Genomic DNA, 72,089 nt, shown 5'->3' with positions numbered 1-72,089 from the left:
CGTAGAGACACTCCAGCGTAAATACAAGCACCTGAGAGGCCTCCCCCTGCAAACGTTGGACCGAGCCCGTCCCCTGGTCCTCATTGGTTCAGACTACCCTCATCTAATCACCCCAACAGCTCCGGTCCGTCTGGGACCTCCAGGAGGACCAGCTGCGGTGAAGACCAGGCTGGGCTGGACTATCCAGGGGCCTACCAGTGTTGGCCCAGATCTGCAAAAGGCCGCATTCTGCGGTTCCATCACCACTGCCCCTCTTTCACGCGACGGGGCGGCAGGTGATCAGTATACCCCATCTGCACAAGATTATCGAGAGGCCGAGAGAGACCGGCCGAGACAAACCCAGACCGACTGCCTCACAAGTGACCTTGCAGACCTGGTAACCCTAAATATGCTCTTGATGGGGCGGCCCGACCCATCGCTGCCGTTTCTGGGATGGCACCCGAGACCTCCAGTCCTTCTCATGGTCAGCAAATTTGACTGTGTAAATTTGGGGGCGGCTGTGATGAAGGATCCCTGTCTATTTAGCTAGGTGGGTCACTTTGACCTTATGTGTATTGTGTCACTTAATTCATGATTGTGTTCAGCCTGTGTGTGCAGCTAATTACAGTACAGAGCCAGGTGTGTTTAATCAGTTTGGGGCTCTAGGCAAGCAGCTCAGTATGTTTGCAGCCTTTGAGGAGTGAAGAGCTACCTTTATGCCTGACATTATTATTACCTGTTTTTACCTTTCTGTAACCTACTCTGTAACTGAGGTTATAATAAATACCCTCAAAGATGAGAAGAAGCCTCTCTGCATTATTACCCATGCACCACGGTGGTCACTACTTCCCAACCAGCGAAATTAGTTATCCTACATTACATTCACAGTATTGCCCTACCAGGTGGGGTTCTAAACAGAAAATGGTTGAACGCATTTTGAAACAACTGCCAGCCATCGAAAAGGCGTTGGAGGGTGATGAGGCCAGCCTCAAATTGGTTCCTAAGTGGCAGGGCAGGGATGTACTGCAGTCAATAAATGCAGCACTGAAGCCAGTCGCTGACTTTACAGATGCACTGTCTGGTGAAAATACAGTCACAGCATCTTCTGTGCTACCAGTGTTGCAGCTATTAACGGAGGATTATCTCCTCTCAAGGTCTGAGGACGAAGAGACCGAGTTGACACGCAACTTAAAACAGAAGATGTCTAGTGTCTTGAGTGACAAGTACAAACCACCTGCCATACAGAAGCTGTTGGCAAAGGCAGCATTTGTTGATCCCAGATACAGGGACAGCACCCCAGTTGATGAACTAAGAAATGTGATACTGGAGGAGATGCTCGCAATTCCTGAAGAGAGGCGTGATGATGATGGTGCCATGCCCAGTACCTCAGCGTCTGGGGAAGATAGAGGAGCATCAGAAAGTGAACCACCTCCTCCCAAAAAGAGGAATTTGGCTGACCTGCTGAGCAAACGGAAAGAACAGACCTCCACTCCGGTCCCCAAGAGAATCCGTGTAGACACAGAGCTCACAAGATACCTCCAGGAGGAAGCCCTCGATTCCCATGCTGATCCGCTCATCTGGTGGGAACGCAATCAGGGTCGGTTCCCTCTCTTGTCCAAGGTTGCCAAGAAGTACATGACAGTATGTGCTACAAGCACTGCCTCCGAGCGTGTATTTAGTGCTGCTGGCAATGTTGTGACACCAATGAGGTCCTCCCTTAAAGGTTCGATGACATTCATTTTCACTTTTTTATTTTTAATGTTTTTTTGGGGGTTTTTATGACCTCAATTACACCCAAAAAATCTGAACTTTGAACATTCAGTGGATTTTCTGTGGTCTGGGGTTTTCTGAATAATTAGGCTGAAAAGTAATCTGAGCTTGCCCCTTCGGCAGTGAGGTCACAGTCGATTAATCCCGCCCACTCTCCTCCTCGCCCCTCCCCTCCCCTATCCTTTCCTTTGGGGGGGGGGCGGAGCAGAGGCGATGATTGACAGGCAAAATCCCTCACCCGCAGGCAAAGATTTCTTTTTTCATTGCAGTTGAAAAGGCTTTAGAAATGTGAGACAAAAACACCTACAGTGAATCACTGGAGTGGAATTTTCAGTTAAAACGTTTTGTACACGTTTGAAGGACCAGGACAAAGACTCTGAATGTGGTGTAAACATGAATGTCATGATACCTTTAAGCCAGATAAGGTCAACATGTTGGTTTTCCTGGCAAGAAACCTGAAAAGTGAACGTTAGGCTAAAAGAGCAGCTGCCTAGTTAGATAGGTAGGAGATAGACAGACAGATTGAACATATATATTTGCCTATTATTATTTGTATTATTGTTATATTAATATGTTCCCTTTTCTTTGCACTGATATCATTATATTTTTTGAATAATTGTGTGACTTTTGCACATTGCTACTTGACAATTATTGTAATTTGTTATGTTCCCCTTTCTGCTGCATTTGCACTGCATTTTGGCTCTTAGGCCAAACTAAACTATTAGCACTACTATTTTCATATTTCAGTATTGATACGTTTACTTAAGTACAAGATTTGAGTATTTTTTCCACCATTGCTTTTTAGAGTAAAACTTATTTTTGATTGAATTTTCTTTTTTGAATAATTGTTTGACAATTATTATGTTCCCCTTTCTGCTGCATTTGCACTGCAGTGCACCTTAACTAGTAGTTGGCAAGCCTACAGTTCTGCACTATTGCCTAAACTGGTGGTTGTTGTTTTTCCATTTTTATTATTATTTTGAATTTTTGTAACTTGTAACAGAGTATTTTCATATTTCAGTATTGATACTTTAAGTACAAGATTTGAGTACTTTTCCCACCACTGCTTAAGAGTAAAACTTATTTTTGATTGAATTTGCAGTGCTATTTGTGTGAATATATATATATATTTTTTGAATTGCTTTTTCAGGTCAATTTACATACAAGTTGCATGCATTCTAATTCTGATCTTGACATTGTTTTGTAAGTGCCTTGAGCAGGGGTCTTCAACATTTTCAGGCCAGGGACCCTCAAACTGATCCCGGTAGGACCCCGGGCCCTACCTCGTAGGGTGGGGCTACAACATATTTTATACTTATGTATACAATTGTGTTTCATATATATAATCATATCATGTTATTGTGCATTCAATACTAAGCTATTAAAAAAATAATAGACCAATTAATATATTCGTGCTTTTATTTTAAACAAGGTACAAGGTACAGTGAGTAGGGTGGCTGGCCATACTGACATTTATAAACATACCTTATTAACTGAAAACCAATGTCAATGCTATCAACAATCTGTCAATTGCTCAATAATCATGTATACAAGCTATTCAAAATGGACAGAATCATGATTTATTTCAAACAACATTTTATTAAATATTTAAAGTCAAATGGATTTTTTTGAAAAAATACTAAATATATTAGAAATATTTTGTGTATGTATATATATATATATACACATATATATATATATATATATATATATATATATATATATATATATATATATATATATATATATATATATATATATATATATATATATATCTTTCCTTCTCCTTGCGGAACCTGGCTTCGCCTCATTCCTGGCCTCCCACCCCGGAACTGTTTAATGTACATATTTTTCTTTTTGATTACTACTCGTTTATATGATGATTTTTCATAGTATTGTATATGTGTCTGTCATTGAATGTTTTTTTATGAATTGAGTACACAGGACCCCAATGGAAACAAGCCATAGTGATTTCTTAGGTTTAAAATCCTCTTAGTAGATCTTGTATTGAACTGTACTTTCCTGTGCTTTTATTTTGCAAACTGTTAATAAAGTATTCAATCAATCAATCAATCAATCACTGGTGTGCCAATAATCACGGTAAAGCTCACCCTCTCATGTAATGTTGCTTAATTCTAGGCCTAGTAGCTACCCTAACCCTGAAACATGACTGTTATATCATGACAGTCATGATGAAACAACTTGTTTTTTGCAATCTCTCCATTTACAGCCCGTACATCTACATAAACCTTCAGATTTCAAATATAAAGTGCTGACCTCATGGCCACGGATGTTACAATTTACATCGGGTGGGTCTAAGTACCCGTATCTTCCGTATTGTTCAATAAAAAGCATTTTAATCCGATCGGCGGCCATTTTCTCACAAAGTTATAATATATCAAGACTGCAATACACCTCCCAACCGATAGGGTCGCGTAGTTGAAAGCATATGGAGACAATTCAGAGGAAATGGCCACCGATCTGATTAAAATGCTTTTTATTGAACAATACGGATACGTGTGATCCATGGCTAGTGGCTACCCTTGCTATTCAGTTCATTCAGTAAAACATGGACTTGTTTGACAACAGTCATGTTATTGTAAAACCTCCTACAATGACCATGAATTCCACAACACATTCCAACAACACACATTTGATCTGCTAGGACTGCTGTAGCAGCTATGCTAGCACACTATGCTAACTGCTTAGCTTATTGTCCTTATCCACGGTGTGGGTTCATATGTGACGCAGTAACATTCTCAACACAAACACACATTCTGTAGTGAAAACAACAAGAAGATACAACATGAACTTTACCTGATAAACTCTAACAACCAATGACGTCACTGAGAGTCTCCAGCTTTTAATCCGTTTGAAGCGACGAGGAAAACAAGACTAAAATCTACACAGAGTGTTGCCAGATTGTGTGAGAGAAATAAGCAACTAGGTCTAGGAAAACAAGCCCAAAATAAGCAACAAGGCCATTATGAGCACTTTAACCTATACTATATTGAAAATAGCCGATCTACAAGCTCACAATCTACAAACTCACAACGCATTTCGATGCAAAACGTTGTGAGCTTGTAGATCGGCTATTTTCAAAAAATCTTGAAATAAAATGTGGAATAGTTGGACAAACACAAATCTGGTGTGGGGGTCCATGGCACAAAACATTTTCAGATGGGGGTTACGGGTTAGGGACAAATATATATTAATTTGACATGAAAGCATTTGCGAACCACTGGTTAAAATATATTAAAAAATGTGAAGCAAGCCCAAATAATCAACTAAACTTTAGAAGCAAGACCAGAAAACCGCAACCACCAATATTTACAAGCAACTCCACAGAAAAATAAGCAGCTTATAATATTATTATAATTCGCTTATAATAAGTGGACATGGCAACACTGGTTTCTGGCTCGGCCATATCGCGGAATTTGGTTTTCTCGCGATACCGTGGCACGTTCAGAAATTTACTTAAAGGGGAAGACCACCCATTTTCAATATTTAACTATGTCATTAATATAGCATAAAGGAGTTGTGTGGAAATAAGAAAATTTTTAAATGTTAAAAATTTTAAATGTTAAACCCAAATTGATTTTGGGTTTAACATTGCAAATTACACCATGATGAGTCATCACGGTGTAATTTGCAATGTTAAACCCAAAATCAATCCTCCAGTTCAACGCAACACAGAAAGGGGGGAACTTTTTTCTTATTTCCACACAACTCCTTTATGCTATATTAATGACATAGTTAAATATTGAAAATGGGTGGTCTTCCCCTTTAACAGGACAGGACAGATAGAGAAAACATAGTTACACTATAAAATGATGGGAACAAATTAGATAGATAGTAGCCTACTGTTAAACAGTACACCCCCCCCTCCTCAACAAAGCAGCATGCTATGGAAAGTTCAAAAACACTTGTGGACACAAATCCTAATTCAGGTGCCCACTCGTCCAGGTGCCCAGATGGTTTTGGTGCCCACCTCTCCAGGTGCCCAGTTATCCCAAAAGTATGGTGCCCAGATGTCCCTAGTGCCCACCTGTCTTGTATTCCATGAATACACTTCCTACACACACAGTGGTAACATAAAATAAACCAATGTCTGTTAAATAAACCACAGAAATAATGAATACATTAAAACATAAAATAATGGCATAATGATGAAGGCAGTTGAAGTCATTACTACAGCCCAAGGTAAAGTAGTTTGATAGTTCTGTTTGTGTTAAAGGTATGATCCCAATTCATCCCATTCGTCTGACATGTAGTTAAACATAATTTATATGATATATAAATACATTATTTTGACACTGCTGACAATACAGTACATCAAGTAAGATGAGATAAAATCATTTAAATGGTCATTTGGCCATTGATCTGTTCGGCCACTAGAGGGCAATGTAAACCTATTATTGTTCTTATCCAGGGGGAACTGTTGCAGTGAGAATCTCTCTCACACTCTCTCTCACACACACACACACACACACACACACACACACACACACACACACACACACACGTTTGATTACTATGTTCAACTCACTAGTACTTATTATTTATTTTAGGTGAGAACCTTGTATAAGCCCTATTATGGATTTCCTTTCTCACCTGCACTTATTTCTGTGTCTTTAAATAATTGTTAAATTATTTACTGTTCTTATTGTGCAAAAAAACTAAAATAAAACTAAACTGTAGAATGGGAAGGCAGTCCCGCGGGCACACACGTGCACACACAAACGTGCACACCGGTGCATGTGCACACACACGTGCACACCGGTGCATGTGCGTGCTCCTGCTCAAACAGACTGGTGGAACTCTGTGGTGGTGTGTGAAGCGAGCACTACATCCCTGACGACAACGACTCTAACTCACATTATAAGGTAAGGTTAATTACTGCTGTGGCTCATAGGACCTTTAGTTCTGCTCCATTAAGACAGAGGTTCTCTAACAGTGTGCTGTGAGACAAGTCCAGGTGTGATTTGGGATTTTGGGAAAACATCACATTGCAAAACTCACAAGAAAAAAAGGAAATTCTCTAACATATAATATAGTTTTAACCAATTTCAACCTGGCATCCCTCTTTTGGGCATGTCATTGTAGTCGGACACTTATTCGTATCGTTTTTCACACATTTTCTAAAATAGCGGCTTTACAAGATCAATTGTCTAGATTAGCAAGAAAATAAAGGTGTGTAGAGATTCTGACTTGCCCATTGATGTGCCTTGGACACAAAGTATGAAAAGCACTGCATCACAGTGTTGTCCTGAAGAGCTTCAACAAACATAAGCACAGAGCTCATCAACAGAGACAGTCATTATCACTGCCTCCAGGCAAAACACAACACACTTGTTCTTCATCTACTGATGGATTTATTTGGCTCAAACACAACATTCTCAATCAACCGTCAAACTGTAAATACATAAAGATATAAAATAAACAAGAACTCACATTATGCAAATGATATAAACATAACATTAGTGTAAGATTCATGAACAAACAAAAAGAAAATACACCTAAAAATAAACATTACTGACTGCATACAACTGTAATGAAATTAGTCTGTAAACCAAATGTCCATAAAGAGACAATGTAATATTCATATTTAGACAATGAATGGTGATTTTCTACCCCTTTTCTCAACAATTTAGTCGTTATGTCAATTGATTCCTCCACACACACACACACACACATGTGTGTTGTTGTTGTATCCTACTGACTCACCTGTCAGTGAGGAGCCCCCACCAGGAGGACGCCGTAGAGCCTTCGTCCTACTCCTCCCGCCCAGGACTCCCTGCTGACAGGTGGCGCCCCAGACCGTAGGAGTACTTGCAGTGACACAATATCACCCTTCACCTGAACACGGGCCAATTGTGTTCATATATACGCTCAACAAAGCCAGATGCACAACGTTGGATTCTAACCCACTTTAACACTGTGCCACCCGAACACGGACAATGCAATATTCATATTTAGGCAATGCAATTTTCTTATGTAGGTAATGTTTAGATGATACAATATTCACATTTAAACAATGCAATATATATATATATATAAATATATATATATATATATATATATATATATATATATATATATATATATATATATATATATATATATATATATATATATATATATATATAAAATCATCATCATCATAAAAAAATCATGTATTTCCACTTAACACATTGACTGCCAAGGACACAATACTAGTCATCTCAAATCCAACTCTTCACTGCCAAAATAAGGTAAAACCGCTGGCAGTGGCGGATGAAATAATTAATTAATACCTGGCAATGAAAGCTGACAACAGCAACTCCACTATAGATGTGCTGATGAGACTTTAAACCATGTCGGTTAAAACCCTTCTCGCACTATTCGCAGCTGAAAGGCTTCAATTCATTGTGAATTGTTTGAATGTGTTTATTTAAGGTACTCTGATGTCCGTACGCTGGTGACAGTGGTAAGGCTTCTCTCCTGTATGAATTCTCTGATGACTTTTGAGATGACTGCTCTGGCTGAACTGTTCCCCACACTGGTCACAGTGGTAGGGCTTTTCTCCTGTATGAGTTCTCTGGTGACGTTTGAGATGACTGCTCTGGCTGAACTGTTCCCCACACTGGTCACAGTGGTAGGGCTTCTCTCCTGTATGAGTTCTCTGGTGTAGTTTAAGATTACTGCTGTGGCTGAATCCTTTACCACACTGGTCACAGTGGTAGGGCTTCTCTCCTGTATGAATTCTCTGGTGAAGTTTGAGGTGACTTCTCCGGCTGAACCGTTCCCCACACTGATCACAGTGGTAGGGCTTCTCTCCTGTATGAATTCTCTGGTGAAGTTTGAGAGTACTGCTCCGGCTGAACCGTTCCCCACACTGGTGACAGTGGTAGGGCTTCTCTCCTGTATGAGTTCTCTGGTGAAGTTTGAGACCACTGCTCTGGCTGAACTTTTTCCCACACTGGTCACAGTGGTAGGGCTTCTCTCCTGTATGAATTCTCTGGTGAAGTTTGAGGTGACTTCTCCGGCTGAACCGTTCCCCACACTGATCACAGTGGTAGGGCTTCTCTCCTGTATGTATTCTCTGGTGCTCTTTGAGAGAATCCTTTCTGCTGAACATTGTCCCACACTGATCACAACAAAAACATTTCTTTCCTCTTTGACTCCTCTTGGATGGCTTTTGCTTTAATGATTTCGGGTTCTGGGACAGCTTGTTGCTCAAAGACAATCTTTGTCCTTCTACATGTTGCATCTTGTGTGATTCCAGTGTGTTTACAACTGACTCATAATCCCTGTTCCCCCAGTTATCACTGTCATCAGTATCAGATTCAGAACAGTGTGAAGAGATGAGCTGGTCATCACCAGTTGGTTGTGATGCTTGTATTGTCATGTGTTCAGTTGAGGTGCTGGCTTGAGGCTCTGTCTCTCTGTTTTCATCATCATCTTCGCTTTTCACTGCCAATAATGTCAACGATGACCCTGCAGCCTTCCCTGAAATTGGAAGCATCTCCTCCTGTTCCTCTTTAATGTGTGGAGGTTCTAGTTTCACCTGGACCAGACTGGGGCTCCTTTCCTGCTGTTCCTCTTTAATCTGTGGAGGTTCTAGTTTCACCTGGACCAGACTGGGTCTCCTCTCCTGCTGTTCCTCTTTAATCTGTGGAGGTTCTTGTTTCACATGGACCAGACTGGGGCTGCTCTTCGGCTGTTCAGAGGAAACCTCTTCTTTACACACAGGAAGTAGAGTGAGGTCTAGAAGGAGGAGAGAGGAGGGAGAACATCAGGGGAGAGCAACTCAATAGCCTGATTCCAATTCCTCAATGTCTGCCTCCTCTGCACTCCAGCATGAATCAGAAATGTTTCACATAACAAATATTCATTTGCTTTAGGGGGAGCACAGAGTGAGTAGAGAGGAGGCTCCCCAAGCCACTTGGAGCGATGATAAGTGAGTGTACATTAAGTGTAGATTTCAGTGGCTTTCCCGACTTCCCTAACCCTTAACAGAAGTGTTGAGTGACTATCTATTTTGTTATTGGCTTTTTAGTTGTTATATTGCTAATGTACTACCGGGGACACTTAATACAATAACACTGCCTACTTTGCAACTCTTTGCAAAATCAGATCTCCTTAATGTTGCTTAAAGTTTTTAATAACCAACAGGTTATTAAAAACTTTAAGCAACATTAAGGAGATCTGTCTTCAAAATACTGTATAGCAGGTAGCTTGTAGATCAACCACTATGAACATATGATTCTGTAAATACAGACTCCTCTCTGTAGTAGTCAGTTGAAACATTCAGTTAATAAAACAGTACATACCTATCCTGTACAACTTTACTACAGGTTGCAGCATTGCATCAAACAGTCCATGTCTCTGGTCCATCTCTCTCTGTTCCTCTGACCATGTTAATGATCTGTTGGAGGCCATCTCTCTTGATAGCGTAGATCTCTCCCTGTGGTGCTCTGTGGAAATAGAATAAAAAACATTTTGTTTTCATTCATCAACCTTAAATACCACAGAGAAGATCACTGAAGAGCTTCAACAATACAGTGGTGGTATTATGTTCAATCAAAATCATATTTAAAAGGTAGGGTAAGTGATATATATATAAATATTTATTTTGTTAAAAAAGGTTTTTAAGTACTATATTCTAATAGTAATCATTGCTACAGAGCGTTTCTTCGGTCACAGGGGTCTCTCCAGGTCTTTAGTAAACAGAATATAGAACATTTTCAGGTAGGTGACACATTTTAAGCCAATCAGGAGAGAGCACTGAAAATGCAATTTCTGTTTAATAAAGAGCTGGAGAGACATGGGAGACTCCTTATATGGACAGGACACTCTATAGCAGTGCTTCCCAACCTTTGTGGTGCCAAGGCACACCTGGCATAGCCAAAAGATCCCAGGGCACACCTAAATATATATATTTATTACACGGCTTGGTTGAATGCTCGATTCTGATTGGTCAATCATCGGTCATTATTTCTGGATAATGACCGATGAGCTCAATAACGGACCGCTGTGTAATCAGGGACTCAGAACACCTGCTCATATCAACCTCCGCTGCTTGGTTTTATGCTTTATCCAACATGACAGCCATGTAAACAAACAAATAATGTCATTTACAACTAAACGTTGCTCTCAAGAATGTTTTTGAAAACATTTGAAGTGAGAAATAGACACTGCAATGACCGAAAAGTCATTCTATTTGATCCACTGCACTTCCTTGTTTATCTTGGCGCAACAACGGGGGAATAACAAAACACCCGCCCCAAAACACAGTCGCCCCGGGGCAAATACGGCGGTTTTACAGGAAAATCCAGCGGTATATAGAATGGGGGTGAGTGTGTTTTGGGGCGAGGCTTCCCGTTACCTTATGGAATACTGTCATTTGTTTTCCGAGGCGAACTTGTCCGCCTAGCCCAATACTTATGGAATACTTTCATTGCCGTAAGCAAGGAAATACTTCGTTTTGTTGTTACTTTTGAGTAAATGTATTTATTTATGTACTAAGTAGCCGTGTAATAAGCGGGATAATGTATGGGGAGGTAGTCATTATTGAAATTTAAAGCCCTTCAGGGTGATAATGCACCTCGGCTCCGCCTCGGTGCATTATCACCCTGTCGGGCTTTAAATTTCAATAATGACTACCTCCCATACATTATCCCTTGCATATATATATATATATATATATATATATATATATATATATATATATATATATATATATATATATATATATAAAAATGTATATGTATATGTATATGTATATATATATATATATATATATATATATATATATATATATATATATATATATATATATATATATATATATATATATATATATATGGCAGGCTATCATTTTATTGCTGCTACAAAATATTTACTCTCATGTACACAAGATGTAATAAAGAAACCTTGAACATTACAAAATGTCTTTGGCCTACAATAAACTTGGGTCAGTGCTGACTGGAGGAGTCTGATTTCACCTTACCAGAGTAAAACTTCTTTGTACTAAACCCAATATACTTCTAAAAACACAACATCCAAACATTTATGACAGCACTCACTCAACAAATAACTTTAAAAAGAAAAAAAAGGAAAGAGACAGTGTCTTTGTTTGAAACTTCAGTCCTTTTTTGTAAAAAATAAAATAAAAAATTAGGCCACAATACAACTGTCTTAGTGTGAAACTTGAGCTTGTTTTGCTGAACACAGAGTTTGTATCCTGGCTGAGACTGATGACAATCACACGCCACACACGGAGCTCCCAGTTGCCCACAGACAGATACCAAAACACTCGCCCCAAAACACAGTCGCCCACCTGGTATTCCTAAATGTAACCTCAGTAAACTATGTCTAAACGTAACCTTATTCCTAAACGTAACATCAGTAAAACTATGCCTAATCCTAAACTTATTTTGAACCTTTTCCTCAGTAAAACAAATACAAGAACCGCTGGTCCGCGAAAACAAATGGGGGTAGCGTGCATTGGGGCGAGATTTTCGGTTACCCAGTCAGACAGCGTCGCAGCAGCTTGCAAGTGAACAGACCGTCTCCGTGCCGTGGAGTAATTAAACACAACAAACTACACGGACTACGTTCACACTAACACCCTGGAGCGATTTAGAAGCACTTTATAAGAAATCTAACACTTATGTTGATTTAACGTTAGTACATTTGTTTTATTGCTGGACATTCATCATGGCAGGTTATAATATGGGCTTTTGACAGCCCCTCTTCGCCGGTACGACGTTCAGGTCCGCCGTATCGGCCCGTTCCCGACCACTTTCACCCCCGAGTACCTGCCAGGCGAGTACATATGATGGCCCCATGAAGACAAAGCCACACATTTGCATTTATATGTGCGAGGGTCGATTCACTGGATGTGTGTCCGCGACGGACAATGAGCCAGTGGGTCAAGGCAGCAGCAGCCCACGACCCATTGTTCTGGGGGGAGGGGGTTGATTTCTTTCTTTTTCATTCGACATTTTACATGGAACACCTAGCATTCCTTGGCGACCCAAAAAAGGTCCGCCTGGGAAAGGCTGCTCTATATTAACGAGCACTATCAGAATATAGACCCTTTTTGCAATTATTTGAAAAATTGCAAATCACTTACCCTACCTTTAATCAAATACATTATTGCAAAGCGCCACAATGTGGTGTAAAAGCTTTAATCCACTATAATAGACATAAAAAATAATGCCTCCGATATATTATAATCTTAGTTGTCTTAAATGTGGTTTACAATGTTTGTTTTATTTTTTTTAAAAGGCTTTTCAAAGATTTTTTTGTAGAAGACTCACATCTAAAGACATTTTCAGAGACTATAAGATTGTGAAATAAAAACTGGGACAATATTCTAGTTGTCAAAACTATTTTTTTTCCGATAAGTATCGATTCTGAACACGAACGAAGCAAGAGACGCTCCGTTCGTAAAGATAACTTTGCACTATTTAGACATATTAAGTCTAGTTTACATATGTCTGCTACACACCAGAGTGCCTGTGTGCGTGTATGTTGAACGTAAGTTCTCATGAAGTCGATATATAACCTGTTGTCCTGTTACGGGTCTTGTAACCAAGCTAAATACCTGCTAATGCTAACTAGCAGCTAACTGCCTCGTCACTCTGTAATAGTGACCGACGGTCAGAGAAATGCTATCGATGGTTCGTTTGTATCGTTGTACTGTTACTGTATGCACTTACACATCCCCTATGTTGATGAGGAAGAGTAATGTCACTGCACTTGTTTCTTAGAATGATCAGTGTGATACGTTTGGGTAACTACTACTTATAATATAAGCTGCATTTGTGCTTCTAACCCCAGTTGGGCAGATACAGGTGCCATATATACCGTATGAATGTAATTTGAGCAGCTAAGCTAAACTGTTAAGTTTAGAGGCCATTATTCATTTGGTTTAATATGTTAAATGAGACCTGTCTATAATGTACATGTGATTGTTATGATGAACAATTTACAAGGGCATTCATTCCCTGTTATATTCTGCTTATTACAGAAACCACACACAACCCTGCTGTTCAGTAGCACCTGTTTATTAAGGAGAATAAAAGGTCCTCAGTATCCACCATTGTCTTCTGCGTCCTAATCAATGCACAAGGGCGAACACAACCTACCCAGCCATACAGCGTTTCACTGGGTCCTTCACAACAATGGACTTGTTTACAAGCTTGTAGATCGGCTATTTTCACTGAATGTTCATCCCAGAACAGGGACACAAGGATTAATGTGGTTAAAATAAGTAAGTGAATAAAGAGTGGTTGCAATAGCTTTAGTTGTATTGTATTGTTAACAGGAAGGTTAGCATCCCCATCTGCTGTTAGCATTCAGCTCATGTTAATACATGTATGTGTTAAATGTAGGTCCTAATGAGGTCACAACAGTCATGTTATTGTAAAATCTTCTACAATGACCATTAATTCCACAACACATTCCAACAACACACAGAGGTTATTTTCCATCATGTCTCTGTTGGAAATTAGAACAATATCTGGAGCAGAAACAGAAGCAGTGTCAGAGAATGATTCACTGATGTATATTATCTAATTAAATTACATTGAAAACAAAAAGCTACATTTTTGAAGAAAATATCAATCTTTCCTCCTCTTTCCTTGCGGAACTTGGCTCCGCTTCATTCCTGACGGACCCCCCCCTCCCCCCCATGTTTAATGTACATATTTTTCTTTTTGATTACTACTCGTTTATATGATGATTTTGCATAGTATTGTATATGTGTCTGTCATTAAATGTTTTGATGAATTGAGTACACAGGACCCCAATGGAAACAAGCCAGAGTGCTTTCTTGGGTTTAAAATCCTCTTAGCAGACCTTGTATTGAACTGTACTTTCCTGTGCTTTTATTTTGCAAACTGTTAATAAAGTATTCAATCAATCAATCACTGGTGTGCGAATAATCACGGTAAAGCTCACCCTCTCATGTAATCTTGCTTAATTCTAGGCCTAGTAGCTACCCTAACCCTGAAACATGACTGTTATATCATGATGAAACATCAACCTGTTTTTTGCAATCTCTCCATTTACAGCCCGTACATCTACATAAACGTTCAGATTTCAAATATAAAGTGCTGACCTCATGGCCACGGATGTCATAATTTACATCGGGTGGGTCTAAATACCCGTATCTTCCGTATTGTTCAATAAAAAGCATTTGAATCCGATCGGCGGCCATTTTCTCACAAAGTTATAATATATCAGGGTGCAATACACCTCACAACCGATAGAGTCGCGTAATTGAAAGCATATGGAGAAAATTCGGCAGAATTGGCCACCGATCTGATTAAAATGCTTCTTATTTAACAATAAGGAAGATAAGGGTACTAAGACCCACCCGATGTAAATTGTAACATCCGTGGCCATGAGGTCAGCACTTTATAATTGAAATGTGAACGTTTATGTAGATGTACGGGTTGTAAATGGAGAAAGAGCTAAAAGCAGGTTGAAGATCCGCCATGACGCTCTGGACGGACGAGCGTCGTGTGATCCATGGCTAGTGGCTACCCTTGCTATTCAGTTCATTCAGTAAAACATGGACTTGTTTGACAACAGTCATGTTATTGTAAAACCTCCTACAATGACCATGAATTCCACAACACATTCCAACAACACACATTTGATCTGCTAGGACTGCTGTAGCAGCTATGCTAGCACACTATGCTAACTGCTTAGCTTATTGTCCTTATCCACGGTGTGGGTTAATATGTGACGCAGTAACATTCTCAACACAAACACACATTCTGTAGTGAAAACAACAAGAAGATACAACATGAACTTTACCTGATAAACTCTAACAATCAATGACGTCACTGAGAGTCTCCAGCTTTTAATCCGTTTGAAGCGACGAGGAAAACAAGACTAAACTGTACACAGTGTTGCCAGGTTGTGTGAGAGAAATAAGCATCAGAGCTGATGCGCGTGCCGTGCACTCACTGCGCGTGCGCACTAACGTGAAGTCCGACGCCTCGGGTTCAGCATTGGTGAACTATGACCCGGCAGTGATAGGCACTAACCAATGGGACAGATGCTTCCTGCGGTCACTCCACTGGGCGGGGTTTCACTTGTAGTTTTCTTTCAGTGATCCAGCCTCCAAATGCAAGGAAGAAAACCCAGAACAAAAGGCCAGACACATGCGCTCATATTTCAATCAATGTAAACATCCTGATTTGTGGTGAATGGCCTGAATACTTTGACACTGTTTACTTTACCCCATCTGAATAGCTTATGTGAGCATAATAAATAAAGAATAGCAGAATAATACATTACTAGACAAAATAAATGATAAATAATTCTACAGTTTCACATATAAACGTGGGCTACAAAAAAAAACTAAACATCTCTCTGCTTTATTGTCATAAATTGCACCCTTCTACCACATCTGTCATTCATAATTATTGATGTAATTCACATGTAGCCTACTTAAACCATCTATTCTCAGTAAAAACGGTAAAAACCTACATTTCTTGTACTGCCATTTTTCTGCCAACACCAAATCTCTTTGCCAAAAATAGTCGATCTACAAGCTCACAACGCGTTGCAGCTATTTTTGGCAAATGTTCCCCTCAGAATAGGCATGCTGGGCCTGGGGTTCATGTGGTTAATGCTATTCATAATAATGTAATGGTGTTTTCATTTTGTGAAGGTGCACTAATGTTTTCATATTGCTGGATAATATGGATAATATTAATATTTTATATTGCACGTGCATCATGTTGAGTGGTGTTATTCCTCTGTCTTCACTTCTACAAATCGCAATAGTCAAAGAACTACACATCCGGAAAACCAGCATTTTTTTGGCACTGCCCACCACAGATCAGTGGTTCTCAACCTGTGGGTCGGGACACCAAGGGGGGTCCCAACATGATTTTGGAGGGGTCCCCAGATGACAGTCGAGTGACGATTTAAGGACTTTTAAGACCTTTTTAATACCTCAAAAAGAAAGAAATGAAAGAAGACCATTACTGCATCAAAAGTATTCAACAAACCATAAAAACTGGTCAAACATTGGCCAAATTGTCAAATAATATAAGAAAATGCAAAAATTGTGGAAATAGCAGGAGGCGTTGTGAACTTGTAGATCGGCTATTTTCACAATATGTATCTGTGGAACCGAAAATGTATTTTGTTCATCTTGCCACAGGCTACTCTTATGGTAGCTGCTGTTAGGCGAGTAATCTGCACAAACAACAATATACTCTTAACTCGCTGAAACCAAAACCGTTTAACTTTAAACCTATAAATTGGCTATTTGAAAATAATGAATCTACAAGCTCGTAGATGAGCTATTTTCAAAGAATCTTGAAAAAAGTGAGAAAAAAGTGAAAATAAAGTGGTATATCATTGACACACAGTACTTTAACAACACAAATCTTGTATGGGGGGTGTGTGTTCAGGTCAAGGACCACTTAGCAGAGAGAGAGATGAAGCAGAGACACATTAAATATACAGGATGAAAATGTTTTGCATATTAAACATTTTTTTTTAAGCCTTCACCATCACCATCATCATCATCATCCTTTATCCTCCACATCTTTCCACCAGGTCCTGTCGGCCATCGCTGCTCCCAGTTCTTGGAATGCAAGTCCTGGAGATTGTGTCAGGAGGATATGTATGAGAACTGGTTCCTCTGGACCATTGGGGTAGACGCCATAGCAGGATATCTGATGTTACTTAAAGCCTTCCATGCAACTTGATGAAAGGCTTTCAAAAGGTAGATCACCATATGATTGTTGAGATATTTGAGACTAGCTCACACAAGAATGTGGCTGTAGTAAGTCTGCAGCAGACCTCCTGTTGAAGACCCATGAACTAAACCATCCCACAATAGGTATTTGTTAAAACAAGACTATTCTGCAAAGTAGTCTACCTTCTATATAACTCCATAAACCTGATCCAGTATATGGGTTTACACTGCCCTCTAGCGGCCAAACAGATCACTGGTCAAAGTTCCCCCTTGCCCCCTTCTACTTCTTCCCATCCTCTGTTTACACATATAAACCTGTGATAAAGCTGATACTGATTTGTTCTTGCCACTCAGCTACACACATCCAGCAATAAATACAAAATAATCACTCTCTAGTAGCTGTGAAAACTGTGGCACCAAGTTGCTGGTGAAGAATGTGGACAACACTTCCTCCAATTAGCTTCAACCACTCAGACACAAGATAATCTGCTGTAAATAATCAGCTACAATTAATATTAACATACTTTTTCACAATAACTTGAATGACAATCAGTGGTGTAGTCAAGTAAGTCAATTGTTATTTATAAAGCATGTTTAAAAACAACCAGTTTGACCAAACATACAACATGATCAAAACAACGTCAAAATATTAAATATAAAACATATTTTAAAACAAAAAAGCTAAAATGTAACAATGACCACAAGACCACAAGATGGGGGGGGTGCATGATGGGGGTGCAGCCTGGATGGAAAGAGTCTAGGGTGGATCAAATGCTAGGGAGAAGAGGTGTGTTTTTAGAAGCCCTAGATTTGAAGGTGTCCAGGGAGGGAGGGAGGGAGGGAGGGAGGGGCAAACCTAACAGTGGACGGGAAGGCTGTTCCAGAGTTTTGGACAAACCACGGAAAAATCATGGTCACCCTTTTGCTTTAACCGGGTGTTTGGGACTTTAAGAAGCCTCTGGTCAGAGGATCTCAGTGGCCTGGTGCTGTCAGGGTGGTGAATTATTTTAAAGTGGGGGTCACCAAACAAGGGCTCAATAATACAATACCCCCGAGACACCACAGTCAGCAGGCGAGTTGTTATAGAATTCTAATTTAACAAGCTTTATTTATTTAGTTGGAATACACACTTTTCTATTGACAACTCCTCATATTCATATAACAATGTAGCCCTACTTCTGCGCACGCACACACACACACACACACACACACACACACACACACACACACACACACACACACACACACACACACACACACACACACACACACACACACACACACACACACAGTTCTTGTCATCTGTTGTGTTTGATTACTATGTTCAACTTTCTACTGTAGCCTACTTGTTATTTATTTTAGGTGACAACCTTGTATAAGTCCTTTATGGGTTTCCTTTCTCACCTGCACTTATTTCTTTTTTTAATCCCACGATTTTGCAATCCCTATTCACCCAGTGCCAATGCCCAAGCGTGTAATCATGGGCGCTACTCTCCCTCTGCCAGCCTAGAGAGCCCGGAACTCAGCTCATGCTTCCATCAACGCATGAGGAGTTAGCAGACCGCTTCTTATCACCTTTTACTTTACTTTATTTGTTTATTTAGACAGGACAGAGCATATTAATGAACGTCACATGAACGTAAATACACCGGATTTAGCAAAGATGCTAATTTTCATCCGCAGTCCTCACACAAAACAGAAAAACAGAAAAACAATAACATCAGAAAACAGACAAACGGTGAAATACAATTACATTACATCACATAGCCTAAAAAATATATATATATATATGATCACAAATGGTTGCAGCTTTGGTTTTCAAGCAACCATCTTTTCACATTGAATTTAAAAGATGGAAATGTAGCACAATCCCTTATATGTAGAGGAAGGCCATTCCATGCTTACAACCCTGTACTGAGAGGACATTTTGACCGAAGGTTGTTTGCCGGTGCGGCACTTCACAATCTCCTCGAGTGGTTGCTCTGGTACTGATTCCTCTTTCAGGCTTCCTTTTAATGAATTCCCTTAGGGGGGGCGGGCACAGACCATGTAAGGTCTTGTATATGACCCCAACCTGTTTGAACTTTTTGAAATTGTCGAAGCTAAAAAAATTGAGCCTCCTGAGTATGTTACAATGATGATAAGAGTGAGGCTTCCTGTCAAACACCTTGAGCGCACTTTTGTAGAGCTGTTCGATGGGTTTTAGGATCGTCACGCCAGTGCAAGACCAGTTTGTAAAACAGTACTCAATGTGTGATAGGATCATACAGTGAAGATACGATCTGGCAGCTCCAACTGTCAGGAAGGGTCTAAGGGTCTAATTTGTTTAAAATTTTGAAGGTTGAATTTAATCGTATTTGTGACTTTCTTCACATGTTTTTTAAAAGTTAGGGTTGAGTCTAGTATGACTCCGAGGTACTTGAACTCTGGGACAAGTTCAAGTTCCTCCCCACACAGAAACACATTTGAGGACTCCAACACAACTGGTCTTTTGGAGAAGGCCATGCAGACTGTCTTTTTGGCATTCAAGAGCAGACATGAATCTATAAGCCAGTCTTGAATGCTTGTCAGAGCTTTTACCATGGGCAAGTACAACGGCATCATCTGCATACATCTGGACGTGTAGTTTATTACATACTTGTCAGGGGGGAGTTTCCCCGGCAGGACGTAGCGTGGAAGGAACCCGTTATTTCAACCAGTTCCTTTCCCCTCCATCAGGCGCCCCGGCTGACCAGGGGGAGGCAGTATAGAGACCAGGATTACAGCATGTTTTTTGTGAGGGTACCTACCCTAGGAGACACGGGGAGAACATGCAAACTCCACACAGAAAGGCCCTTTCGCCAACGCCACCTAGGGTATGGGCACTGATGACGCGGAGGAGAGAAATCACCCCCAGCACCCACAGCGTCCCCGGCGGGAATCTAACCCAGGAGCTTCAAGCTGTGAGGCGACAGCGCTATCGACTGCGCCCCCCACCTGTACTTATTTCTTGTTGCATTATTTACTGTTTTTATTGTGCAAATAAATAAAACTAAACTGTAGTATGGGAACGCAGTCTCGCGGGCACACACGTGTGCACCCCCCCCCCCCCCAGGCCTACTGACCTAAACTGATTGGACTGTGCTGGACTTGACATGATGTGTAATTGCACTTTTGAAATGCATAACATTACTTTACCGAGACTGTGCTGGTATCTCTTTTTTTAAAGGATTGCACGATGGCACTTTACCTACTATATGTGCTGTGTGGGTAGCTTTTTTAGGGGTTAAGAGTCTTGCTCAGGGACAAATTTCATTTCATCGACACATATGCTGGCCTGGCCTGGAATCGTACCTGGGGCAACCAGGGCCTCTGGCTCCCTAGGCGGGCTCACTAACCACTCAGCTATGGCCGCCCCAGTCTGGGTCCTTTATGTTTTTAGATGGGCTTGATGTTTTATGTTACACTGCTAGTGACTGAGGGGGAACGATATTTCATTCTCTGTATCGATGGCCAAAATGCAAAACCTCCTATGTGCAAATTTCATGATTTTCAGATTTCACTGTGGATGAGGACTATAGGCTATGCTGCACATGCTCAGTCTGTCTGCAAGATAGTCCCGCCCCTCATTTTGTCAGAAAAAGTCATTTGACTAAAACCTCCTATCTTGTTCAGTGCCAATTAGTGCTAAAATGTTGAAGCGCAAAGCCTCTTATCTGCACCAGAACTAGTTGAGCAGCAGACAGAGCTGAAACTTGTTATGTTATGTATACCGTCTAAATGTCTTTCAGTTTGTAGTCATCTATTATTTTCAAAATAAAAAAGTGTCTTCCCCCCTTACTAGTTAAGTATTTGTTAGTAAGTCTGTCAAGTTAATTGCATTGCCTTGTTGATTGCTAATGATTAGTGTCAGGTGGTGACACTTTTATCACACCAAGAGTGTGAGTTGATAAAAAAAATGATGGTAATACTTGATACAGTACTGTAGAATGTCTCAAAATGAGCATAAAAAAAGCATTATTTAACAAAAATAATGTTAGTTTGTAAGCCTAACTATTTCTAGGTAAAAACCTCCTATGTGCATCTATGTAGATAGGAGGTCATTTTTAGGTATAGATAGGAGGTTTTGGCATTGAACATTTTGAACTTGTTGTTTAGAGGTTGTCATTGCTGCTTAAATGTGAACGTCATTGTCGTGATTTTGTATTAATTGCAGATCAAAATCACACGTGAACACCGTGGCAGCCAACAACCCTGTGAAAATATTGTGGTGTGTCGGTTGGGGGGTATGAGGGTATGGGGGTGGGATGGGGTTTGGAGTTATAGGGTGTGGGAGGTGTGGGTGGTGGTTGGGGGGGTATGGGGTGGGGGGTGCATGAGGGTTTGGGTGGGTGGAGTTTGGGGGTTGTGGTGTGCTGGTTGGGGGCATGGGGACCGGGGGTTCTGGGAGTGGGGGTAATGGGTTGGGTGGGATTTGGGGGTGGGATGGGGTTTTGAGTTATGCTACCCCCCAGCTGGCAGTTGGGGGGTATGGGGTTTGTGGGAGTGGGGGAGTATTGCAGGTGGTGGAGTTGGGGGGTAGAGGGTATGGGGGGGATTATGTTGAGGGGGGCATAGGCCAGTTAGGCCGGATCATACAGGATAGGGTCTTTGTGATGCGAAAGTGTGGTCTAGCCAACACCAACTCAGGACTCCTGAAGTGGGATGGGGTTTTGAGTTAGGGAGGTGGAGAGGTGTGGGCTGGCAGTTGGGGGGGGGGGGGTTGTGGGAGTGGGGGAGTATTGCAGGTGGTGGAGTTGGGGGGGTAGAGGGTATGGGGGGGATTATGTTGAGGGGGACATAGGCCAGTTTGGCCGGATCATACAGGATAGGGTCTTTGTGATGCGAAAGTGTGGTCTAGCCAACACCAACACAGGACTCCTGAAGTGGGATGGGGTTTTGAGTTAGGGAGGTGGAGAGGTTTGGGCTGGCAGTTGGGGGGGGGTGTGGGAGTGGGGGAGTATTGCAGTAGGTGGAGTTGGGGGGTATAGGGTATGGGGGGGATTATGTTGAGGGGGGCATAGGCCAGTTAGGCCGGATCACACAGGATAGGGTATTTGCGATGCGAGAGTGTGGTCTAGCCAACACCAACTCGGGACCCCTGAAGTGGGATGGGGTTTTGAGTTATGGAGGTGGAGAGGTGTGGGCTGGCAGTTGGGGGGGGGGGGTGGTTGTGGGAGTGGGGGAGTATTGCAGGTGGTGGAGTTGTGGGTAGAGGGTATGGGGGGGATTATGTTGAGGGGGGCATGGGTCAGTTAGGCCGGATCATATAGAATAGGGTCTTTGCGATGTGTGAGTGTGGTCTAGCCAACACCAACTTGGGACTCCTGAATTGCTGCCCTCTACACTCTCCTATCTAGCATCAGGGTCTTGAGCTCTACAGTATTGTTGGCTAAGCTGGTAAGCCGAAGTGCATCTACGTAGGTGGTGCACTTCTTGTCTCTCCTGGCTTTGCCCTGGGTTGGCTCTCATAGTGTTAGTTTGTATGGGTCCCTGACGCAGTGCCCTGCCTCATCCTTCTCTCTCTGAATTTGTCTGTGACCCATGGTAGGTTCCGGTAGAGGACCACATTTCTGATGTGGTCCGTCCATGTGACTCCTAGTGCCATTCATAGCATTCTTGTGTAGACTCCATCCAAGGCCCTTTCCTGTTGTGCTGTGACGGTCCATGTCTCAGCCCCATACAGCAGTACTGACTCCACTGTAGCTATACGAACAGCCGCCTCTTGAGGTCTTCTCCCATGTCTGATTTCCACACTCTCCTCATCCCATGCAAGGCATTCCAGTCAAGTGCCCCCCAGACCTTCAGGTCCTGTTCCATTGAAGCAGTCCAGGCCCAGGTTATTAGAAGTCCTGGACTGCCTCGAGTAGCTTGTCTGCATCATCTGAACCATCTTCTCAGGAACTCCATAGGCCCGGAGAATGTTCATCAGATTCCCCCGGTGGATGGTGCCAAAAGCCTTTTGGAAGTCATGAAGGTGATCACCACTGAAAGATTCCACTCCTTACTCCTTCCAGTATCCTCCTCAGCACCAGTATCTGCCCGAGTTTCTCATTACAGGGTCTAAGATGGGTCTAAGACGGTTGAGGATCTTCCTGTTAGCCGTCTTGGCAACTTGTGAGCTCAGGCTAATGCCTTGGTGAGTTCGCCTGACTTTGGTACTGGATCGATGATCATTTTTCTCCACAGCTTCGGCAGCTTGCTAAACGTGTGTGCTTGATAAAATCCAACACCACCTCGTCTATGGGCACATACATCAGAACCTCTGCTGTCACTCCATCTTCCCCGCAGCTCTTGCCTCACTTGATAGTAGCCTTGGCCCTCTGGTACTCATCCATGGTGAACCGTCTGGTTTGGGAAGGTCATGGAAGACAGGAGCATCGGATCATCCTCTTCTTCGGTTGAAGGAGGATTTCCTAGGAGTGTCTTGAAGTGCTGGTACCATGTTTCAACTCGTTCCTCTGCGATTTCTCCCCAGATCTTGGAAGTCTGAGAAGAGCTTCTGCCAGAAATGTCATTGATGAGCTTCCAGCTCTTGCCATGTTTCTGGTTAACATGCACCTCTTTAATGTCCCTGATCTTTTGGGTCAGCTCCCGTTGTTCCAGTTGCATATGTAGCCCCCACAGTCATAGTAGCCAGAACCGGCGTGCAAAAGACCTGCCAATCGGGCTCAGCCCTATTGGCATGACTGGTAACACGTCGGACTGGCGAGTGGGAGCCTCGGGTTCAATCCCAGCTCACTGCACTTCACTACAATCTGGTGTAGTCGGCAGGACGAGGAGCGTAATATCCTTGCGTGAGGAACATGAGGGACGTCGTGCACGGTGGTCCGCGGCGTGAAGTGCGAAGCGCGAGGACGCGCTCCAAAGATCAGGGGGGTGATTGTAGCCCCCACAGTCATAGTAGCCAGAACCGGCGTGCAAAAGACCTGCCAATCGGGCTCAGCCCTATTGGCATGACTGGTAACACGTCGGACTGGCGAGTGGGAGCCTCGGGTTCAATCCCAGCTCACTGCACTTCACTACACATACACTTGATATAGCTCCTCCTTCCTCCGCTTATATTCCTCCCTCAGACCCTCTCCTTTTTGGTCAGCGACAAAGTCCCTGTGTGCTGCTCTCATCTCCTCCCTGGCTGTGGTGTTTCTAGGGTCAAGGCATCCGTCTTTCCTCCTTGCTTATAGGCTCTTTAAGACATTCAATGATCTTACATACTATTCCACTATCCACACCGGACACAAGGTTGGTGATCCAGTTGTATGAGTTAGGGGAGTTGGAGGGCATGAGGGTTTAGGTGGGTGGGGTTTGGGGGGTGTGTTGTGCTGGTTGGGGGGAATGGGGGTTGTGGGAGTGGGGGGGTATTTCAGGTGGTGGAGTTGAGGGTATAGGGGGGATTATGTCGAGGGGTGCCTGGGCCAGTTGTTTTGTAGTCCACCTAATTGTTGTTGTTTTTGGAAAAAAGCGTCTACAGTCTACTAACCATTTCATCCATTGAAAATGCGCTAGCGTATACCCACAACCACGCGCATCTCATGCAGGGAATGATTGTTGTATACCTCAGAAAACAAACCTAGACCACACCACTGATGCAACTGTTTGCAGCTGTAAATGTATGTATTTACAGCCTGTACTATTTATCATTATTTAGTTATGCAATCACTTAACATCACAGTGCAAAAGCTCCTATCTGCAGAATTATCCAGGAAAAGTGGGGAAAAACCTCCTATCTGCATTTGCAATATGAGATCAGTGTAATTAACATATAATATTGTAATATAATCCAGAAATCCAGAAACTGTGAATTATGTGATGGGTATCATAAAAAAATAGCATTGTGTCATTTTCCCAACAATGTGAATTCTTCAGATAGGAGGTTTTGCGTTTTGGCCATCATGTATGTAAGTACATGGAGAAAGTGACATATAAAGTGATTCTGATCAGTTCTCCTGTCTGCTCCATTAAGACAGAGGTTCTCTAACAGTGTGCTGTGAGACAAGTCCAGGTGTGACTTGGGATTTTGTGACAACATCACATTGCGAAATTCACAAAAAAAAGGAAATTCTATAACATATAATATAGTTTTGACCAATTTCAACCTGGCATCCCTCTTTTGTGCATGTCATTGTAGTCGGAAACTCCAAATTATTTGAATCGGTTTTCACACATTTTCTAAAAAAGACGGTGTACTTTTGGCTCCGCCCCCTTAGCCAAGCCAAAAGTACACCCTGCGTATGTCACTGATCATATGACCTCAATCAATTACCCAGTTCTAGGCAACAGTTCTAGGCAACATAGAAGGGGGGGGGGGGGGGGACTTTTTTCTTATTTCCACAGCTCTGAGGTGTATTAAAGACATAGTTCAATGTTGAAAATGAGTAGTCTTCTCCTTTAATACATAAAGATGTAAAATAAACAAGAACTCACATTATGCATATGATATAAACATAACAGTAACGTTATATTCATGAACACACAAAAAGAAAATACACTTAAAAATAAACATTACTGACTGCATAGGCTACAACTGTAATGAAATTAATGATAAATGAGTCCGTAAACCAAATGTCCATAAAGACTCAATGTAATATTCATATTTAGACAATCCATGGTGCTTTTTTACCCCTTTTCTCAACAATTTAGTCGTTATGCCAATTGATTCCTCCCCACACACACATGTGTGTGTTGTCACTATTGTTGTATCCTACTGACTCACCTGCCAGTGAGGAGCCCCCACCAGGAGGACGGCGTAGAGCCTTCGTCCGACTCCTCCCGCCCAGGACTCCCTGCTGACAGGTGGCGCCCCAGACCGTAGGAGTTCTTGCAGTGACACAATATCACCTTCACCTGAACACGGGCCAATTGTGTTCATATATACGCTCAACAAAGCCGGATGCACAACGTTGGATTCAAACCCACTTTAACACTGTGCCACCCGAGTGCAGACAATGTAATATACATATTTAGACAATGTGTTTACAGTTTAGGCATTTAGCAGACGCTCTTAATCCAGAGTGACTTAAAGTTAGCAAAGAACACAAGATAATACATCATAAAACATCCAATCCATAAAAATAGTAATCTAATAAAGTAATACATAAGTAAACCAATAATCTAATAATAACTAATACATATGTAAACCAAGAACCTATCATCAGCCTACATTAAAACACTATAAGATGCTAGGCCAACAATGACCTGGCATCAGTCTATATACAAGTTACATTTTAGCCGTTGCATAATCCTGCAAGGTCATCAAGGCTAGGGCAATATACATTTTTAGACAACGCAATATACATTTTTAGACAATGCAATATTCATATTTAGACAAAGAAATACATCTACTTCCACATAACGTCTTCAAAGGGAGGACGTGTAACAACTAAATGTGTCTTCTTGACAAGGAGTTCTGGGCAGAAACAAACACCTCCTGCACAGTGGTGCAGGAGGTGCAAAAAAAACAATGTCCATGAAATAAATCACTTAAAAATGACAATATTTCCAGAGCAGCAAATCCACTATAGATGTGCTGATGAGACTTTAAACCATGTCAGTTAAAACCCTTCTTGCACTATTCACAACTTAAAGGCTTCAATTCAGTGTGAATTGTTCGAAAGTGTTTATTTAAGTTACTCTGACGTCCGAACGCTTTCCCACACTGGTGACAGTGGTAGGGCTTCTCTCCTGTATGAATTCTCTGGTGAAGTTTGAGACTACTGCTCTGGCTGAACCCTTTCCCACACTGGTCACAGTGGTAGGATTTCTTTCCAGTATGAATTCTCTGGTGATCTATGAGATTAGAGCTCAGCCTGAACTTTTTCCCACACTGGTCACAGTGGTAAGGCTTCTCTCCTGTATGAATTCTCTGGTGATCTTTGAGATTACCGCTCTTGCTGAACTTTTTCCCACACTGGTCACAGTGGTAGGGCTTCTCTCCTGTATGAATTCTCTGGTGATCTCTGAGAGTACTGCTCCGGCTGAACCGTTCCCCACACTGGTCACAGTGGTAGGGCTTCTCTCCTGTATGAATTCTCTGGTGCGCTTTGAGATCACCGTTCTGGCTGAACCCTTTCCCACACTGGTCACAGTGGTAGGGCTTCTCTCCTGTATGAATTATCTGGTGACGTTTGAGATGACTGCTCTGGCTGAACCGTTCCCCACACTGGTCACAGTGGTAGGGCTTCTCTCCTGTATGAATTCTCTGGTGACGTTTGAGAGTACCTCTCCGGCTGAACCGTTCTCCACACTGGCCACAGCGGTAAGGCTCCTCTCCTGTATGTATTCTCTGGTGAAATTTGAGATGATCTTTTCTGCTGAACATTGACCCACACTGATCGCAACTAAATGTTTTCTTTCCTCTTTGACTCTTCGTGGATGGCTTTTGCTTTAATGATTTCGGGTTCTGGGACAACTTGTTGCTCAAAGACAATCTTTGTCCTTCCACATGTTGCATCTTGTGTGATTCAAGTGTGTTTACAACTGACTCATAATCCCTGTTCCCCCAGTTATCACTGTCATCAGTATCAGATTCAGAACAGTGTGAAGAGATGAGCTGGTCATCACTAGTTGGTTGTGATGCTTGTATTGTCATGTGTTCAGTTGAGGTGCTGGCTTGAGGCTCTGTCTCTCTGTTTTCATCATCATCTTCTCTTTTCACTGCCAATAATGTCAACGATGACCCTGCAGCCTCCCCTGAGCTTAGAAGCATCTCCTGCTGTTCCTCTTTAGTCTGTGTAGGTTCTAGTTTCACCTGGACCAGACTGGAGCTCCTCTCCTGCTGTTCCTCTTTAATCTGTGGAGGTTCTAGTTTCACCTGGACCAGACTGGGACTCCTCTCCTGCTGTTCCTCTTTAATCTGTGGAGGTTCTGGTTTCACCTGGACCAGAATGGGGCTCCTCTCCTGCCGCTCAGGGGAAACCTCCTCTTTACACACAGGAAGTAGAGTGAGGTCTAGAAGGAGGAGAGAGGAGGAAGAACATCAGGGGAGAACAACTCAATAGCCAAATTCCAATTCCTCAATGTCCGCCTCCTCAGCACTCCAGCGTGAATCAGAAATGGTTCACATAACAAATGTTCATTTACTTTAGGGGGAGCACAGAGTGAGTAGAGAGGAGGCTCCCCAAGCCGCTTGGAGCGATGATAAGTGAGTGTACATTAAGTGTAGATTTCAGTGGCTTTCCCAACTTACCTAACCCTTAACAGAAGCGTTGAGTGCCTGTCTATTTTGTTGGCAAGGACGATGAATTAATAAATTAATTCCTGACAGTCAATGTGTTAATACAATAACACTGCACGCAGCTTGTAGATCGACCACTATGAACATATGATTCTGTAAATACAGACTTCTCTCTGTAGTAGTCAGTTGAAACATCCAGTTAATAAAACAGTACATACCTATCCTGTACAACTTTACTACAGGTTGCAGCATTGCATCAAACAGTCCATGCCTCTGGTCCATCTCTCTCTGTTCCTCTGACCATGTTAATGATCTTTTGGAGGCCATCTCTCTTGATAGCGTAGATCTCTCCCTGTGGTGCTCTGTGGAAATAGAATAAAAAACATTTAGTTTTCATTCATCAACCTTACATACCACAGAGAAGATCACTGAAGAGCTTCAACAATACAGTGGTAGCATTTTGTTCAATCAACATCACATTTAGAAGACTTTCATGATACCTTTAAAATACTTTACAAAGAATCACTTCTAAAGAATTTGTCAAATGTAAGTGTTTTACTTGGTAGAACTGCTGATACCAATTTAAAAATCACTCCCAGTGTGAAGTGGGCGGTGTGGTCATCACAGTGGTCATCATAGTGATGGAAGCTCACTTCAAAAAATAAATACATTTATTGAAAATAATCTTTATTAAAGTTCTGTCTTTGAGTTCTTCGGGCAGTTCCTTCGATCTCATGATTCTCATTTGCTCTGACATACACTATGAGATATACTGTCTTATATAGACAGGTGTGTGCCTTTCCCAATCAAGTCCAATCAATATAATTAAACACAGCTGGATTCCAATGAAGGTGTAGAACCATCTCAAGGATGATCAGACGAAATGGACAGCATCTAAGTTATATATACGAGTGTTACATCAAAGTGGTTTTATATAAATTTCATCATGTGTCTCACTAGCCAATCACAGCACGTGACACATACACCCCTAGTATAACATGATGCAACCCAGTGTGAAGTGGGTGGTGTGGTCATCACAGTGGTCATCATAGTGATGGAAGCTCACTTCCAAAAAAAAATTGATTTTTGGAAGTCCATAATCTTATTTATAGTAGGGGGTACTAAGCACAAAAAATGGCCAAATCGTTACGCGGCGGATAAAAGCATGAAATTTGATACAGATGTCCCTTGGGTCATCCTAAAACATCCTAGAAGGGGTGCCCAAAAAAATCTTAAACAGGAAGTGAGTTATGGACAAAATTCAAAATGGACACCTAAACTGTTGACCGTTGACTCAAAAGACACCAAAAGAATCTCCAAAAAGCATAACATTTGGCACATATGTCCCTTGGGTCATCCTAAGACATCCTAGAAGGGGTGCCCAAAGGAATCTGAAACAGGAAGTGAGTTATGGACTAAATTGAAAATGGCCGCCTAGTGTTGTCGATTGACTCAAAAGACAACTAAAGAATCTCATAAAAGCATACAATTTGGCACACATGTCCTTTTGGTCATCCTAAAACATCCTAGAAGGGGTGCCCAAAAAAATCTTAAGCAGGAACTGAGTTATTGACAAAATTGAAAATGGCCGCCTACAGTGTTATCCATTGACTCAAAAGACAACTAAAGAATCTCATAAAAGCATACAATTTGGCATACATGTCCCTTGGGTCATCCCAAGACATCCCAGAAGGGGTGCCCAGAAAAATCTTAAACAGGAAGTGAGTCATTGACAAAATTGAAAATGACCGTCTACAGTGTTGTCGATTGACTCAAAAGACAACTAAAGAATCTCATAAAAGCATACAATTTGGCATACATGTCCCTTGGGTCATCCTAAGACATCCTAGAAGGGGTGCCTGAAATTATCTGAAACAGGAAGTGAGTTATTGACTAAATTGAAAATGGCCGTGCCCGTGTACAGTGTTGACAGATGATGCAAAAGACACTCATAAAAAATAATCTCATATAAAAGCATGAAATTTGGTACAAATGTCCCTTGGGTGATCTGAATGCATCCTAAGGGGTGCCAAAAAAAGTTGTAATAGTCTCTCAATGGAAAACACTCCTCCCACACGGGCTGCACTGCTACAATATTCAAATCGAGCAGCCAATCTGGCATTTGGTCCAGAAGCCTGAAAGCTATGTAATCTCTACCATCTCCTGACAAATATGGATGGATTAAAGTCGCTGATTCGTGGACACCTTTATGGACACTCTTGCCAGAGGCTGCTTAAGTTTGTAGAGAACTCAAGTGTGGCTGCAAAGCTGAGCCCTTCTGTTCGAGAAAGTGTAGATGCCGGGATGCTGGGTTACCTTGCAGAGCATTATGCCAATGTGCTGGTAATTGCGAAATGGCACACATGAATACATGTAGTTACTAAACACTAATCACAAAAAAACAGTAATGATCAAGAAGAAAATACATGAGAAGATAGAGTGTAAAACAAGCAAGAAGATGTAGAGTGCAAAATAAATAAGATGCAGAGAGTAAAATAAGAATATGCAGAGTAAGATAAGATGCAGAGTAAAATAAATAAGAATATGCAGAGAGTTAGATAAATAAAGAAGATTCAAAGAGTACAATAAAAAAAATATGCAGAAAGTAAAATGAATAAGTGATGTAGAAATGAAAACAGAAGGTAGACTACAAAATATGTCGTATTGAGTCTGCATAATATGCAGACTGCCATGGTCAACTGTTTAAACAGCCATTTAGAATTTCTTCAACTAAAAAGTTTAATAAACAAGCAAATAAATAACCTCTTCTAGGATATATTAAGAAGCACTCAATGTACGTACATAATTATACACTTTTATGACGTCCCTTTATGTTTTCTTTTGTTTCAACTGCTTTAGGCGGTCACTTCCTGTTTAAAACCTTTTTGGGCACCCCTTGTAGGATGCGTTCAGATCACCCAAGGGACATTTGTACCACATTTCATGCTTTTATGAGATTCTTTAGGTATCTTGCATCATCTTTCAACACTGTAGGCGGCCATTTTCAATTTAGTCAATAACTCACTTCCTGTTTCAGATTATTTTGGGCACCCCTTCTAGGATGTGTTAGGATGACCCAAGGGACATATGTGCCAAATTGTATGCTTTTTGGAGATTCTATAGGCTTTTTGAGTCAATCGCCAGCACTGTAGGCGGCCATTTTCAATTTAGTCAATAACTCACTTCCTGTTGAAGACTTTTTTGGGCACCCCTTCTAGGATGTCTTAGGATGACCCAAGGGACATGTGTGACACATTTTATACTTTTTGGAGATTCTTTAGTTGTCTTTTGAGTCAATCGACAACACTAGGTGGCCATTTTCAATTTGGTCAATAACTCACTTCCTGTTTCAGAATTTTTTGGGCACCCCTTCTAGGATGTCTTAGGATGACCCAAGGGACATGTGTGACACATTTTATGCTTTTTGGAGATTCTTTTGGTCTCTTTTGAGTCAACGGTCAACAGTTTAGGTGGCCATTTTGGATTTTGTCCATAACTCACTTCCTGTTTAGGATTTTTTTGGGCACCCCTTCTAGGATGTTTTAGGATGACCCAAGGGACATCTGTATCAAATTTCATGCTTTTATCCGCCGCGTAACGATTTTTCACTTAGTACCCCCTACTATTATAGGTTATTAATGTATCGCTAGCCAATCACAGTGCTGAATAGAGTCAGCCAATAGAGTCGGCCAATCACAGTACAGGAAAGTGGGCCAGGTGGGCCAATCACAGTGCAGGAAACTAATACTAATGAGGTGTCCCCACCCCACTTATAGGGGCGGTTACACCGCCCAAAAATGAAGGAGCACCAGAACAGATTAGGAGCACCTACCAAAGTTTAAGGAGCACCCATATGTATCAAGTATTATTTTATTTGTTTTACATAATTAATGAAAAACAATAACATAACTATGTGATTTACAAATATCCTACAATGATGAAAGTAGCCTTAAAAATGCATGGTAGACCACTGGGACTTTATGTATTATTCTGGGGCCAGCATTTAAAATGTAATGTCCTGACTCTGTCCCTCATCCATCCTTCTCTTCAAAGAGACTGAGTATTGCGGCTGATAATAGTTCCAATGACTGGGAGATTCAAAAAACTGTATGACGCGCATTAAACATGTAAAATACACAGTTCCAAACAAATGCTCAAGCTTAAAAGTGTTTACTGTGCAGTGTCACCAAATTATTACAATTTACAATTTACAATAAATAAATCTGTAATAAATATGTGCACCAAATAACTTAAACAGTGAGCAATTAACAATAATACAAAAATGCGGTCAACAAAAATATAGCTCTCCCAGCTCACCCCACCTCCATGGTCAAATCAGCCTTAGAGTGAGCAGGTGAGAGCCACTACTTTGTAGACACTGAGGCCACCCACAGCGACACTCCCACTACCTAGGTGCCAATGCGGTGCCTTCATCAATCACATACCAATAACCCACTCTAGTGCACACTTGGCTCCTACACTGAGGTATCAAACATCTCCAGATGAGGACCCTCTACACTGATTCCATTCCATCACATGTTCATCTGTTTTTTTGTTCCACTTTCATAGCCTATTTAGATAATATAATTGGAATTTCTAAGTTATAAAATAATGTACTTTGACAAGCGGCGCTGGTGAGATCGCACTTATAGCGCTGGAACAACAGCAACGCCCCACACCGTTGTGTCAATGAGTTAACTACACGCTACATGCTATTACAGGGCTCGATATTAACGGTTGTCCACTTTTCCTGACAAGTAATTAACAATTAAGGACATGCAGATTAAAATCGTAGTTGTCCGTCGGACAAGTTAACATTTTCTCCACAATAATGTGACGCTCATGTGAAGCATAACACTCTCTCGGTTATGCACCGTTGTATCATATGGAGAAGTCTACTCATTGTTGTAGTTGTCCCATACATCATTGTACTTAGCTTAGCTGTACATTTCTCAAGATGAAATTCAAAACACATTGATTTTAGACTGGCAGGGCTTGACATTAACTTTTTGAGGCAGAAGTTTCCCATTCACTTGTACAGGCACTAAACCTATATATACGTTTATAGGTTTGAAGTGCTTATGTGGCCAATAGTCGCTTCTTTTGGGCCTGTTTTTATAGACCCGATTGTTTATTTCTCTCGCAAAATCTGGCAACACTGATCACTTGGCTTTGAAGAGGAGCAGATCTACAAGCTCTCAACATGTCAAACTTCAATGCATGGTGGGCTTGTATTTTTATTTATTTTTTTCGTTCACGTTCAAATCCCATGCCATCGAACAAAAACTATTTGGGTCAGCTCTAAATATGTTTTTAAATGGCCATCGGCCGTCCCTTTTCTCTAAATATAAAAGAAAAACATTTTAAAAACACACTAATGGCCACATTATAATGTTTTCTTTTCTTTCTTTTTTGTATTTTATGTACAACCAATCATACTATCCATCTCATCCATATGACTAGTCCGGAGGATAGAGACGATATTTTAGGGGAATCGTTCACTTTTTCATAAAAGCATGAAACTTGGTACACTTCTACAGTTTGGGGCCCCTGAACATTTTCAGATATGGAGCCATCGCGAAAACGCCCCCTGGTGGCCATTTTACTTTCCGCCATTACCAAATAATGTATTTTGCATCATATCTCCTAAACCAAACATGATAATACAGAATAGGTGATGTCCACACCCATGTTTTGATGGTTAAGGATTACAGTGATACCATAAAACAGAGGTTCTCAAACTGTGGGTTAGGACCCCAAATTGAGTCATAGGAAGGTGGCAGTGGCTACATTAACTGAAACAGATAAAATGTGAATCCTTCCAATTAAGTCTGTTTTTTGAAAATCATAAAACTATTATAATGGTTCTGGCAACAGATATAGGCTATATACTTTACTGTATTCTTCCATTTACAAATATGTAAATATTTGTATCATTATCGCCGCAATGCTGTTGATGTAATGATAATGAATTTATCTGTATAGCGCTTTTCCAAATCAGGCTACAAAGTGCTTTAAAGAGTAAGATAATAAAAAATCTGGATGATGATCATATCAGATAAAATCAGTATATAAAATGTAATTTAATATAATTTATAAACGCTGAAATTCCAATGGAATAACACAGAATTTAATAAATTGTGATCTATAAGTTCACAATGCATCTTGATGTGACCTGTGAGCTTGCAGATTGGCTGTTTTCACTACAATGACAATTTCTTCTTTTTAAACCTGGTGTTTCATCGGGATGGGGAACAATTATTTTAGCACTTAGTGACTGCACCTTTCAACAGAATAGATTAGAACATGATAAACATCTATGTAAGCACACAAAACAAGTATTATTTTAACATGGACTTGGGACACCCAGCTTAAACCTGGGGCCAGTAAGCAAATTGGTGATAACAATAATGGCTGCCTTGAAACATAAGGGACCAGTTGTGTCATGCATGCTCTGGGCCCTATCTTTCCTTAGCCCTTATCCCTAAATGTATTAGCCATATTTTACCAGTTTGAAAAACATTCCCAAAATAGATCAACTAGCCAATCTACATCGTTGTGAGCTTCTATTTGAACTGCCGGCATTTAAAAATGTTTTTCAAAATAGTAAAAAAGGGGGGAACCTCTAGACCTATCTACTGTACCTTACTAACCTCCATACAGTACCTCCACCTCCCACTCACACATCCCTGCTCCTGGGGTACCAATGCACCTCTATCCCCCACCAATCCCTGGGCTCTGTCCGGGGTCAGAGCCTCCCCTCTATGATATACAGTAGCGCACCAGATAATGTATGTTAGCAAGCACATGTAATTTGAAACAAATTACGTCCAAACCTAATTGTACATAATATTAACTTTAATCTCAGAAAATAAGAAAGGATGTTTGAATGTTTGGGAATGTTCCAGGAACATAGCACGCAGTTGAACACAGGGCCCTTGGAGAAAGAGTACCCAACAACCTTTTAAAAAGCTTACTCTATGTGTGTGTTAGAATAGAAAGCCGTGGAACATACAGCAGGACTCTGGGAACATAGGAATGACCCTTCTCAGATATTGTGATTTCCTTTTTTCAACGTCACTGAAAAAGTAAGAGTGGCTTATCATCGGTATTGGCTGAGAATGAGGGTGTCTAGGCCCCTGGATTGCTGAGGTGGAGCAACACCTACCATCATCTCTCAGTACTTAATACAAGTCTTAGTTACCCAAGCCATGCTACTCATACACTGAGGTTCTTTGGGATCTAACCCAGAACCTTGTGATCCAAAGGCGAGTGCTCTACTAACTGAGCTACCTGGACACAAACAACGTGATTGAATTGACCATTACCTATTCACCTGAACAGTTTATGATGTTGTACATGATATTATTGTAATCATTGACCATCAAAACATACGTGTAGACATCACCTATTCTTTATTATAATGTTTGGTTCAAGGGTTATGATGCAAAATAAATAATTTGGTTATGGCGGAAAGTAAAATGGCCTCCATGACCACCATGGGGCGTTTTTGCGATGGCTCCATATCTGAAAATGTTCAGGGGCCCAAACTGTACAAGTGTACCAAGTTTCATGCTTTTATGAAAAGGTGAACGATTTTCATCTCTATCCTCCGGACTAGAGCTCATTTTTACACAGACAAGTAAATGTAGTGCCCGGACAAGTGAATGGGACATTTACTTGTGCCTCAAAAAGTTAATATCAAGCCCTGAGTACCATATAAATACTGTAGCTATTACAGTAAGGCACTCTGATTGCATGTCATTCTCTGTCAAATATAATATGAAATATTAAAATATATTTATAATAATATTAATTCAGAAATAGCAGCATTATCAGCCACAATGTGTATTTGTCATTTTAAAAGAAAAGACAAAATCCCCCAATTTCTTTAGGAAATAAATACTACAGCCAGAGAGCCACACAAGCTGTAACATAAACAAAGTATGTCAAACTAGAAAAAGTGCTCCTCGGAGCACAGATCTCCCCCAGGTCAGGTAGGATAGTGTGGGGCAGCAATGTTGGGAATTCGTAAATGAGTCTGGAATGTGAAAAATCAGGCGGATCGGACGGATCCGTCTTGATCAGTTGACTATAGAGATCATGTGTACCGAGTAATATAAAAAAATGAGATTTATATAAGTTGGCCTCCTGGTGGCGTTATAATAGGGCAATGTTGAAAGGGTGGCACTTGTTTGTCAACGTAGTGCAAATGTGCGTGCGAAGTTTCACCACAATCGGACGCTGCGTTCATGATTTGCAACATTTTGTTCAAAACGGGCCACTCCTGAAAACTTTAGATGTCAATCTTAGCCAATCAGGATGGAATATGAAAAATGTAACAGATCCGTCTTGATCACATGACTATAGAGATGATGTCTACCGATTTGCGTGAAATTTGGATAAAATGTGAAGAAGTAATATAATAAAATGAGTTTTATGTAAGTCGGCCTCCTGGTGGCGCTATAAATGGCAGATGTGAAAAATGCAGGGCAAAGGTTTTTCCCTGACCTCGGCGTGCACATACACAGTTTTACACAGATCGGAGCAGTTATAGGTAAATAAGGTAAGTGGCAAGTTATAGCGCCACCATGAGGCTGTTTTGAAAATGTTCAAGTGGCATTTCTTCCTCGGCATAGTGGGAATGTGCGTGCAAAAGTTCACGGAAATTGCATGCTGTGTTCATGATTTGAGGCATTTTGTTCAAAACGGAAGACTCCTGCAAACTTTGGAAGCCATTTTTTGCCAATCAGGATGGAATATGAAAAATCTGAAACCCAGTTTCGTGTAATGACTATAGAGATACTGTGTACCGATTTGCGTGACGTTTGGGTAAAATCTGTAGGAGTGCTGTCAAAAAATGTGTTTTGCAAAAAGCGGCCTCCTGGTGGCACTATAACAGTAGCCTGGTAAACCCCCTCCCTCCGGAAATCTCATTTGCATTTGATTTCAGGGAGGTCTGGGATTGCGAAGGGAGTAGAGATGGCCGAACACTGCGTGTCCGAAACAATCAGCGGCTGCTAGGGGCGGGATCATCCAATCACCTGCCTAGTAGCTTGAAAAAAAGAAAAACTGTCTGTCATCGATTCTGCGCCCGGAGTCTCAGATGCAAGTACGCTGTGAAACAAAATGTGTGTCGCAAGCTTTCTTCCATTTGACGGTGTCAGGTTACTATAACAGGCCCATGTGAAAAAATTGGGGCAAACGTTCTGAATTGGCATCCAGGGAGTGTGTGTGCACAGTTTCGCTGCGATCAAGCCAACGGTGCCGGAGATTACCTTATCACGGTCGCACGCGCACGCACACACAAACACACACACGGTGAAAGACACTCTCTCGCCATGCCTTTCGGCCTGGCGGAGACAATAATGGAAATACAGCATTTCATTATGTTATGTTAAATTAGTTCACAGCATATCTTATTTAAAGTAATATATTGTCTCCGGTTTTGAACCTAGCCCACTGATCTGATGTGGAGAGTTCATATCTAGGGAACATGTACCCACACTTTTATGTTTTCTCTCTGTGAAATGTTGAAGTTGTGTATTGTATTAGAATAGAAGCATTGTATGGGATATCAACCATTCTAGGCCTAGTGGCTACCCCTGCTATTCAGTTCATTGCAAACATGGACTTGTTTACAAGCTTGTAGATCGGCTATTTTCACTGAAAGTTCACCCCAGAACAGGGACACAGGGATTAATGTGGTTAAAATAAGTAAATAAAGAGTGGTTGTAATAGCTTTAGTTGTATTGTTAACAGGAAGGTTAGCATCCCCATCTACTGTTAGCATTCAGCTCATGTTAATAAATGTATGTGTTAAATGTAGGTCCTAATGAGGTCACAACAGTCATGTTATTGTAAAATCTTCTACAATGACCATGAATTCCACAACACATTCCAACAACACACAGAGGTTATTTTACATCATGTCGCTGTTGGAAATTAGAACAATATCTGGAGCAGAAACAGAAGCAGTGTCAGAGAATGATTCACTGATGTACATTTTTACTATTAACTAATTCATTTACATTGAATAAATGCAAAAAGCTTGAAGAAAATATCAATCTTTCCTTCTCTTTCCTTGCGGAACCTGGCTCCGCCTCATTCCTGACGGCCTCCCACCCCGGAACTGTTTAATGTACATATTGTTCTTTCTGTCATTAAATGTTTTGATGAATTGAGTACAAAAGACCCCAATGGAAACAACCAATAGTGCCTTCTTGGGTTTAAAATCCTCTTAGCAGACGTTGTATTGAACTGTACTATCCTGTGCTTTTATTTTGCAAACTGTAATAAAGTATTCAATCAATCAATCACTGGCGTGCCAATAATCACGGTAAAGCTCACCCTCTCATGTAATCTTGCTTAATTCTAGGCCTAGTAGCTACCCTAACCCTGAAACATGACTGTCTGACAGTCATGATGAAACTTCAAACTGTTTGTTGCACTTTCTCCATTTACAGCCCATTGGGTTAGATTTCAATTATAAAGTGCTTACCTCATGGCCACGGATGTTACAATTTACATCGGGTGGGTCTAAGTACCTGTATCTTCCGTATTGTTCAATAAAAAGTATTTTAATCCAATCGGCAGCCATTTTCTAACAAAGTTATTATATATCAGGGTGCAATACACCTCCCGACCGATAGGGTCGCGTAGTTGAAAGAATATGGAGAAATTCGGAGAAAATGACCATCGATCGAATAAAAATGCTTTTTATTGAACAACACGGAAGATACGGGTACTTAGACCCACCCGATGTACATTGTAACATCCGCGGCCATAAGGTCAGCACTTTATAATTGAAATCTCAACATGTATGTAGCTGTAAATGGAGAAAGAGCAAAAAGCAGGTTGAAGATCCGCCATGACGCTCTGGACGGACGAGCGTCGTGTGATCCATGGCTAGTGGCTACCCTTGCTATTCAGTTCATTCAGTAAAACATGGACTTGTTTGACAACAGTCATGTTATTGTAAAACCTCCTACAATGACCATGAATTCCACAACACATTCCAACAACACACATTTGATCTGCTAGGACTGCTGTAGCAGCTATGCTAGCACACTATGCTAACTGCTTAGCTTATTGTCCTTATCCACGGTGTGGGTTAATATGTGACGCAGTAACATTCTCAACACAAACACACATTCTGTAGTGAAAACAACAAGAAGATACTTCTTCTTCTTCTTCTTTTAGGTTTCCGGCAGGCTGTACACTAACGCGTGTAATGCTGCCCTCCACAGGCGAAGGGTTTTACTGTTTTACCCTACACTTTATTATATAGTTCAGTAGAGTGGAGAAACCTCAGGACTGCTTTTCCAATTTTCTGGGAATTCACCTCTGATGTAAAGATAGTCTTTACGGAGAAGACTTTAAGCCCCTGGTCTGTCATTTCCTCAAGCATCTGCTGTCTCTCACTACTGTACTTCTCACATGAGAACAAGACATGTTGTACTGTCTCCAGCTGTCCACATTGGCAAAGCCCGTCTGGGTGTTTGCCTATGATGTTTAGGCAATTGGCTAACCCACAGTGTCCCAGTCTCAGCCTGGTTAATACAATTTCATCCCTTCTCCCAGAACCCATTGCACACCTCTTTTTTTTAATAGACGGCTGTACCGAAAAATACAGCCTCCCCCTTTCCTCCTCTGTCCACTCTTTTTGCCACTGAACCCCTAGCTGTTCTCTGCACACGCTAAAGCTCTCAAATTTTCCTAGTTGGACCTTCATATCAATGATTTCTTTTTTTAGAGCTTCCTTGGCCACGCCATCAGCCATTTCATTCCCCTCGACCCCAGAGTGCCCCGGTACCCACAGAAAAACAACCTTGCAGCCCATTCGCTCTACCCTATACATTCCACACATCACCTCCCAGATCAAGTCAGATCGTGCCTTTGATTCCCCCCCTCTCAGAGCCACCAGAGCAGCCGCAGAATCTGAACAAATTACAGTCTTTGCCGGTTTGACCTCCTCTATCCACCACACAGCCCATATAATTGCCAATAGTTCAGCTGCAAATACTGACATGTTGTCTGTTATCCGGATACTCTGCTGGATCTGAAGCCCCTCCACATACATTCCAAAGCCAGTTTTCCCAGAGACTGGGTCTTTAGACCCATCTGTGTATATCTTCACATATTCTTTTCCGTACTGCCCTAGGTACCTGTGCACTCGGTCACTTGTAAGCTCTTTTTTTCCCTCGTCCAACAGGGACAAATCCACCTCTAGCTCTGGGAGAAACCAGAATGGGATAGGAGACCACACTGACCAAATAACATTGTCCTGCTTTAACCCAATGTTAGCTGCTAACTGTTTTATGTGGTTGTTATATGCCAGGCCTGTGCCTTTAAGGGGGTGGGGCCTGGGAGTGAAACGTGATGACGTTGACGCACTGCTGTTGTGCCGGTGCGGAAGTGATAAGCTGCGAGTGAGTACCGGGAGAAAGATATTGTAACAGAAAAGATCACAAAGAGAGAAGCATCCGTTGAAAAGTATAACCTGTATGTTCCTGCCTGACCGTCAGTAATAAATGATACCCGTTCTCTACCAAGAAGTTGTATGGACTAATTCTATAAAGGTTACCACGTTAAACGAGCCACGTTTCCAGACGCTCCCAACCACGGTTCGGAGCTACAGAGGAAAATAGGTAACACTGGGGGCCCGTCCGGGATTCAACTCCTGCAAGGTAGAGACACGAGAATTGCTTTATTATTCGCCGAGGGAAAATGGAGGATTACAGAAATTACGGGACTGTTGAAAATAAAATGCATCGTTGCACAAATCCGTTCTGGACAGCAAATCAAGGCAACACCACCAACCCCTTTATGGTTAGCATGGAGCTAACGTTAGCCTCGCGGGAGTCAACCGTGCAGGGCCACGCATCACCAACGCACGTAAATATGGAATATCGTCCCACGTCACCACAACCAACTAATCCTTTCACAACATGGCCAGCCCAGCAAATGGCTACACACGGTGAGTCAGTGATGTTTAATCAGATGAGTTACCACCCCGCCCTTTGTTCAATGCCACTATATGGAGATGGAAGTAGCCACATTACAGCCCCTGCTCTCACAGCTGATGGACAGCACATTAACCCTTTCAACCCCATGAACTATAATTACTGTGTCACCAGCACCCCAGTTGCTCTGTATCAAGCACCTTACCTACCGGCTGCATTGCCCCCCACCCCATGTATGCCACAATATATGGGGCAGCTTTATGGAGCTCAAGCGATGGGCTACAACTACACCCCACCAAGGAATGCACAGCTGCCAATAGGAAATGAACAGGAACCATGTGATTATGACTGGCTTGACACAACATTGGCTAAGCCTATTACACACAGCTACCCCCAACCATCAGTGTGCTGTGATGACTTCGTGGGCAGCAGTGATGATGAACTTTGTAAAAGGGAGAGGATTCCCACCCTCCGACCAGGTCAGTTTGATGGGTCAGGTGCATGGAAAGACTTTGTTTATCAGTTTGAGAGCTGTGCACAAGCAAACCGCTGGTCAGAGAAGACCATGGTGGAGCAACTGAGGTTCAGTTTGTGTGGAGCAGCTGGCGCTATCGTTCATAAGAACCCAAGATCAAGCAAGTGGAGCTACCAGCGGATCGTGAACGAGATAGAGGCTGCTTATGGGCCATGCTCGGAGCACGCAGTGGCCATCGGCATCGAACTAAGACAAAGAATCCGACAACCAGATGAAGCCCTTCACACTCTGAGAGATGATATATACGAGAAGGTTTCTATTGCATATGCTGATCGCACCGAGCGTGAACAGGATGTCATTGGCGTGGAGATCTTCACAAACGCCCTGGCTGATGCTCAGGTGGTGCAGAAGCTTTTGGAGGAGCGGCCACGCACCCTGGCAAAAGCCTACGACATAGCCCACAGGTATGAGGCAACCAGGAGGGCCGCCAGAGCAGTCACGCAGTTGATGCGGACAGGCGCGCCTAGTTCCATGGAACGAAGAACCAGAGCAGCTACAGTACGTGAACATTCTGAATTAATGTGGCAGAAGGAACCAGAGGGGCCAGCTGTACAGTTTATGAATTCACCAAAGCGGGAGCCAAGGTCTTCCCAAGGGTGGCGCTCCCAAAGAGGTGACCGGCAAGGGAAGAAGGACTTTGGGGAGCTCATCTGTCACAACTGCTCCGGCATTGGCCATATACAGAGAAACTGCCCCTCCCCTCGTTACCCCAAGCAGCATGCCGTGAACGCTGAAGCAGTGCCAGCATCTGACTCAAGCACTGTGGTCATCAGCGCTAAAAATCAAGAAGAGGAGATGTGTGTCCAAGTAGTGATGCACGGATTGGAGGTCCGTGCCCTTCTAGACTCTGGTGCTCGGGGAAGTGTACTTCCTTTACATCATTATGAGTCCCTACCCCTCGAGGTCCGACCCGAAATACAACCATCAACCGCTCAAACCCTGCAGGGCCTTGGGCCGGAAAGTCTGCCAGTCCTAGGAGAAGTCGTCATCCCAATACGTGTCGGGAGGCACACCCCCAACGTGAGCTTCATCGTGGCAAGCACAGCTGAGGGCACAGAGGTTATATTGGGACATCCATTCCTGAGGCAGGCACGAGCCTGTTTGGACTACGGCCGCAGAGAAATCACCCTCTTCGGGGAGAAGGTACCTCACTGTAATGCCAACTCTGAACCAGAAACGCGCTTTGTCAGGGTGGCTCGCCGGACAGTATTGGAGCCGGGCCGCGAGTATATAGTCCCTGGCACCACCCACCACTCTTCTGCTGCCAAGGGGGAGCTGTTAATGAGCCCCACAAAGAACTTTGTCCAACAACACCATGTCCTAGTGGCTCGCGCCATTGTGCAGGTGCAGCGGCCAACAGACATCCCCATTCGAGTATACAACCCAGGTACCACATCTGTCGTCTTAAAGAAAGGAGCCATCGCTGGGGTCCTCCAACCGGCAGAGGTGATGGGGGAGGTGGGGTTCCAGTCACACAAGGACCGCACAGTGTTTGAACAAATTAACCATGACTCTGTTTCTGTACCTACCCACCTGCAGACCCTGTACACCGAGAGTTGTGCAAACTTTCCCGAGGATGATCGCCGTAGGCTGGCTGCCCTGCTTAATTCCTACCACGATGTCTTCTCTACGGGACCCACCGACCTCGGCCGCACCAGCCTCGTGAAACACGACATCCTGACCAACCCTGGACCACCCGTGAAACAACATCCCCGCAGAATGGCCAGTGACAAACAGGCTGCAGCAGACCAGCAGGTGCAGCAGGGCCTGGAAACGGGTGTAGCTCAGCCCAGTAACAGCAGCTGGGCCGCGCCAATCGTAATGGTGCGAAAGAAAGATCAGAGCTCCCGCCTGTGTGTCGATTACAGGCTCCTAAATGAGCGCACTATTAAAGACGCCTACCCCCTGCCCCGGATCCAAGACACACTGGACACCTTGTCCACTGCCAAGTACTTCAGCACGCTGGACTTGACATCAGGATACTGGCAGGTGGAGATGACCCCCAGGGCCCGCAAAGCTGCTGCTTTCTGCACACGTAAGGGCCTCTTCGAGTGGAATGTGATGCCTTTCGGGCTTTGTAATGCACCAGCCACCTTCCAGCGCTTGATGGACCGTGTCCTGGCCGGGCTGCAGTGGGAGACGTGCTTAGTGTATCTCGACGACATCATTGTTCTGGGGCGAGACATGACCCAAATGCTGGAGCGGCTCAGTCAAGTGTTCACCAGGCTGCGAGAGGCCAATCTAAAACTGAAACCATCCAAGTGCTGTTTGTTTCGTGAGCGAGTCTTCTACCTAGGGCACATTGTCTCCGCCCAGGGCGTCGCCACAGATCCCCAGAAGGTGAAGAAAGTGGTGGAGTGGCCCAGGCCTCAGAACGTCTCAGAGGTCAGACAATTTGTCGGGCTAGCATCCTACTACAGAAGATTTGTGCAGGATTTTGCCACGGTGGCCAGGCCACTGCATGAGCTCACTAAGAAGTATGCACGCTTCAACTGGACAGACGAGTGCCAGGAGGCATTCGAGGTGTTGAAGGTCCGGCTGACAACGACACCGGTACTCGCCTACCCGTTGGACAGTGGCGAATTCTTCCTGGACACTGACGCCAGCGACTGGGGGGTCGGGGCAGTCCTCTCCCAGATTCAAGAGGGTGAGGAGAGAGTTCTGGCTTATGGAAGTAGAAGGCTGTCTCCTACCGAACAAAACTACTGCACCACCAGACGGGAGCTCCTGGCCGTAGTGGAGTTCACCTCTCACTTCAGACAGTATCTGCTGGGGAGGCCCTTCACTGTGCGGACCGATCACAGCAGTCTGCGTTGGTTGACCAGGATGAGGGAGCCGGAAGGACAACTTGCTCGCTGGATGGAGAAATTGGCAGAGTACGACTTCCAGGTGGTCCACCGGCCAGGGAGACACCACCAAAATGCTGATGCACTGTCCAGGAGACCGTGTAGAAATCTATGTCCCTGCAACTTGGCGGAGCCCGGCCCCAACAACGTCCAGTACCAACACAAGGGGGTGCAATGTAACCTGGCAGACAGTTCGACTGAGTGGGTCCTTCTCACAACACCTCCGGAGCAACGTCTAGTGGGGGTAGCTGATGCTTCCAGCCACGATGCTCGCGACTACCTCCCGGCACATCCGAGCATCAACAGGGTGAGAGAGTCCCTCCAGGCAACCCTGTTTGGAGGTTGGACTCAAGAGCAGTTGAAACTAGCCCAGAAGACTGATCTAGACATAGCGCCCGTGTGTAAGTGGATAGAAGATGGGGAGGGCCGGCCACCCTGGGTTGCCGTAGCACCCTCAAGCCCCGCCACCAAAGCCTACTGGGCACAGTGGAAACGACTCTATCAGAAAGATGGGGTCATATTGAGAAAATTTTACTGCAATGAGGGAAAGGTGTTCTACCCACAAATCCTGCTGCCACGTACATACCGCACCTGTGTGATGGAGCAGATGCATGATGGCCCGGTGGGTGGCCACTTCGGGGTGGAGAGGACCCTTACTCGTCTGCAGACCAGGTACTTCTGGTACAACATGAAAGATGATGTCACCCTGTGGTGCCGCACCTGCACCAACTGTGCTGCCAAGGCTCGTCCTAAGAAAACTCCCCAGGCAGCTATGGGCACTGTGAAGGTCGGTGCCCCCATGGAACGGATTGCAGTCGACATAATGGGCCCATTAAACGAGACTGAGAGACACAACCGTTACATATTGGTGGTCCAAGACTACTTCAGCAAGTGGGTGGAGGCCTATCCACTCCCCAACCAGGAAGCAATTACAGTGGCTGAGAAGATTGCCTCCGAGTGGGTGTGCAGGTATGGGGCCGCTTATTCCTTACACAGCGATCAGGGTACGAACTTTGAGTCTGCTGTGTTCCAAGAAATGTGCAAGCTGTTGGGGATTGAAAAGACCCGAACCACTCCATTTAATCCGAAGTCTGATGGCCAAGTGGAGCGTTTTAACGCCACCCTGCAGAAAGTCCTGGCTACCACGGCTGAGCGATGCCATTGGGACTGGGATGTCATGATCCCTTATGCCCTCATGGCTTATCGAGCCACTAAACACAGCTCCACAGGGTTGTCACCCAACATGATGCTGTACGGACGGGAAATCACAGAGCCAGTCGACCTGGTAACTGGAGTGTCACTTGACCACAATGCTGCCAGTTCTCCCCCACACTATGTCCTGCAGCTCAGAGAACGGTTGGAACTTTCTCACCAGCTGGCCCGGGAGGCTCTGGGAAGGTCAGCCGAGCGTGCCAAGCGACAATACGACAAAAACATTTGTCAAGTCCAATACCAAGTCGGAGATGCAGTATGGTACCTCATTAAAGGCACCAAGAGAGTGAAAAACAAAGTGCGTAAATTTCTGCCTTCCTACGAGGGTCCCTTCTTCATTGTGGGCCAACTGGATGACTTAGTCTACCGAATTCAAAAGAACCAGAGGGCCAAAGCCAAAGTGGTCCATCACGACAAGCTCAAGCCGTACTATTCCAGAACCCCACTGGACAATAGTTGGGTCTTCCAGAGTGCAGACACATGGGCACCAGTGGAAGTGCCACCCCCGGCTTCGGATGAGAGCCGCAACGACCCGGACACCGCTGACCCGGACGCCGCTGACCCAGCCGCCGCTGACCCAGCCGCCGCTGACCCAGCCGCCGCTGATACAACCGCCACTGACACAACCGCCGCTGACCCAGCCGCCGCTGACCCAGCCAACACTGATCCAGACACCGCTGACCCAGCCACCGCTGATCCAGACATTGGTCCCCTCAACCTGTGGGACACCCCGTCGGAGGACGAGAACGCTGCTGCAGGAGCCCTCCAGGGTCCCTGCTCTCCTACACCAGCTTCACAGAGCCTCAGCCAGCCACCTGACAGCCCTGCTTGGTCTCAGCTGGATGAGGCCGACGTCTCAGATCCAGAGCAGGGTTGCATCCAGTACCTGCCTACGGTTTCGACCCCTTTCCGTAGGCCTCAGAGGGTTCACAAGGCACCGGACATGTATGGTGATTGGGTGAGTTACTGAAAACTAAGAACTAAAGACATTTTTTCTGAGTCACTAAAGACTACTAAGAACTTAAAGGGATACTTCACTTTAGGGCCGGGGACACATTTAAAAAAAATATTAAAAATAAATGAAAAAAGTTATGGAAAATTCATGGCCCCCTCACGCATTAGAGTGTCCTACTAATGTGTGAGGGGGCCATGAATTTTCCATAACTTTTTTCATTTATTTTTAATATTTTTTTTAAATGTGTCCCCGGCCCGAAAGTGAAGTATCCCTTTAAGACATTGTTTTGAGTCATTGAGCACTGTTGAAAACTGAAGACATTTTGCTGATTTAGCCAGTAGTGAGATCATTGTTCATGGAGAGGGCAAGAATACGCCCTGATCTCGCTGGGAGCAACGGTAGTCTACCCGGAGCTCCCCAGTTAAGAAAAGAAAGAAAGAAAAAAAAAATGGTATTTTGGTATTTTTGCATTGATACTCTGTTCAGGTCATGGTTAAGCATTATTGAGTTTTCTATTGTGAATACGTTGATCTCTAACTAATGACTGCCCTAAGCTGGGGAAGAGCCCTTTTCATCCAAAGACTGCACCGTGGAATATGTTGAGAGTTGCTAAAATGTTATTGTTCTCTTCATTGTATATGTATGTGACAGTGCTGGAGTAATGTTAAGGGACTAATCATTATCCAGAGTGGGGGTAGTGTTATATGCCAGGCCTGTGCCTTTAAGGGGGTGGGGCCTGGGAGTGAAACGTGATGACGTTGACGCACTGCTGTTGTGCCGGTGCGGAAGTGATAAGCTGCGAGTGAGTACCGGGAGAAAGATATTGTAACAGAAAAGATCACAAAGAGAGAAGCATCCGTTGAAAAGTATAACCTGTATGTTCCTGCCTGACCGTCAGTAATAAATGATACCCGTTCTCTACCAAGAAGTTGTATGGACTAATTCTATAAAGGTTACCACGTTAAACGAGCCACGTTTCCAGACGCTCCCAACCACGGTTCGGAGCTACAGAGGAAAATAGGTAACATGGTGAAAGAAGGTTGCTTTCTCCTCCTTGCCTGCAAACTCCCAACACTCCTCCAATATACATTTTGCTGCCATGCTGTATTGAAACCCGCTTAATTTAACCCAGTAGTGGAGTCCCAGCTTGTTTCTCCTGTACCTTAAAGGGGAAATCCACCCATTTTCAATATTTAACTATGTCATTAATATAGCATAAAGGAGTTGTGTGGAAATAAGAAAAAATTTAAAAAAAAATTAACATTGCAAAAAAATTTAACATTGCAAAAAAATTAACATTGCAAATTACACCATGATGAGTCATCACAGTGTAATTTGCAATGTTAATTTTTTTGCAATGTTAAATTTTTTTGCAATGTTAATTATTTTTTTAATTTTTTCTTATTTCCACACAACTCCTTTATGCTATATTAATGACATAGTTAAATATTGAAAATGGGTGGATTTCCCCTTTAATGGTACTTCCCCCATTTCAACCAGCAAGGCTGGTATAGGCGTTGTTTTAAAAGCCCCACTACAACCTCTCAGTGCTTTTGCTTGCACTCGGTCAAGTTTGCATAGATGTACTTTTGCAGCTGCCCCAAACACTATACTTCCATAGTCAAGAGTGGATCTGATCATAGCTTGATATATCATGTGACATGTGACCACCCGATGTACATTGTAACATCCGTGGCCATGAGGTCAGCACTTTATAATTGAAATGTGAACGTTTATGTAGATGTACGGGCTGTAAATGGACAAAGAGCAAAAAGCAGGTTGAAGATCCGCCATGACGCTCTGGACGGACGAGCGTCGTGTGATCCATGGCTAGTGGCTACCCTTGCTATTCAGTTCATTCAGTAAAACATGGACTTGTTTGACAACAGTCATGTTATTGTAAAACTTCCTACAATGACCATGAATTCCACAACACATTCCAACAACACACATTTGATCTGCTAGGACTGCTGTAGCAGCTATGCTAGCACACTATGCTAACTGCTTAGCTTATTGTCCTTATCCACGGTGTGGGTTAATATGTGACGCAGTAACATTCTCAACACAAACACACATTCTGTAGTGAAAACAACAAGAAGATACAACATGAACTTTACCTGATAAACTATAACAATCAATGACGTCACTGAGAGTCTCCAGCTTTTAATCCGTTTGAAGCGACGAGGAAAACAAGACAAACAGAGAGTTGCCAGATTGTGTGAGAGAAATAAGCATCGGAGCTGATGCGCGTGCGCACTAACGTGAAGTCCGACGCGTCGGGTTCAGCATTGGTGAACTATGACCCGGCAGTGATAGGCACTAACCAATGGGACAGATGCTTCCTGCGGTCACTCCACTGGGCGGGGTTTCACTTGTAGTTTTCTTTCAGTGATCCAGCCTCCAAATGCAAGGAAGAAGACCCAGAACAAAAGGCCAGACACATGCGCTCATATTTCAATCAATGTAAACATCCTGATTTGACACTACTTTGACACTGTTTACTTTACCCCATCTGAATAGCTTATGTGAGCTTAATAAATAAAGAATAGCAGAATAATACATTACTAGACAAAATAAATTAGAAGTTTTTTTTTAATTAATTCTACAGTTTCACATATAAACGTGGGCTACAAAAAAAAACTAAACATCTCTCTGCTTTATTTTCATGAATTGCACCCTTCTACCACATCTGTCATTCATAATTATTGATGTAATTCACATGTAGCCTACTTAAACCATCTATTCTCAGTAAAAAACGGTAAAAAAAAACTACATTTCTTATACTGCTTTTTTCTGTCCACACCAAATCTCTTTGCCAAAAATAGTCGATCTACAAGCTCACAACGCGTCGCGGCTATTTTTGGCAAATGTTCCCCCCAGAATAGGCATGCTGGGCCTGGGGTTCATGTGGTTAATGCTATTCATAATAATGTAATGGTGTTTTCATTTTGTGAAGGTGCACTAATGTTTTCATATTGCTGGATAATATGGATAATATTAATATTTTAAATTGCACGTGCATCATGTTGAGTGGTGTTATTCCTCTGTCTTCACTTCAACAAATCACAATAGTCAAAGAACTACACATCCGGAAAACCAGCATTTTTTTTGGCACTGCCCACCACAGATCAGTGGTTCTCAACCTGTGGGTCGGGACACCAAGGGGGGTCCCAACATGATTTTGGAGGGGTCCCCAGATGACAGTCGAGTGACGATTTAAGGACTTTTAAGACCTTTTTAATACCTCAAAAAGAAAGAAATGAAAGAAGACCATTACTGCATCAAAAGTATTCAACAAACCATAAAAACTGGTCAAACATTGGCCAACTTGTCAAATAATATAAGAAAATGCAAAAATTGTGAAAACAGCAGGAGGCGTTGTGAGCTTGTAGATCGGCTATTTTCACAATATGTATCTGTGGAACCGAAAATGTAATTTGTTCATCTCGCCACAGGCTACTCTTATGGTAGCTGCTGTTAGGCAGTGATCTGCACAAACAACAATATACTCTTAACTCGCTGAAACCAAAACCGTTTAACTTTAAACCTATAAATTGGCTATTTGAAAATAATGAATCTACAAGCTCGTAGATGAGCTATTTTCAAAGAATCTTGAAAAAAGTTATGAAAATAAAGTGGTATATCATTGACACACAGTACTTTAACAACACAAATCTTGTATGGGGGGTGTGTGTTCAGGTCAAGGACCACTTAGCAGAGAGAGAGATGAAGCAGAGACACATTAAATATACGGGATGAAAATGTTTTACACCTTTTTTTTAAGCCTTCACCATCATCATCACCATCACCATCATCCTTTATCCTCCACATCTTTCCACCAGGTCCTGTCGGCCATCGCTGCTCCCAGTTCTTGGAATGCAAGTCCTGGAGATTGTGTCAGGAGGATATGTATGGGAACTGGTTCCTCTGGACCATTGGGGTAGACGCCATAGCAGGATATCTGATGTTACTTAAAGCCTTCCATGCAACTTGATGAAAGGCTTTCATAAGGTAGATCACCATATGATTGTTGAGATATTTGAGACTAGCTCACACAAGAATGTGGCTGTAGTAAGTCTGCAGCAGACCTCCTGTTGAAGACCCATGAACTAAACCATCCCACAATAGGTATTTGTAACAACAAGACTATTCTGCAAAGTAGTCTACCTTCTATATAACTCCATAAACTCCTTTAAATCCGTTATATGGGTTTACACTGCCCTCTAGCGGCCAAACAGATCACTGGCCAAAGTTCCCTCTTGCCCCCTTCTACTTCTTCCCATCCTCTGTTTACACATATAAACCTGTGATAAAGCTGATACTGATTTGTTCTTGCCACTCAGCTACACACATCCAGCAATAAATACAAAATAATCACTCTCTAGTAGCTGTGAAAACTGTGGCACCAAGTTGCTGGTGAAGAATGTGGACATAACTTCCTCCAATTACCCACTGATCAATGACTGGAAGCTTCAGCCACTCAGACACAAGATAATCTGCTGTAAATAATCAGCTACAAAAAAACAACAACAAAAACAAAAACATTTTAAAAAAGCAAAAATGTAACAATGACAGACCACAAGATGGGGGGGGGGTAGCTGCACCTGCATCATAAAGGACCTCCATCACCCTTCCCATGGACTGTTTGCCCTCCTACCCTCTGGGAAGAGGTACAGGAGCATTAAGGCTCGAACAAGCAGGATGCATAGTAGCTTCTTCCTGAGTGCAGTGAACAGCGCCCCCTGCCAATCCCCCCCCCCAGGCCTACTGATCTAAACTGATTGGACTGGACTGGACATGATGTGTAATTGCACTTTTGAAATGCTATTATTTCTACTATATGTGCTGTGTTGGAAGCTTTTTTAGATGAATTTGCATGTCACACATTTAAAAACCAAATGTTTGTTTATGCTGTTTTTATGTTTGTTATGCTGTTTTTAGTCTGGGTCCTTTATGTTTTTAGATAAGCTTGATGTTTTATGTTACAGTGCTAGTGACTGAGGGGGAACGATATTTCATTCTCTGTATGTATGTAAGTACATGGAGAAAGTGACATATAAAGTGATTCTGATCAGTTCTCCTGTCTGCTCCATTAAGACAGAGTCCAGGTGTGACTTGGGATTTTGTAATGTGATGTAACATCACATTGCAAAATTCACAACAAAAAAATAATAAATCTATAACATATAGTTTTAACCAATTTCAACCTGGCATCCCTCTTTTGGGCATGTCATTGTAGTCGGAAACTCCAAATTATTTGTATCGTTTTTCACACATTTTCTAAAATAGCAGCTTTACAAGCTCAATTGTCTAGATTAGCAAGAACATAAAGGTGTGTAGAGATTCTGACTTGCCCATTGGTGTGCCTTGGACACAAAGTATGAAAAGCACTGCATCACAGTGTTGTCCTGAAGAGCTTCAACAAACATAAGCACAGAGCTCATCAACAGAGACAGTCATTATCACTGCCTCCAGGCAAAACACAACACACTTGTTCTTCATCTACTGATGGATTTATTTGGCTCAATCACAACTTTCTCAATCAACCGTCAAACTGTCAATACATAAAGATATAAAATAAACAAGAACTCACATTATGCAAATTATATAAACATAACAGTAGTGTAAAAGTCATGAACACACAAAAATAAACTACACCTAAAAATAAACATTACTGACTGCATACAACTGTAATGAAATGAGTCTGTAAACCAAATGTCCATAAAGAGACAATGCAATATTTATATTTAGACAATGCATAGTGATTTTTTAACCTTTTTCTCAACAATTTAGTCGTTATGCCAATTGATTCCTCTCCACACACACATGTGTGTGTTGTCACTGTTGTTGTATCCTACTGACTCACCTGCCAGTGAGGAGCCCCCACCAGGAGGACGGCGTAGAGCCTTCGTCCTACTCCTCCCGCCCAGGACTCCCTGCTGACAGGTGGCGCCCCAGACCGTAGGAGTTCTTGCAGTGACACAATATCACCTTCACCTGAACACGGGCCAATTGTGTTCATATATACGCTCAACAAAGCCGGATGCACAACGTTGGATTCAAACCCACTTTAACACTGTGCCACCCGAACACGGACAATGCAATATTCTTATGTAGATAATATTTAGACGATACAATATTCACATTTAAACAATGCGATATTCTTAAGTAGACAATGCAATATCAAGATACATTTTTAAACAATGCAATATGCATATTTAGGGAAAAAAAACATCTTTTTCCACTTAACACATTGACTGCCAAGGACACAATACTAGTCATCTCAAATCCAACTCTTCACTGCCAAAATAAGGTAAAACCGCTGGCAGTGGCGAATGAAATAATTAATTAATACCTGGCAATGAAAGCTGAGAACAGCAAATCCACTATAGATGTGCTGATGAGACTTTAAACCATGTCGGTTAAAACCCTCGCACTATTCGCAGCTGAAAGGCTTCAATTCAGTGTGAATTGTTTGAATGTGTTTATTTAAGGTACTCTGATGTCCGTACGCTTTCCTACACTGGTGACAGTGGTAGGGCTTCTCTCCTGTATGACTTATCTGGTGACTTTTGAGATGACTGCTCTGGCTGAACCGTTCCCCACACTGGTCACAGTGGTAGGGCTTCTCTCCCGTATGAATTATCTGGTGATCTTTGAGATTACTGCTCTGGCTGAACCGTTCCCCACACTGGTCACAGTGGTAGGGCTTCTCTCCTGTATGAGTTCTCTGGTGACGTTTGAGATGACTGCCCTGGCTGAACCCTTTACCACACTGGTCACAGTGGAAGGGCTTCTCTCCTGTATGAGTTATCTGGTGAAGTTTGAGATGACTGCTCTGGCTGAACCGTTCCCCACACTGGTCACAGTGGTAAGGCTTCTCTCCTGTATGAATTCTCTGGTGCTGTTTGAGAGTACTGCTCTGGCTGAACCATTCCCCACACTGGTCACAGTGGTAGGGCTTCTCTCCTGTATGAATTCTCTGGTGAATTTTGAGAGTACTGCTCCGGCTGAACCGTTCCCCACACTGGTCACAGTGGTAGGGCTTCTCTCCTGTATGAATTATCTGGTGATGTTTGAGAAGACTGCTCTGGCTGAACCGTTCCCCACACTGGTCACAGTGGTAAGGCTTCTCTCCTGTATGAATTCTCTGGTGCTGTTTGAGAGTACTGCTCTGGCTGAACCATTCCCCACACTGGTCACAGTGGTAGGGCTTCTCTCCTGTATGAATTCTCTGGTGCTGTTTGAGAGTACTGCTCCGGCTGAACCGTTCCCCACACTGGTCACAGTGGTAGGGCTTCTCTCCTGTATGAATTATCTGGTGACTTTTGAGATGACTGCTCCGGCTGAACTTTTTCCCACACTGGTCACAGTGGTAGGGCTTCTCTCCTGTATGAATTATCTGGTGAAGTTTGAGACTACGGCTCTGGCTGAACTTTTTCCCACACTGGTCACAGTGGTAGGGCTTCTCTCCTGTATGAATTGTCCGATGCTGTTTGAGACTACTGCTCTGGCTGAACTGTTCCCCACACTGGTCACAGTGATAAGGCTTCTCTCCTGTATGTATTCTCTGGTGAACTTTGAGATGATCTTTTCTAATGAACATTGTCCCACACTGATCACAACTAAATTGTTTCTTTCCTGTTTGACTCCTCTTGGATGGCTTTTGCTTTAATGATTTCGGGTTCTGGGACAGCTTGTTTCTCAAAGACAATCTTTGTCCTTCCACATGTTGCATCTTTTGTGATTCCAGTATGTTTACAACTGACTTATAATCCCTGTTCTCCCAGTTATCACTGTCATCAGTATCAGATTCAGAACAGTGTGAAGAGATGAGCTGGTCATTGCTAGTTGGTTGTGATGCTTGTATTGTCATGTGTTCAGTTGAGGTGCTGGCTTGAGAATCTGTCTCTCTGTTTTCATCATCATCTTCGCTTTGCACTACCAATAATGTCATCAATGACCCTCCAGCCTCCCCTGAGCTTAGAAGCATCTCCTCCTGTTCCTCTTTAGTCTTTGGCGGTTCTAGTTTCACCTGGACCAGACTGGGGCTCCTCTCCTGCTGTTCCTCTTTAATCTGTGGAGGTTCTAGTTTCACCTGGACCAGACTGGGGCTCCTCTTCTGCTGTTCAAGGGAAACCTCTTCTTTACACACAGGAAGTAGAGTGAGGTCTAGAAGGAGGAAAGAGGAGGGAGAACATCAGGGGAGAACAACTCAATAGCCAATTTCCAATTCCTCAACGTCTGCCTCCTCAGCACTCCAGCACGAATCAGAAATGGTTCACATAACAAATGTTCATTTGCTTTAGGGGGAGCACAGAGTGAGTAGAGAGGAGGCTCCCCAAGCCACTTGGAGCGATGATAAGTGAGTGTACATTAAGTGTAGATTTTAGTAGCTTTCCCGACTTCCCTAACCTTTAACAGAAGCGTTGAGTGCCCATCTATTTTGTTGGCAAGGATGATGAATTGATAAATTAATACCTGACAGTCAATGTGTTAATACAATAACACTGCTTACTTTGCAACCCTTTTCTGTTGGTTATTAAAAACTTTAAGCAACATTAAGGAGATCCGTCCTCAAAATACTGTATAGCGCGTAGCTTGTGCATCGGCTACTATAAACATATGATTCTGTAAATACAGACTTCTCTCTGTAGTAGTCAGTTGAAACATACAGTAAATAAAACAGTACATACCTATCCTGTACAACTTTACTACAGGTTGCAGCATTGCATCAAACAGTCCATGTCCCTGGTCCATCTCTCTCTGTTCCTCTGACCATGTTAATGATCTTTTGGAGGCCATCTCTCTTGATAGCGTAGATCTCTCCCTGTGGTGCTCTGTGGAAATAGAATAAAAAACATTTAGTTTTCATTCATCAACCTTACATACCACAGAGAAGATCACTGACGAGCTTCAACAATACAGTGTTGGTTTTATGTTCAACCAACATCACATTTAGAAGACTTTCATGATACTTTTAAAAGACTTTCCAAAAGACTCACTTCTAAAGAATTTGTCACAGACAGGGCTCAAATTTAACTTTTTTACTTGGCAGAACTGCTGCTACCAATTAAAAAAGTAAGGAGCACCAGAACACATTAGGAGCACCCATATGTAATCATGTATTTATTTATTTTACATAATTAATACAAACTTTAATATAACAATGTGGTTTACAAATATCATACAAAGTAGCCTTAACAATGCATGGTAGACCACTGGGACTTTATGTAATATAGGCCGTATTGTCTAGTTCCTTTTCCTTCAGTTTCGTTCCCATCAAGTGGACCTAAATAATCTCTGCTTCTTAAAAAAGATCTATTGGTAGTAAGTAAGAATTTTTTTTACCGACATCTGATTTGGCGCAGTATTTTTATAATTAGAGTTTAAAAGTCGGTACTATATTCTTAGCAGCGCAGTAATACTTTCAAAGGGGTGGTGCGGTTTTTGGCACGTGATTCCCGTTACAACCAATGGAGTCGCCTCTTCCGCCTCATCATTTCCTGCAACAACAGCCATAGCAACGGTAACGTCCGAAGAAAATAAATCAAAACAAAGAAAATATCCTTCAAAAGCACGTCAAAAGGACTCGAAACGATGCTATATGAATCTTATGTCTGTCCAGAAAGAAGAGGTTCAGGAATTTACACGGACAAGATGGGATACATGTACAACAAGCCATGGATACACGACGGTCGTCTGTCCCGACCGAACTTCAACCAGGTGTTTGCACTTTTACATTTACTGTTGTTTATGTACATCTACATAAACGTTCAGATTTCAAATATAAAGTGCTTACCGCATGGCCATTGATGTTACAATTCTGTATGGTCCCGCAGAAATACCCGTACATTCCGTATTGTTCAATAAAGAGTATTCTTAACCGATCGGTGGCCATTTCCTCATAGATTTATAATGTATCAGAGTGCAATACACCTCCCATCCGATAGGGTCGCGTGGTTGAAAGGATATGGTGAAAATGGCCACCGATCGGATTAACAGGCTTTTTATTGAACAATACGGAAGATACAGGTACTTCTCTGGGCCCGTACATAATTGTAACATCCATGGCCATGGGTAAGCATTTTAAATCTGAAATATAAACGTTTATGTAGATGTACGGGCCGAGAAAGTGCAAACACCTGGTTGAATGTTTCAGAATGTTTCGTCCTGAGGACGCTGGATTTCACGCAACATTCTACCAGCGTTTTGACAAAAATACATTAATGTGATTAATGTGAGGAAAACGGCAGAAGGATCAACTCTCTCAAACAGAAACGTCAGCAGGTAACACACACACACACACACACACACACACACACACACACACACACACACACACACACACACACACACACACACACACACACACACACACACACACACACACACACACACACACACACACACACACACACACACACACACACACACACACGGAGGGGGGGCTCACATTTTAACATGAGACTGAAATAATTTATTGTGTTATCAGATAAAAGCATTGAAAATAGTAGATCTACAAGCTCACAACACATCACAACACGTTGTGAGCTTGTAGATCTGCTATTTTCAATAGATTTATTTGGGGGGGAGACACATTTGAACATGAGACTGAAATATTTTTTTATGTTATCACATGAAAAAAATCAATTGAAAATAGCATATCTACAAGCTCACAACACGTCACGTTGTGAAAGTAAAACTACCTCAAAATTCTACTTGAGTACAGTAGCCTACTTGAGTAGATGTACTTTGTTACTTTACACCACTGAAAGTACAGGTACTAAAAAAACGTACAGTACTCAAGTGAATGTCCACCACTGCATCTCACCAGTGCTGATAAAGCCCATAAGCTAATTGGCAATATGGCCAAGTAAGAGATTGTAAACAAAACATGCATGTCAATATTGGACTGTCAAATATTGATTTGTTATTTTATGATTGTATGGGTGCTATTACTGTATTTTAAACATTTTTGTGTCATTTCATCCATGTTCCATCTCTGTGATAACTCAGACATCTTTACATCGTTAACAGCTAATACACCAGATGTTGTGATTGATAAAGAGTCCAGGGAAGTGTCTGTATTAGATAGCCTGCACCTTTGACTCTAGCCTGGAGGAAGCCTTTATGACAAAGGTCATTAAATACCAACCACTCCTAAAATACCATCTCAGAGCTGGGCTATTAGGTGCAGACTATTTGTTTTTATATTTGGCAGCCTATAGGACATACCCACATACTGGCTGTTAGAGGGTTTCAAAAACTTTGGATGCCCAAAAAGGAGGTAAAAAGGTTGGCAAAGTATTGTGCTGTAATTGGCAGCCGCCATATATGGCGGAGACGGTGTTACTTATACCCTTAGAGTACTGAGTAACATGTTTATTGTATCGTGAAGACATATGCCAGGATTATGTGAATGTAACCTTACTGCACCTATAATATTTGTGTCCCTGTATGTTTCTCCTTTATGTGAACATAAATAAATGGTTAAAATGTGTGTGTGTGTGTGTGTGTGTGTGTGTGTGTGTGTGTGTGTGTGTGTGTGTGTGTGTGTGTGTGTGTGTGTGTGTGTGTGTGTGTGTGTAAATGAACCACCCTTCGCTGACCGCTACAAGATCTTCTGTGAGAGTCATCCGCCATGGCTTGTAGTTGACCAAGAGGTGCTGAAAATAAACCAGCTACGAAGGATGTTCGTAAACACAGTGAAGAAGCATGAGGATCTTGATGCTTCAAACTACAGGTAACTCAAATACTATGTGTCTTTGACAGTTCTGGGAAACAAAACAAAAACCTTTATGCTGAAAAGTATATTATAGATGTATTCCATCACAAAAACGTCTATGAGAGTATATTTAAACTAAATTGGCGATCATTGTTAATACATCTTTATTTATACACTTGTGCTCATCTTTCCCTAACATTTTATGTTGCAGGCAGGATAAATTGAAGCGGAGGTTGACCCCTGATTTCCCCCAGCTGGTTTTTCACTGCCCTACCAAGTGCAACATCTCTGAACATACATACATGTCCTTCCTAGGTATTGTAGGAAAAAGGTTTGGTGATGCAGGGCTGCAAGACATACTCATTGAGTCAAGTTGGTGCCCCAAATCCATCAATGGTGTGATCAGTGGTCATCCACAGGAGATGCAGTCTGCACTTTCATATTTTGTCATATTTGTATACTATTTTGCTGCCGTTGCACTGTCAACCAACATTTCTCTGTTCATACCTGTGAGTGACACAGAAGGCCTGATCTGTGTTCTGTGGGAGGGTTGATGTACAAATGACACATGCTGTGACACACTGTATTTTAATAAATATTTCATACCATATGTTGTAATAATTTGGAGTTTTAGTGTATTTATTTTACTCTAGTCCATTTTTGGCATTATTCCAATCTAGGGGGCTGATTTTCAGCCATTTTGGGCCAAGGAGTGCTGCTTTTTTTCTCCTACCTTTCAGTACACAGTAGGTTGTGACATTTTCTATGTATGAAATATAAGCTTTTAGCTAAATGTACTATGTGTATGTTTCATTGTGCTGGGCACCAATCACTTCAGTAGAAGCGTTTTCTTTCTACATTTCATGATCAAAATTCAAACATGAGTACACTAAGGCACCAATACTTGTTTCAGATGTTAGGTACATGTATTTATGACATTTGAGAAAGATTTTGTGTTGCCAAAATCAGTTTTCAATATTTTACAAGCAAAAATAGCAGCACACGTTTTTTTAATTTTGGTTATTCACACATTTCTGGCTTGTGAAAAAATACTGCAGGATTTTGTGCGGAGGTATTTTAACCCAAAGTCCACAAGGGTATTGTCTATGCAAAAATGCATTGAAAAAGTAGATCCAAGACGTGGGAACGAAATTCATTTTCTAGGCACTTTTTGGAGGGTCACGACACGGCCTAATATTCTGGGGCCAGGATTTAAAATGTAGTGTCCTGACTCTGTCCCTCATCCATCCATCTCTTCAAAGAGACTGAGGTATCAAACATCTCCAGATGAGGACCCTCTACACTGATTCCATTCAATCACATGTTCATCTATTTTTTCTGTTCCACTTCATAGCCTATTTAGATAATATAATTGGAATTTCTAAGTTATACAATAATTCCAAAGTAAATCTAACATGGTATATCTCATTACATTGGCCATATTGCCTATAGCTAAGCCTAATGTCTAATGAGCACGTCCGTTTTTTTTATTGTTGTCATTTACATTTGTCAAAAGGCTTCTGAATATTTATTTACACACACACACACACACACACACACACACACACACATTCTCTTTCACAGAGAGAAAGACTTTCTCTCCGTAGCTGGCTCCGCGGCTCAGATCGTTCCTGAACTTAAATGGTTGAAATAATATACGTTCTGACAAGCAGTGAGATCGCACTTAAAGCGCTGGAATAACAGCGACGGCCCACACCGTTGTGTCAATGAGTTAACTACACGCTACATGCTATTACAGGGCTCGATATTAACGGTTGTCTGCTTCTCCTGACAATTAAATATTAAGGACAAGCAGATTAAAATCTTAGTTGTCCGTCGGACAAGTTAACTCTGCACTCTCTCGGTTATGCAAGGTAATGGAGAAGTCTACTCATTGTTGTAGTTGCCTCGTCGCTCAGTGGTCCTTCTGGCCGATCTACACGGTCACTGCTTTTTTCTGTTCTGGCCCCACAGTGGTGGAATGAACTCCCCACTGATGTCAGGACAGCAGAGTCACTGCCCATCTTTTGCAGCAGGCTGAAAACCTACCTCTTCAGGAAACACTATCCTTCCTCTTTGCCTTGCCTACTTGTTAACTAGTTGTACGAGCTCTTGTTTTATTGGATCTTGTTCATTCGATACACTTATTTGTTTTAGCTCTTGCTCATTTGATTTTCCTATTTGTCTCATCTGTTTAAGAAAGTAGGTAGCTGATATATTGCACTTTTACCTTAGAGCTAGGTATACTCTTAGTTGCTCGTTTTAGAAGAGAATTTACTTATGACTTCTGGTGATTAGTAGTTCCCTTCCCTACCTATGTTGAATGCACTTACTGTATTGTAAGTCGCTTTGGATAAAAGCGTCTGCTAAATGACTGTAATGTAATGTCATACTGCAATGTGTTGTGTGCTTGTAGATCGGCCATTCTGAAGAAAAAAAAAAAGTTACGGAAAAACACTAATCGTCCAATTAATTTTTTCACGTTCAAATCCCATGCCATCGAACAAAGCTTCAAAGCTACAAACTATTTGGGTCAGCTCTAAATATGTTTTTAAATGGCCATCGGCCTTCCCTAAACATATATATATATATATATTTTTTAAACACAAATGGCCACATCATAGTTTCTTTTAACAACCAATCATACTAATGGTCCTATGATTAAACGTATTCATTCTCATCCATATAAGCTCATTTTTACACGGACAAGTAACTTTAGTGTGAATGGGACATTTACTTGCCTCAAAAAGTTAATGTCAAGCCCTGAGTACCATATAAATACTGTAGCTATTACAGTAAGACACAGAAATGTCATTCTCTGTCACATATAATATACAATGTTAACATACATTTATAACAAGCATAATTCAGATATAGCAGCATTATCAGTCACAATGTGCATGTGTCATTTTAAAAGAAAATGACACATGACACAGGCTGTAACATAAACACATTATGTCAAATAATGGAAATACAGCATTTCATTATGTTATATTCAATTAGTTCACATCATATCTTATTTAAAGTAATATATTGTCTCCGGTTTTGAACCTTGCCCACTGATCTGATGTGGAGAGTTCATATCTAGAGAACATGAACCCAAATTTTTATATTTTCTCTCTGTGAAATGTTGAAGTTGTGTGTATTGTATTAGAATAGAACCATTGTATGGGATATCAACCATTCCAGGCCTAATGGCTACCCCTGCTATTCAGTTCATTGCAAACATGGACTTGTTTACAAGCTTGTAGATCGGCTATTTTCACTGAATGTTCACCCCAGTACAGAGACACAGGGATTAATGTGGTTAAAATAAGTAAGTAAATAAAGAGTGGTTGTAATAGCTTTAGTTGTATTGTTAACAGGAAGGTTAGCATCCCCATCTACTGTTAGCATTCAGCTCATGTTAATAAATGTATGTGTTAGATGTAGGTCCTAATAATGAGGTCACAACAGTCATGTTATTGTAAAATCTTCTACAATGACCATGAGTTCCACAACACATTCCAACAACACACAGAGGTTATTTTCCATCATGTCGCTGTTGGAAATTAGAACAATATCTGGAGCAGAAACAGAAGCAGTGTCAGAGAATGATTCACTGATGTACATTTTTACTATTAACTACTTAATTTACATTGAATAAAAGCTAAAAAGCTTAATTTTTGAAGAAAATATAAATCTTTCCTTCTGGTTCATTCTCTTTCCTTGCGGAACTTGGCTCCACCTCATTCCTGACGCCCCCCCCCCCCCCCCAACTGTTTAATGTACATGTTTTTCTTTTTGATTACTACTCGTTTATATGAAGATTTTGCATAGTATAGTTGTATATGTGTCTGTCATTAAATGTTTTGATGAATTGAGTACACAGGACCCCAATGGAAACAAGTTTTAAAATCCTCTTAGCAGACCTTGTATTGAACTGTACTTTCCTGTGCTTTTATTTTGCAAACTGTTTAATAAAGTATTCAATCAATCAATCACTGGTGTGCCAATAATCACGGTAAAGCTCACCCTCTCATGTCATCTTGCTTTATTCTAGGCCTAGTAGCTACCCTAGCCCTGAAACATGACTGTCATATCATGACAGTCATGATGAAACATCAACCTGGTGTTTGCACTTTCTCCATTTACAGCCCGTACATCTACATAAACGTTCAGATTTCAAGTGCTTAGGCCTACCTCAATCATACCTGTATCTTCCGTATGGTTCAATAAAAAGCATCTTAATCCGATCGGCGGCCATTTTCTCACCGAGTTATAATATATCCGGGTGCAATACACCTCCCAACCGATAGGGTCACGTAGTTTAAAGCCTATAGGGATCGGGCACAGTGACGAGTCACCGATAACTCCGCCCACTTTCGACGCCATCTTACATGACCAGTGTGATGCTCTGCTACATCACTCTGTAGTCCTATGCTTGTTGACAAACTTTGGTAAACTTTTACACCTAATACTAAAAAAAACTACTTTTTGTACTTTATATATACCAAATAAAAGTCCAAATCAAATTAAAAGTCAAATTCCTTCTCAGTTGGCATTGTTTAACCCTCCCTGAATATCTATTATTGTGATTTTGGGGCAACATTTCAGGCAATGTTGAGGCAATTATGTATGTGAGCAAAGTACAGCACCATATTCAATCACACTCACACATGATTGCTGTGTGTGTTTCATAGTTTCATGTTTCATAGTGTGGAGAATTGCAGGCCTCAATACAGAGAAGCATTACACAAATGGAATACTGTGATTAGGGGTATGTCTAAAGAAGTCTCATTTGCAATAAAACTGTACTAGATCTCTCCATACAACCACTGGTTATTGTTTAATAGCATCTTAGGCTATGCAGTAACAGCTTATTTGACATAAATGTATGTTTTTTTTCTAAATGAGGGAAAGTAGAGGAGTTCTCACACAAAATCTGAGGGCCTCTGCTACAGGACTATGTTGTTATAGTGATCATCCAAGATGGCCACCGGGACTAGTCCTTCTGGGCCTGGCCACGCCTTTCGCCCGATCCCTATTGAGAAAATTCGGAGAAAATGGCCACAGATGGGAATTAAAATGCTTTTTATTGAACAATACGGAAGATAAAGGTACTAAGACCCACCCGATGTAAATTGTAACATCCGTGGCCATGAGGTCAGCACTTTAACATTGAAATCTGAACGTTTATGTAGATGTACGGGCTGTAAATGTAAATGGAGAAAGAGCAAAAAGCAGGTTGAAGATCCACCATGACGCTCTGGACGGACGAGCGTCGTGTGATCCATGGCTAGTGGCTACCCTTGCTATTCAGTTCATTCAGTAAAACATGGACTTGTTTGACAACAGTCATGTTATTGTAAAACCTCCTACAATGACCATGAATTCAACAACACATTCCAACAACACACATTTGATCTGCTAGGACTGCTGTAGCAGCTATGCTAGCACACTATGCTAACTGCTTAGCTTATTGTCCTTATCCACGGTGTGGGTTAATATGTGACGCAGTAACATTCTCAACACAAACACACATTCTGTAGTGAAAACAACAAGAAGATACAACATGAACTTTACCTGATAAACTCTAACAACCAATGACGTCACGGAGAGTCTCCAGCTTTTAATCCGCTTGAAGCGACGAGGAAAACAAGACTAAACTATACACACAGAGTGTTGCCAGATTGTGTGAGAGAAATAAGCAACTAGGTCTAGGAGTAGGAAAACAAGCCCAAAAGAAGCAACGAGGCCGTTATGAGCACTTTGACCTATACTGTATACATTGAAAATAGCTGATCTACAAGCTCATAATCACAAGCTCACAAGAATGTAGATCTGATATTTTCAAAAAATAACTTGAAATAAAATGTGGAATATTTTGATGTTTTTTTTAAACATTCTAAGGGACGAGTCGAAATTTAGGAAATGGGGGGTATGGAGGAAAATAGGGGAGGGTCATGCCATTTTAAATTTAGTCCGAGGGAGGGTCAACTAATTTTACTTTGAGTCCAAGGGAGGGTCATGCAATTTTGAATTAATAAAATAGTCCGGGTTTTTATAAAAAAAAAAAATTAGTTTTTCTGAATTCAGGAGAACTGTTATCAACACAACATCATCTACCCCTCCGTTTTTTCCTCAATGGTACTTCCTAACAACACCGTTTTCCATTGTTCCCCCTATGTGTCAATCATTGTGCTTGGCCTATCCAGACAGTGGGCGTGTTCAATATTTGGCCAATCAGTGACGCTCTTTTTGGTGAAGACACCATTTCAGCTCGTTGTGGACAGCTTCTCTGTCGGTCTGGTTGGTGTAAACAGAACATCAAGTATGTCGTCGCACAACAGCGGGAGAACAAATGTCTGTAAGAAAAGCTATCTACACAGAAATTTAAGAGTTTCGCTGCAGACTCTCTCTGCTGAGGAAAGTCTCATCAAAATTGAAAATTCAATAGAGAGGAGAACAAACGACAGCAAACTCAGAGGAGTTAAACAAGTACTCCTGGAATTGCTACCCTGTGGGTGTGTTGATTTTGACTTTGGCTTCGAGCTGTTCTGTGCTTTTTTCAATGGTCGACCAAAACGACGCTATTTTCGGGATAGTCTCATAGACGAGACATCCGGCATCCCTGTTTTAATATACAGAGGGAAATCGGGACAACAATTCATCATTTTAAACGATGGGAGTGTTGCACTGGAGAGCATTTTTCTTCACCTGGTTGAGGAGGATGAAGAACAGCACGAAGAATATGGAGAGGAAGTCACTGCTGAACTCGTACATCGTACCATTGACTCCATGGTCAATGAGTATGACAGAAATGTTTCCAAAGCCCTACGCTCAGTATCTGCGGGTAAAAGGGACACACAATTTGGCATGTGTTCCACCAGAGCTGCCAAGCCGTTGAGAGACCTTGAACAACGACTGGAGGCGTGGGAGGCCTGCAAATCTGAGGCGGAGGTTTCGGTCAACCAGAGGCTTGCTGACCGCATCAAGAGTCTGAAGACTAGAGTAGACGCTGCCACAGAGAAAATACAAGCTGTTGCAGGGAGATGGCCCCCAGAAAGAGTTGGCGATTTGGAGACAGAGAGATCCTCTCTGCAGGAGTCACTGGAGCATGTCAATAAATTAAAGGTAACATAATCTGTATACTGTTAATCACAATCCTTTGTGCAACTACAAACAATTTTTTATTGTATGTTTTAAATAGATCTACAAACACATTGTGAGCTGTTAGATCAGCTATTCTCTGTTCATCATACAACAAAGTGTATATAGGGCTTAAGTGGTGAAGGCTGGCTCAATTTTTATGTGCACAAATTCTGTATTAAACTTGTGGTGTTTTCATGTATAGTTGAAGGAGACACCGTACACAAAGCAGTGCTTCAGACAAGCTGTGAAGAGGAAGGCAGCTCAAATTGCAGATGATCAGCGGTTCAAAAAAAGAGCCAGAGGTGCAGGTCCCAAAACTATGGTGGATACTGAAGATGAGATTTGGTTGGCCAAGTGCATAGGTAAATGAAGTACACTAATTTAATCAGTTCATATATATATATATGAGAGAGCTGACAGATGACCCAAACTATAGTCTTATTTGGCAGATATATATATATATATATATGAAAGAGCTGACAGATGACCCAAACTATAGTCTTATTTGGCAGATATATATATATATATATGAAAGAGCTGACCGACGACCCAAACTATAGTCTTATTTGGCATATATATATATATATATATATATATATATATATATATATATATATATATATATATATATATATATATATATATATAATGAGAGAGCTATATATATATGAATGAGAGAGCTGACAGATGACCCAAACTATAGTCTTATTTGGCAGAGTCAGACAATGGCATATTAATTGCAAGAATACTGATTCATTTAACCCATTAAGACCGGGGACACATCTGTGTAATTTGGGGATTTCTTTGGCTATTCAAAAATAGCAGATCTACAAGCTCATTGCGCGGCAAGTGCTGCACTATGAGCTTGTAGATCTGCTATTTTTTGGAAGAATTGCTTTTTTTAAAAAGCGAACATTTGTAACTCAAATCTTTGCTTTGCTTCTGGGGGGTCCCTAGAACAAAACATTTCGAGATGGGGGTCCGGAGCCAAATACATATCTAAAAATGTTTTCTAAATCCTAACAGTATGTTGCTATATCAGTGGTGCTGCAACCTTTCCATGTCAAGGACCCCCAAAATGATATGCATTTGGCCGCGGACCCCCAGCTCAAAATATGTTGTTCCAGGGACCCTCCAGAAGCACAGATCTGAATTAGACATGTTCGCTTTAAAACACACATTTTCATCCCCAAAAATAGCAGATCTACAAGCTCATAGCACGGCACAGAGTGCCACGCTATGAGCTTGTATATGCTATTTTTGAATAGCCAAACAAATCTAAAATGACACAAGATGCTTTTCCAGTCTAAATGGGTTCCAGTCTAAATGGGTTAAAGCCAATGACTATCTTCTAAAATGTTTGGATTCACTCTTGTTTTCAGAGGACAAAACTACAGTTCATGGGCGCAGGCATGAAAGTGTTCTGTACACTCATCATAGAGTGAAGAACAGGGATCTGCTGAGACTGGCAAACTTCAGAAGGGAGAAATATGGACTTCCACTGATTGGAGCTGTGTCCACAGTCACATCAAGGGCAAGACCAACACGCCTGCGATCCCTCCAAAGCAAGAGACATGTAAGTATTTCAGAATGAGATTTATGCGTGTAGTGTGCAATATTCATTAGTGACAAAAAATATCCAATCTACAAGCTCACAATGCTTTGCAACACAACATGTTATGAGTTTGTAGATCGACTATCTTTGGTGCAGAGTTAAAAGTGGGGTCCAGGAACCCCCAGCTTTCTTTCAGGAGATTCCAAATTGACCCTAACTCAAACATGAACTCATAAGGGTCCATTTGGTCACTGGTTTAGCATTATCATAGCCATCATCACTATCTGACTGTCTAGGGTCCTCAAACGGGCTTAATGCATGTGGATGAATGTAACAACTCTTTGTGTAATTATGGTACATACCATCGCTGACTCACTCTCTCGTTCTCTCTTGCAGAAATTCAGTCACTTGGCTCCAGAAGCAGACTCCCATCCCACTCCGGTACCTCCATATTCACACATGACCTTCCCCTGAATCACCCGCTCGGCCATCTCATCCTCCACACACAACAAGCCATCCTCCAGTCTCTCGCCCCATCCTCACTGTCCACCTACTGGACTGCCTGGAACAACTTCCAGCTGTTTCATGCCACCTTCGCCCTGCACTTCCCGTCACTAGACCTGGCCACACATCAGCCACTGCCACTACTCCCGGTCCATGCACTCATCCACCATCCGAGTTTACATAGCCGGCATCAATTTCATCGTCAAACTCCTCACCGGCGCCGCTCACCCCTTTCACTCACACCCGCACGTCTCACTGCTGCTTAAAGGCATTAAACGCCACGAGCCTCACCACCCTCCTAGCCGTCAACCCCTCACAGACAACATCCTCGCCGACTGCATCACCGTCCTCCGTTCCGGTCGCTCAGACCCACTCACAGATTCCACACTCGAGTCCCTATTCCTCCTGGCGTTCTACGGATTCCTCCGCTGCTCAGAATTCACCTCCACCAACACTAGGTTCGACTCAGCTCGCCACCCCTGTCTGTCTGACCTACCATACTCAGCCCGATCCACCCTCATCTACACCCTCAAGCACAGTAAGACCCGAACACATCATACAAATCCTGGGTAGGTGGTCATCGCAAGCATACCACACGGACATCCGCTCCAACTCCCACGACCTCCTCCAAGCCCACATCGCACTCATCCGTTAAAATACCGCACCATCTTTTGGGGTTTCGGTGCGACCAGGTCGCCGAACGACCACGGGCCCCAAAGCCAAAGTCCCCAGGGTCCATTCCCCAGACCACCCGGCCCCCCGCCCGCTCCTCTCCATCCCTCCTCCCTACCTCCCCTCTCATCGGTTCCATATGTGTCCTCTTGGGGTTACAAAAACACCCTAAACGAAAGAAAGATTGAGCATCTATATGTTCTATTTTTCATATTAACTACTAGTACTCGTTTACAATCAAGCTGTCAAAAACACAGAGTCGGGCGTGAGTTTGTCTGTCTGTCTGTCTGTCTGTCTCCTCCGATCATAAAGTCAGTTTCCATATGCAACAGAAAACACTACAAAGCTTCATATCGGCATGAAAGCATCAAATAACCAAAGTAGACAAAATAGAGACCAATAACCACAGAGTGCAAAGAAAGAGTAGCGTGTCAGACAAACCAAAATGCGACACATCTGGCAAACACAATAACGCACGCACGCACACGTGCGCGCACACACCGAGCCGCCCCCACCCTAGGAAAGTGAGCGTGCGTGCGCGCACACACATCGAGCCGCCCCCACCCCGCAAACTTTACTCCACTCTCCTAGGAAAGTGTGAGTGTGCCGTGCGTGTCTCACACACCAGCAGTCAGCAGACAGACGCACGCGTTATGTGTGCGTAATGAGCGCATGCATTGATAAGGCAACAACATTGTTTATTAGACATTATCAAAATTAATATAATAGTGCTTTGCAATCACTCTATTATTATTATTAGAGCCGTCGTCACGGGGAAAGTGCTATCATCATTACAAGCCCTCTGCACCCCACACACACACACACACACACACGCACACACACACACACACACACACACACAGCACACCATCAGCTGTCACATTCCCTCAGAAAGCACTGACTGCAGTCAGTGCTTTCTGAGGGAATGTGACAGCTGATGGTGTGTGTGTGTGTGTGTGTGTGTGTGTGTGTGTGTGTGTGTGTGTGTGTGTGTGTGTGTGTGTGTTCATTGATATATGCATATATATAAATGAACGTTATTAAAGCGCTGCACGTTTGCAACGCTATTAAGTAAAATGTCAAAATCGATCAAATACATCTACGATAGTCTTGATCTAAGGCTAAGTTAAATAATGTATTCATTTAAAGTAACTATTTCAAAGTGACTTTCCACCACTGGGAACGGGTGACGTCACTGTAGTCATGTTCGTATCAATGAACCGTCGGAACGATGGGAACGTGTCTAACGGGTCTAACGGGACATTTCCCTCATAAAGGACTCATAAGGTCAGAATAACGGCCAGCAGAGCACCGTTAGGACCGCTGTAGCATCTAATGCTATGCTAACTGGTTAGCTTATCAACGGTTAACGGCACACACACACACACACACACACACACACACACACACACACACACACACACACACACACACACACACACACACACACACACACACACACACACACACACACACACACAACTGAAAACAACGAGAAGATACAACATTTACCTGATAAAGTGAATGAAGTCTCCAGGTTTTAATCCGTTCCTTTAGGGATGTGTTCTAGGTTATAAACAGGTTATAATCAGGTTATAAACAGGTTATAAACAGGTTATAAACAGGTTATAATCAGGTTATAAACAGGTTATAAACTGGGTTTAATCAGTTCGTACCAGGACGTTCTTCCACAAATAATCTCTGAATGGTGAACATGTGAAAAGTTGTGGGAGGCAACTAGTGGGGTTGCCAGGTTTTGCGAGAGAAATAAGCAAAGAGGTCTGTGAAAAACGAGCCCTATAATTGTATTGATATCTACTATTTCTATTTGCACTATGAACAAATATTGAAAGTATAAAATGATTGAATTGACCATAGTTATTATTTAGATGTTTATTTGGACGGCGCAGTGCATATTAATGAACATCACACATGAAATGTAAATGTGAATATACCGGATTTAACAAGAATATCCGTAGTCCCTCAAAACTTAGTCCATTATGTGTTATGATTATTGTTAACATGTCTGCCCTGTGAAATGTTTGTTTACAAAGCCTGAAAAGGTCAACAGAAATGTAATTTATATTTAAATGTTCCAATGTTCAAAGCCAAATACTAAATGATATCATTATTTGTATGATAATTACATTACATTACAGTCATTTAGCAGACGCTTTTATCCAAAGCGACTTACAATAAGTGCATTCAACATAGGTAGGCAAGGAAACTACTAATCACCAGAAGTCTGAAGTGCATTTCCTGCAAAAACAAGCAACTAAGAGTATACCTAGCACTAAGGTAAAAGTGCAATATATCAGCTACCTACTTTCTTAAACAGATGAGACAAAATAGCAAATGAGCACGAGATGATAATGAATCATCATCTAAAATGTAATGATGGTATCAGTCCTGGATGTGTTCTTGGCTGGTTAAAACCTTGTTCACACTGCAGTCAGATATGATTAGGTTCTCAGATCTGATCTTCAGGAATGACTGTCCACACGGTTAGAGATCTGATCTGATTTATGTGTTCAGATTGATTTAAACAATGTTGACTTTTTATTTTTTGACGAGACTTCATAAAACCAATATGGATACGTAGGCCAGAAATCAGATTTGAACTGCCAGTGTAAACATCGCCTTGGTTAACCGGGCAAATTATTTCTATAAGAAAAAAATATTTTTAAACAATTATGTCTTTTTTATATGTATCAGACTATGCCTCTTTGATATGAAGACTGTTTTCATTTTCATAAAATAAAATGATTTGTAAACATCTAAATCGTACTATGTTAGTTTTCTCAATAGATGTATTATACTTTAATTAAATCTTTATCTCAGCCTGTGATTAATAAATGCATTATGATGTTAATAACAGGACATATGATGCTCTATGAACAATACTATTAATGCTTTACTAAATGATCACTTATTTTACAAAGTGGTTCCTGTGTAAATCTGCATGTTTGTCTTCAGCACATCTAGTCATTTTATTAAGAGTCCTTAAGGGGGGTCCATGGTCAAATAAATATCATTCTGGGGGTCCTTAACATGAACATGTCTGAGCACCACTAAGACACCAGACTCATCTTACCAGCTTTTTCAATCTGGACATAATATACTGTCTTCAAATATTATACTATGCTAGATGTATACATTGTACTGTCATCAACAACAAACACTGTGCTATTCTGCCATAAACACAACTGTCACTATATGTCATAAAAAGTCATAAAACTGTACACTACAATACTGTATATGGTCCAAACATGTAAAAGATGAACTTTCATGTTCCAGCATGGATTTAACATCAGACTGCAGT

General features: G+C 42.1%; 2 protein-coding genes across 2 annotated transcripts; one reads left to right on the top strand and one right to left on the bottom strand.

Moving 5' to 3' along the window:
* Positions 1-26,489: 26,489 nt before the first annotated feature.
* LOC308086410 (uncharacterized protein) lies at positions 26,490-64,521 on the bottom strand (the record flags this gene model as incomplete). The annotated part of the gene is made up of 5 exons (XM_080429931.1): positions 64,468-64,521; positions 55,871-56,014; positions 55,210-55,346; positions 27,227-28,361; positions 26,490-26,503 (listed from the first exon to the last, which is right to left on the bottom strand). Exons 2-5 carry the CDS (start codon positions 55,977-55,979, stop codon positions 26,490-26,492), a joined length of 1,395 nt encoding a protein of 464 aa, XP_080286057.1. The 5' UTR covers positions 55,980-56,014; positions 64,468-64,521.
* Positions 64,522-65,218: 697 nt separating this feature from the next.
* LOC308086409 (uncharacterized protein) lies at positions 65,219-68,668 on the top strand (the record flags this gene model as incomplete). Its single annotated transcript, XM_080429930.1, has 4 exons — positions 65,219-66,018; positions 66,239-66,398; positions 67,419-67,612; positions 68,210-68,668. Exons 1-4 carry the CDS (start codon positions 65,683-65,685, stop codon positions 68,666-68,668), a joined length of 1,149 nt encoding a protein of 382 aa, XP_080286056.1. The 5' UTR covers positions 65,219-65,682.
* Between the last annotated feature and the right edge of the window lie 3,421 nt (positions 68,669-72,089).

The sequence above is a fragment of the Gymnoscopelus braueri genome, assembly GCF_963280865.1.
Source record: "Gymnoscopelus braueri genome assembly, chromosome: 6".
Lineage (NCBI taxonomy): Eukaryota > Metazoa > Chordata > Actinopteri > Myctophiformes > Myctophidae > Gymnoscopelus > Gymnoscopelus braueri.
Note: the sequence above shows the minus strand (reverse complement) of the source record. Positions and strands in the feature narration are given on the sequence as shown.